The sequence below is a fragment of the Cyprinodon tularosa genome, unplaced genomic scaffold, assembly GCF_016077235.1.
Source record: "Cyprinodon tularosa strain WSP-4 unplaced genomic scaffold, ASM1607723v1 ctg1217, whole genome shotgun sequence".
Lineage (NCBI taxonomy): Eukaryota > Metazoa > Chordata > Actinopteri > Cyprinodontiformes > Cyprinodontidae > Cyprinodon > Cyprinodon tularosa.
The window spans coordinates 58,002-130,090 of NW_024038023.1; the positions used below are offsets into that span (position 1 = coordinate 58,002).

At 44.2% G+C, this 72,089-nt stretch overlaps 1 protein-coding gene and 1 long non-coding RNA gene across 2 annotated transcripts; one reads left to right on the forward strand and one right to left on the reverse strand.

Annotated features, from left to right (window-relative positions):
• Positions 1-29,278: 29,278 nt before the first annotated feature.
• Positions 29,279-33,733, reverse strand: LOC119777177. Its single transcript, XR_005279890.1, has 2 exons — positions 31,758-33,733; positions 29,279-29,398 (listed from the first exon to the last, which is right to left on the reverse strand). It is a non-coding gene; the product is annotated as an uncharacterized LOC119777177 (long non-coding RNA).
• Positions 33,593-39,281, forward strand: lhx1a (LIM homeobox 1a). Its single transcript, XM_038275973.1, has 5 exons — positions 33,593-33,762; positions 35,081-35,304; positions 35,659-35,942; positions 36,805-36,970; positions 37,683-39,281. The coding sequence occupies exons 1-5, from the start codon at positions 33,593-33,595 to the stop codon at positions 38,060-38,062; spliced, it is 1,224 nt and encodes a 407-aa protein (XP_038131901.1). The 3' UTR covers positions 38,063-39,281.
• The last annotated feature ends 32,808 nt before the right edge of the window (positions 39,282-72,089 follow it).

Sequence of the window (72,089 nt, forward strand, 5' to 3'; positions counted from 1 at the left end):
CCATGCCGTGCAGCTCCCCCCCCCCCCCCCCCCGAACCGATACCACAGAACCGGCATAGGAAAAAAAACACCGCCCAGGAACCGGCACCGACACCGAAAATCCCTGAACAACAGCCAGCCCCACCCCAAAGCGGATCCAGTCCCAGGCCCCAGGGATCCGAGGCCCCAAGGGCACCCGATCCCCAGACAGGAGCCCCAGCAAAGCCCCGGCCGGCCGGGGCCAGCGGAGAGGCCACCAGGAATGAGCCAGCAGCCCCCCGGGCATCCACCCCCTGACCCTGAGATCCACCAGTGCACCGGTGAGACACCGACGCCAGCCAGCGGAGGAAGAGCAGGACGGGGGGAATGGGCTCCGCACTTAGCAGAGACTTGAGATGTATTTGGGAGAGGGTGCGGTTGAGACCCCAACCTGGGAAAAGAAAAAAAAAACACACCAGACCTGGTTTACTCTAACATCAAAGATGCATTCATAGCAACCCCCCCCGCGCCCCCACCTCGGTTCATCAGATCACCTTCCTGTCATGCTAATTCCTGCATACAGGCCACTAGCTAATTAGGGCTAAACCAATACTGAAGGAGATCAAAGTGTGGTTTGAGGGCGCCATGGAAAACTCCAGGACTGCTTTGAAGGCTCTGACTCGAACATGTTCAAAGCTGCAGCTACATGTGCAACAACAAGATAAATATAGATGAGTCTGCCATGACTGTGTCAGCCTACATCAACAAATCATTGAGGACATCAGCATCAAAAAGAACATCACCACCCGGGCCAACCAACCTCCCCGGATAAATGGAGAGGTTCAGCAATCACTGAAAGCATGGAACTCAGCTGTCAAGTCTGGTGAGAGGCTCTGAGAAGAGCGAGGGCCAATTTAAACCGTTCCATCAAATCAGCGAAGCAGAACCACAGCCAGAAGATCCAGGATCTTTTCCCAGAAGACAGCAACACCAGGAGGATGAGGAAAGGCATTTGGATGATCAAGGAAGGCCCCAGGGCCTGATAACATACCTGGGCAGGTGTATAAGGAGTGTTCAGATCAGCTGGCTGGTGTCCTCACAGACATCTTTAACACCTGGCTGGACCAATCCATAGTGCCAGCATGCTTCCAGTCTGCCTCCATTATTCCAGTCCCAAAGAAGCCTCAGGTCGCCTCCTTCAATGATTAGCGGCCTGTCGCTCTGACTCCCATCATGATGAAGTGCTTCCAAAGGCTGGTTAAAGAACACATCGTCTCCAGTCTGCCGCCAACATTCCACCCGTTCCAGTTCGCCTACCGACGGAACCGCTCCACTGAGGACGCCATCTCTGCTGCTCTCCACCTGAGCCTGGCACACCTGGAGGAGAAGAACACCCACGATGGATGCTGTTCCTGGACTTCAGTTCAGCTTTCAGCACCATCATCCCACAGCATCTGATGGGCAAACTGGAACAGCTGGGCTTCAATAAACCCCTCTGCTATTGGCTGCTAGACTTCCTCACTAGCAGACCTCAGTCAGTCCGGGTCGGACAGAACGCCTCTGATGTCATCAGTCTAAGCCCCTCCCCTCAGGGCTGCGTCCTGAGCCCCCTGCCGTTCACCCTGATGACACACGACTGCGTCCCCAGGTTCACCACCGATCACATGGTGAAGTTTGCAGACGACACCACGGCGGTGGGCCTCATCAGAGACGACAACGACCTGGACTACAGAGAGGAGGTGGAGCAGCTGGTGGAGCAGAGATAACAGCCTGATCCTGAAGGTGGAGAAGACCAAGGAGATGATGGTGGACTTCAGGAAGAAGCGGCCTAACCACGCTCCACTGCTCATCAACAGCTCAGCTGTAGAGGTGGTCAGCAGCACCACATTCATCACAGACACCCTCACCTGGACTGGAAACACCACCTCACTGGTCCAAAGGGCCCAGAAGCGCTTGGACTTCCTGCGGAGGATGAGGAGAGCCCACCTGCCCCCCCCATCCTCCCCACCTCCTCCAGAAGCACCATAGAGAGCGTTCTGAGCAGCTGTCTCACTGTGTGGTGTGGAGGCTGCAGCGCCTCAGACTGGAAGAAGGTGAGAACAGCAGAGAGGATCATGGGGGCTCCTCTTCCCTCCATTAAAGACATTTCATCCCAGCGCTGCGTGTCCCGAGCCTGTGACATCATCAATGACCCCTCACCCCCCCACCATGGACTGTTCTCCCTGCTGCCCTCTGGGAAGAGGCTTCCCAGCATTCAATGCAGGACCAGCAGGTTCTGCAGCAGCTTCTTCCCCACCGCCATCACACTGATGACACCAAACCAACAATACTGCAGATTTGCACCATTTATATTAATGATCTGAACTTCCTGTAGATGCATTGATTTTTTGCACCATCTTCTTGCTCCACACTGTTCTTCTGCACTTTAAGAAATGGCAATGTCATGTACAAAACAAAATTTAACAATAAAAGTTGTCTAAGTTTAAGTGATATTCTCATGGCCTCAGATAATGGACTTATATTTGTACTTGTCCTGTTAGATCTCAGTGCTGCGTTTGATCAAGTTGATCATAATATTCTTTTAGAAAGACTCAAATTGAACTTGAATTCTATTTAGTAGGAATTAAAGGAACAGCAATAGACCGGTTAGGCTTATTTTCTAATTTACTTTATTTTGGTCATGGGCAAGACACTGTCTGGATGGAATAAAAAGTGGGTAACAGTAGAGAAGCCGCAGAGAGGTCTACAACTCTGCTTCCTGGTCTGCACCCTGGGGGGGTCAGGGTTTTGGAGGACTAATAAATGTGGCCAGATTCCTAGAAAGAAGAGCTGCACCATCCAAAGTGGGATGGATGCCGTCTCTCCGAATCAGACCAGGCTTTCCCCAAAAGGATTGCCAATTATTAATGTAGCCCACGTTGTTTTCAGGACACCACCTAGACAACCAGCGGTTGAATGACGACATGAGGCTAAACATGTCATCACTGGTCAGATCAGGGAGGGGACCAGAGAAAATTACGGAGTCCCACATTTTTTTGGCAAACTTACACACCGAAGCAACACTAATTTTAGTGACCTCCGATCGGCGTAACCGGGTGTCATTACCACCAGCGTGAATAACAATCTTACTGTATTTAACCTTATCCTTAGCCAGTAGTTTCAGGGAGGATTTGATGTCGCCCGTTCTGGCCCCCGGCAAACATGTGACTATGGTCCCTGGTGTCTCTAATGCCACGTTTCTGACTATGGAGCTGCCAATCACCAGAGTGGGCTTCTCAGTGGGTGTGTCACTGAGTGGGGAAAACCGGTTAGAAACGTGAACGGGTTGGTGGTGACCAGTGGGCAGAGATCCACGACTACGCTTTCTGCGTACAGTTACCCAATCGCCTGGCTGCTCAGGCACTTTTGGAGGACAGCTACGTGGGGGGCCTACTTTAACTCCTGGATGTTCAACAGCCTGAAGCCTGGATTCTAACTCTGACACCCTCGCCTCCAAAGCTACAAAAATACTACACTTATTACACATCCCATTATCACTAAAGGAGGCAGAGGAATAACTGAACATCTGACACAGAGAGCAGGAGAGAGGAGAGGAAGAAGGAAGAGTTGGAAAAGAGTCAAGGGAGGGAGAGAGAGAAGCCATAGCCATGCTAAGCTAGCGCTAGCCTAGGCTAGCTAAACCTTACTACCGGAGTAAAAAGCCGTGTGAAAGCGACACATGCCCAGTAGAAAAGTCCGGGAGTAGATTTGAAGTTTTGATGTTTTAAAGTGATTCTGGACAGAGTAACTACCTAAGAGATATCACAGAAAAGAACACCTCCCTCCCAGAGACAATTCCACCAGATCATCCAGTCTGAGTGTTTATTAAGTTTATCATCTAAGGAAAACCAGCTCATTGCTTCGGTAATTGAGGACGGGTCCTGAGATGGGCCTATGAGGTAGAAAAATTGGGCAGTTAGTGGGATGCTATTGGTGAGACCAGAGGACTAGAGGCAGATCTGACTCTGGTTCTAAGGCCTGAATTTTAGAAAGCAAAGCAAGAGTGTACATCGGCAATGCTATTCTAGGTAGCTGAAATATGAGCTGGTTGCGGTAAGAATTGATGTTGACCAAAGACAACAGGTAATCTATGGATGGATTTCATAATTTCGGCTGAGTAAAATCTGCCTTTATCAATGATATCTTTGACTGCTATGTTATCTGGATGGATAAGGAAGGTCTGATTACAACATTTAATACCGAGAAGAATGGCTGAAAGGACAAAGGAATAAAGTTTGAAGACCTATGATGAGGGAGAAATCAATTCTTTTTGGAGAGACCTGAACTCTTGGAGCCACTTTGCATCAAACCACTTTCCTCTGAAATAACCACCAAAACCTACAGAGGGAGTTGCATCTATATGGAGTTGAATGCCATCCCAATGAGTGAGAAAGTTGTACAAGCTATGTGCCATTCCATTTGGAAAGGAAATTAGGCCAGAGACTTCCATTTTACAGGAACGATCAAGGATAACTGAACCGTGAAGAGAAGGGATGCTCGCTGCTCTTGGGTGAGAAATTAAAGATTTACTCTGAGGAAAGCTTCAGATAGTGCAGTTTGAAAGGCTGAGAAGGGTTAGCAACCGTTGTTAGGCACAAATGTCTGAGAGAAGCTGGTTGATTAATTCATTGTTGGGGGGGTGATGGGAAGGAGGGATGGAAAGAAAGAAGGGATGACGGGTAAAGATGTTTGGAAGGATGAAGAGATGCACAAGACCTCTATGGACTTGTAACGGGGGAGCAATCGGAGATTGAGGACGTGTGAAATGAAGGAGGTTGGAGAGGAATGATGGACATGCAGGTGGTAGCTGGATGGGATGGAGCAGCGCAGAGGCTGCAGGAAAGAGAAAGGCATGTGGCAAAAATGTGACAGTAGAATTCTGAATCAAGTGAATCTCAGTATGTGCCCCGATGGAACTGAGGTAAACGGCCTGCTACTAGGTCAGCTGAGAGAATATTGATATTGATAGAAACTGGTGCCTCTAAAATAGAGAACCATGTCAAGGTTAATGGGGAGATAGTAACCTAGTTCAGATTTGGGGTTTGGCTAAGCTGAGAAGATGTTATCCCTGTAAAATGAAAACACTAAAGCAAATTTGGCAGGAGTGAAGATCTCAGTCAGTTTTGTAGTTCCGTGAGACTCAAGCTTGTATAAAGCTCCCTAGGCTGGCTTGAAAAATTGAGAGATCGGTGGCGGAGTCAGGCTAAATCCTCAAAGTTACTGTTACCATGTACTTTGCTGCCATTAAGAAGGTGAAGGACGTAGAACTGTTGTGGTAGGAGGAACTGCTAGTGAGACTGCTAGGATTATTAAATTATGAAATATAGAAGTGAATGGAGGAAAGGGAAGGGTTTGAGGTGTCATGATCTTTGCACTGATGACTGGCTTTAATTGTTCATTTCATTCACCTGTCTAACTCTGCCTGGTTTCTCATTACTGCTCATCTGATCCACCTGGTCCTTCCTCTATATAAGCGGCTTGTTCCCAGTCATCAGCACCAGATTATTCTCGAGCCCTTAGTGACAGTTTTTCTAGCGTTACTATTAGTGTTTAGATTGTCTGATCCTGACCTGTTTCTGTATTTGGATCTTTGAGTCTGCCTGCCCTCTCTGATCTGTTTGCCTGACCTGTCCTGGGATTCTGCTGGATTCTCTTGTGGACTGGACCTGGATCTGCCTCTTGACTTTGCCCTCTGGATTTTCCTGCCTTCCTTCCTCTGTATGGATCTGATCTCCTGTCAGTTCTGTGCCCTTCAAGGCTTTGGCATCTGGAATTCTCTGAGCAGCAACCGCTGCATCTTCTTAGCTGATTGGTTGGTATCTACCTCATTCTCTGGGCGCGGATGGTAAACCAGCGTTACCTGCCTCAGACGCCCTCACCGCTGCAACTCTGATCCTTTGTTGCTTTGACGCTTTTGAAGTGATCCCACTCTCTGTCTTCCCTGAACAATGGATCCCTGTGTTCTGAGTTATTACCTGGGGAACAATGGGCTAAAGGAAGGAAACAAGGCAGGAACAACTGAATCGTTTGTTGGGATCCTGAGGCTTGCCCACCAGAGGGCGCCGAGGATGCCTTCCTGGGGATTTTCTGTTACCGTTGGGATCTGGGGTTTTCTGTCTACCTTTCTCCACCAGAGGGCGTACTGGATCTCCTGAGGCTGGAGCTGACTTCACCAGCTGTTCTTCATCTGCTCATCAGGGGACCAGTATTTAAGTGGGCTGAGGACCACACTCCGGCACCAGAGTGTTAGTCAATCATGGTACACCAAACCCAGAGCCAACCAGTCAGTCCTGTCTTCTGACCACAAGACCTGAACCTGAACCTGATCCCTATGTTTTCTGTGCTTCTCAGGTTGAACCTGCCTGCAACCCAAACCCCCCGAAGAGTTTTGCTGTTGAAGATCGATCTGTCTGATCTCAGCAGAACCCTGGAGAACCAAGCCACAACCCTCAGTCTGCCGTCTGCCTCTGAACTCTCCTGGTTCCCTCCTTCAGCCTGCTGAGCTCAAACCTCAGCCCTTAGTCTGCCGTCTGCCTCTGAACCCTAGACCCGAAGATCACAAGCCCCAGCCAAGCCAAGTCTCCTCCAAGTCCTCAGTCTGCCGCCAGCCTCAGAACCTTCCTAGGATTAATCCCAGCTGCTGCTCTGCTTAGTTCCAGGTCAGCAACCCAGCCGTGACCAGCCCTGAACCTGATGACATCCTGACCTGATTGTTCTGTAATCAATAAACCTTTGAACTTTTTCCCTGCCTCCTGAGTGTATTCTGCATATGGGCTAGAATCCAATACCCATCATGACATCGTTAAGCTGGACTGGATTCACAGGTATTTTGAAAGGAGCTGAACTGGACTGAAAGGCAGAAGGGAGATTTTGAGAAGAAGGGATTAAGGTGTGGATGAGTGCTTTTCAGGAGACAAGAAGGTAATTAACTCAAAGAACAAGCAGGAGAGCAGATACAATAGGATTCAGGTGCCATGGATGATACACCCTGGCTCCCACTAGGTGGAGCTGTAGGGGGGACAGAGGGTTCGGAGGCTGTCGGCAGAGTGACGCCAATGGAAATGTTGGAGAAGGAAGTGGGAGGCGAGGAGGAAGCCCAATGCTTGTAGGAGATCTGGGGTGCTGGAGTTTGTTTAGGGAGGAGGTCTAAAGGAGCTGGATGGTGTCGTCTGAAGGAGATTCCTCTCTCTCTCTGGGAACGCTGAAGAGCAATTCAATTCAATTCAATTCAGTTTATTTATATAGCGCCAAATTCACAACACATGTCATCTCAAGGCACTTAACAGTTCAACCAGATCATCCAGTCAAATTGATACAAAGTTTTCTATCTAAGGAAAACCAGCTGATTGCATCGACTCATTGACTCTTCAGCAATCCCTCACACTAAGCATGCTTGTAGCGACAGTGGAGAGGAAAAACTCCCTTTGAACAGGAAGAAACCTCCAGCAGAACCAGGCTCAGTGTGAGCGGCCATCTGCTGAGGCCCACTGGGGTTCAAGGAGACAGAAGCAGAGATACAAAAAGCAGCTGTGAAAGGCGGCCCCGTCCAGGAAACCCACAGCCAGGCAGACGAGCTCCAAGGCAGCTCCCATGCCAGAGGATGAAGAGAGCACATCCACTCAGTCACAGGACGACAATACTCCAGGACTTGTATACCTTCCATGAGGGAATGCCAGGGCTTAATGGAGGGCTCAGTGATGTTTTCTGGCCAGGGAACTCTGGGAGCCTAATGCGGCCCAGGGGAATGACAAGGAGGTTCTAAGCCGCCTGTGACTGCGGAGGAGAGTGCTGAACGTCAGACTGGTGTTTAGGCGATGGTGGGCTGTGAGGCTGAGCTCGTGGGTTGAGTTCTGACAGAACAGTGTTTACGTGTTGAAAGGAGAGCTTCAACATCATCCAAGGGGTTGAGTAGAAGGGCCATGTCGGATTCCAAGGAGAGTCGCCATGTTGAACGAAGCCAACAGACGTGAGTCTTGGTTTTCTTAAAAGTAACGGACTGTTGACAAAACGTAACCGACTGAGAGGAAGGGGAGAGCGAGGAATAAACAGGCTGCTCCGAAATTAGATGAGGGGTTTTAAGGGTTGCCCTGCTTATCTTCATTTTTAATCAACTTTTGTGGGATGGCCATATAAAACATTCAGGGAAAAATCATAAAATGTTTGAACATATTATGTTATTTAATGGGCAGATAAAGGACCCTACCTAAGGTAGGTATTACTTAGAATCAGGGATTATTTATGGATGTGGAGTTCTAGAGGATCTGGACAGGCTTTGAAAACAATCAGTAAGTCAGAACTGATCTGTAAGCTGTGGAGCTATAAAGACATCTCCAAACATAGAAATACAGATGGAAATGGAAAAGCTCTCTTTACATTTACAGCATAAGTAATGAATTACTGGATTGGCCTCCAGGAGCACAGGGAAGAATGCCATGAGGCAGTAAGAACCGGGATGTGAAAGACTTCTTCACTTGGACATCAAATAATGGGAGCATTATAGTAGGAATATAGTGCTGCAGTCCCTGTGCAGTTACACCGTTTGGTTGCAGGTTATAGTTAGAGACTGGGTAGGTTTACTTAATAATAGAATTAACAGCATATATAGATCTTTATATAACAGATGACTGTAAGTATTAAGATTGGGAAGAATGGGACTGATTGTTGTTATTTCTAAACATAATGATGCACAAATGTCTGATTATTATGTATGTATTCAGAGGAGATATTTTATTTTGTTTTACTTTTATGGACAGTAGGCTGACAGGAAAGGGGGTATGAGAGGAGGAGCAACATGCAGGAAAGGAGCAAAGGCCGTAATCGAACCCGGGTCACCCACGTCGAGGACTTAGGCCTCATTGATGGGTCGTGTGTGCAAACCACTGCGCCACCTAAGCACAGCCTGAAATATTATTAATAGTGATGGTGTTACAGTAGAGAGAAAATATTTAGTCAGTAGAGTATTAATATGTTTAGATTTATTGTAATTTTTAATGCCTGTTTTAGCTTTCGCATCCTTTAGTCAGACACAAGGGATGTATGAAACATAGATGAACACAGCCTGAAGTAGCAGTTGGCTTTATGTGGATACCTTCCTATAAACATACTGAAAGAAATTCTACAGCAGACTCTGTGTGTGACATAAAATATAGATCTCCATCCCTGCCACAAAGGCCATCAAATAACATTTAAAATGAAAAATACAGTAGGTTGAAAAGTATCCATCCATCCATCCAGATTTCTCTCTTTCTCCATATAGGCTGTCATTTTATCGTTCACGCTCTCCATAGTTCCCCTGTGGCGCGAGCACAGGGCGGCTGTTACACGCCTATAGCAAGCATGCGCATTTCCTGTCGTTTGCGCGGTGAATCGTGCCGCCTGCGCTGTGCAGAGATGCAGGGAAAACCGTATGTGATGGGGAAACGCAGCTCGACGTAACAGCGGTATTTCCATGTGGAAAACGCTGTTTTGCTGCTGGAGTCCTCTTGACTCTCGGCTATCGCCATACCGTTCCACTTGTTTCATGCATATAAATTGTTTTAATAAAATTATGTAGGGAGTTTTACAGATTATATGGACGCTGCAATGTAAGTAGAAGAGGAAAGGAAACAGGAGAATAGATAAAAGAAAGAGGAGATAAAAAGGAGATAATGATAAAACATTTCCTGTCTGCTTCATCACCTGCAAAGAGATGGAAAAAGAAAAGAACAACCAACAGACATGGTGCGAGATATTCAATAAAGTAACACCTAGATACTATCGCTGAAGTAGTATTATTTAGTCTGACATGTACTCTGTGTTTCCTGAAGATCAGAATATGGGCTTTCTGTGTGGAAGTGAATCTCTGAGTACCTGGAACCAAGAACCTGTAGTTGTTTGTGAGAGTGCACTTTAGTGCATGTAAAGTTTAACCAAAGGAAAAATGCTAAATAGTGGTTGTGGAGAGCCGAAGAGGTGCCCCCCCAGAGCACCGATACCAGCGCCGGGGGACCCAAAGCCCCAGACGCCCAAAGGAACCCCAAGAGCAAAGGCACCAAGGAGGGGGCAGCCCAGGAAATCCGACCCCCACCAGGGGAGGAGGCGCGGCAGCCCCGAGGAAGTCCCCCAGCCACCGCAATGCCGGACCCCAGGGAGCCGTGGGGACGACTCCTCAGTCTGGGTCCTTGCTCATTCCACTGTTCCTCCTCTCTCCAGCAAAACTGTTTTCATTTGGAGCGAGATGATCATGAATCGGTGCTGATCACATTCTGATCAACCTTTCTGTATTGATTTGACCTGTTCATCATTCTGCTTAAGGTTAAGAAATATTTCCGTTTTCTCTGAGAGGCGACCAGATGATGTATCTTTGATTTAGCAGTGATAACCGACTGAAACACTAAAAGCAGGTGTGTTTGCAGGACACTTTGATGGACGAGGCGTAACCCTGCTGGAGGTGTGTGGGAGCTGGCCCGAGAGCTTTGGGGTGCCGAGGCACCATATCGGATCGGCTGACATCAGCGATGAAGGCCTGAGGGAGAGACTAGCCGACGCCATGTCCGAGTCCCCTTCCAGGGACATTGTGGGCTCTGCTACAGGTCGGTAGAGTCTGAGGGATTGTGCTCCTAAATCCCTTCCATGTGTTCCTGTGTTTGCTCCGTTTGCTGCTACGCTGCAGACACTCTCACCAAAGATCTGCCTCCCATTCTACTTTTAGAAATTCTAGGAACCACTAGTAAACCTGCAGATTGAGAGCGAAGTGCTCTGTTAGGAACATAAGGAACAATCAGATCTCTGATATCAGATGGAGCTTGGCCATTTAAGGCTTTATATGTGAGAAGGAGGATTTTAAATTCTATTCTAGATTTAACAGGAAGCCAATGAAGAGAAGCCAGGATAGGAGAGATATGATCTCTCTTTTTAATTTTCATTAGAACTCTGGCTGCAGCATTTTGGATCAGCTGAAGGCTTTTAACTACAGTTTGTGGACTTCCTGATAAAGATTTCACTACTTTTTGTATAAACTAATCTAACCCAATCTTTTTTAATATCTATTTATTTTTCTTTTAAACTAATTTAATCTAAGCAATAATCTAGAACCTAACCTATTAGATGCGCTGTGTAAATAAAAATCTTTTATTGACGAATCAGTGGTTGACTGTAGTGGGTATAGTGTGTGTCGGTGTGAATCTGCAATGCGTGTCTGTCTATTTTAGATCTATGTGCATGTATCTAACTATTCTAATTCAATTCTAATTTAGAGCTAAACATAAAATGTTTTCCCTCTTCTTTGAGTAAAACTGTAAAATAAAAATCCTGCTGTTTGCGATTCTGCTGTGATTTAAATACTTTAGTAGTATTGAAATCAAAATGTCCAGATTATTCAAAGTTACTCTGTAGCTTGACAGGAAGTATGACGTAATGAGGCAGCGGCCACATGACGGGGGGGTGATGTGATTGAAACTCTCCTCAGGGACATTTCTGATGGAAATGGTGGAAGCTGCGTCCAGCAGACTGGAGCTGAACATCACCACCAGCAGCTGAGGAGAAAATATCAGAGAACAACCAGAAAAGACAAAAATAAAAAAAACTTTAATTTGTTTCTCACTGTGATTCTCCTATAAAACAGGAGAGACAACCTGCTCAACCTGTACAGTCAGTGACTGGATGATCTGATTGATCTGGATCTATAAGGTCAACTGAGATGACATGAATTGGAGATATAGAAATAAAGTGAATTGAAAGTAAAGTAAATAAATCAGCGTGCTGCTAAAAGTGATAAAGACCTTCAGACCAATAAGGACACATCTTATTTCTCTGGTTGAAAATGTCTATGAGGCTCCTTCCTTTGACTTCTCTCTCCTTTTCATGTGAGGATTGTAGATCTATGAGGAATCCTCCTATCAGGAGGGACAGGTCGAGCTTCTTGGACAACATTAGAAACCGACATCCGGATTGTTGAAGTTGTTCATATTGATTAAATGATCTAATCTGCTATTTTTCTTCTGTTTCTCTACATTAATGAAATATGAATAAGAACCTGATAAAAGGCATTGTTTGCTGCCAGAGCTTAGCTTGTGTAGAGACCTGAAGCACTTTCTGGGGGATATTGCATCCCTTCTTTCCAGCTGGGTATTAGAACTTCCCTCCATGTCTGCCGTTTTAAAAACCCCAGACTTCAATTATCCAGCCGAGCTTTCATGGAGGAACCCAACAGCCACATCTGCAACTTGCCATGCTTACTTTAATCATGAATAGATGCAGATTATGCTCCTTTTATGTCATTCTTACCAGTGTTTCTGTTGCCCAAACCCCCACCAACAGCCTCGAAGGTAGAAAACCTCCAAACGCAGAGCAGAGCGTAATCTAGAGCCGGTGGCTGTGTGATGCTGTACTGACAGCCGCCTCTCTCTGTCTGTCCTATTTAACAGGGTTTAGCTGCAGGAGACGGCGAGCAGCTTCAGCGTACTTACCTCTGTCAGAATCAAAGGGATGAGAGGAAGGTGACGTCCCAGAAGGTTCTGGAGCTCAGGAAACATCGTCTGCTGCCGTTATTGTGTGATAAAGAAAAGGTGGGTTTGGGTTAGGTGGGTTAGATGCACATAAAGACTGATCTTAGAAGCTTAACGAATCAGAGAAGAGCATTAAGAAACAATGCTTCCCTATTTCTGAATTTATTTTTGATTTACAGGGCCTGAGTGCAAAGAATGATATAGATGCTGTCAGGAGGCTGAAGACCTTTTTTTTAATTCATTCTACAGATAATAGATCTATAAATTATATAGGTTTGGTTTTTCTGAACAGGTGAACAAAGTCTGTTGTTTCTGGAGCAGAAACTGTTTCCATAATCTGGCTGGAAAATATTGATCCAGCATCCAGAACCAGGCAGCAGGTCTGCAGCTTCATCATAAGTGGATTTAAAGTCGTCATTTGATTATAGAAGGAATCTGTGGCACTCAGAGCAAAGCAGCATTATTAAAAATGTTTCCCAGTTAAACAGCAATCTTTACAGAAACTATCTAAGGATTACATGCTGCATCAGGGCTTTAAACTGAACCTGGTTTAAAGGTTTTTTTAGGAAAAGTGGTTCCCAAGGTGGAAGTCATTCTCCATCAGCAAACAGTAGCAGAGGAGCTGAATTTGTTATTGAAATGTTGAAATTTAAAGCTGCATATCAGTGTTTTCCAAACTCAGTCCTGATCTGCATGTTTTAGGCGCGTCCCTCTTCAGCAGAATCCTGTTAATCACTCCTTTATTTAAGGAAGACGTTTGGAGGCAAACAGACGCATAAAACATGCAGGACAGCTCCGGAGTTTATAAACAGCTAAATCATTGATTTATATTTAACTTCCTTTATTCATTAGTTTTTCGTGAACTTTGCTAAATGATTGGTGAATAAAGGTTCTTTCATTATGAGAAAATACTGCATGTTTGTTCCTATTCTCCATCATCTATTGTGGGAACTAATTGAAACTCTTCAACAAAATGTGGAAAACAGTGATTTATTTTCCCATCAAATTAAAAAAGATTATAAATGACACGAAAACAGTCAGCAGGTCTAATTTGTAAAATGTTAGAACTGCATTTAAATTCTCTTTCTTCTGCAACTGTTTGTCTCCCAAAGCAAATTCAAAGCAAGAACCAATAAGCAATAATTGATTGTTTATAGAAAGAAGCAAAAAACTGGACATGAAGAACAAAGGTTATTTTTTTTAGATGGAACCTGGTGTGGCGCCATCGCTGGTTTAAAAGCCGCTTACGCAGATAAGCCCCTCCCCCCTTATGTCACCAATATTTAGCATCAAAATGGCGGAGAACAGTTCTAGTGGATCAAATACCTCCATGTTAGTTATGTTACAAACAAAAAATATTAGCCCTGAACATTCGCTGTTTGATGCTAATGGGGAAACAGTTACTGAAAAACAGAGTGAAACAAGTTCTCTTCCTGACAGGGTCTTAAAGTTATGACTGACTCACTTCTTCACTGGACATCTTCCTCTAAAGGTGAGGCTTTAAAAGGAGGCGCTGGGTAATGGGCGTCACTACGGCTGGAGCGGAGGTAGAGACTGTTAAAGTTTGGGTCTACAGACTGTGCTCAACACTGGCACCTAGTGGTGGAAATGACTTAATGTTGTGGTTTCTTATTAATTCATATAAGTTTTGACCGAGCAATGGTTGGAGCTGAAACTGACTTTATACTGGATAGTTAGCGCTGCATCCGTTGGGCTACTGCTAGCAGGATGGCGCTAGCCAGGCTTTTAACTTGCAATGCGTATTAAAATTTATCAAATTGTGTTCAGTATTCAGATTCGCTGCAGTTGATCGAAAACAAATGGTGCAAAACAAATTCAAACACGTGATTTACACACTTGTACTCCAGAATTTACAGAGCTGTCACTTTTTTGTAATCGTAACAGATAAAAAAACAAAAACAAAGCAACAATGAACTAATAGTTTTGCAACAATAGTTCTGGACCATTTGGAGCAAAACTGAGAATCTAAGAGGTTTTTGATGTGCAACTTGTAGAAGAGAATTTCTGTACTTGTACTTAAAATTTAAACAGCTGTAAGCAAAAATTTTTACTGTGATTTTTTTTTATTTTATCTACAAAAGAATGTAACTCTCCCTTCAACTTCAAATTTAAACTTAAAATGCAGAAACAGTTTTGAAAGAAAATAATCTTGAAATGAGAACCTTCCCTTTGCTCTGCCAGCGGCTGTAGTGCAGACCTAAGCTAAACTCCTGGCAGACTGAAAGGTTCTGAAAGGAAGAGCATTTCCTGTCTGCACTCAAACTACAGATAATTTGATCCAAGGTTTTCTCTGGCATTATAGTCCATCTGTTTTATTGTTCTCGCAAAGTAAAAATTCACAACCAATATCGGCCAAAATGGTGATCGGCCGCTTATGATCTACATTCAGTAGTTTTCACTGCAGTAAATACGGGCAACGTTGCTCCCTCAGCGTTTACTGCTGGTGGCTCCTATGGCAGGCTTGGTTAGGAAAGACCCATCCAATATGGCCGAAACGCAGCAAGCAACTCAGCACGTAATATATGGTAAATCTTATGCTGCATTCACACCGGGGGCAGCAAAAGCAGCAAAATCGCGTCTGCTGCTTCATTTTTGCTGCTTGTACCAGTGAATTCTGACGCGCGTCTGATGCAGCTTTGCTGCTCTCGCTGCGCGGTCCAAAAGTGGGTCTGACGCGCGTTGGGCGGAGCTTCACTATCCTTTCTCTGCCTTGCAGCTATATTTGCTGTGATCAGTGGGAATAAAGTAGTTTTAATATGTTTTTAAGTGAGAAAATACACCTGAAAACTTCATCAGTGCAGTCAGTTCATCCAGATTACAATCCTGCCTTCCAATATTATTTCTGTCGGAGCCGCTCAGACCCCCACATACCAGCGGTGCGCCGACAGAAGGAATCCATTCATCAGCAGCCTCTGGCCGGGTCGCCTCCTCGCGGTTCACCGCGGCAGCTGGTAGGTGTTTTTCATCTAAATAATCCGATCTGCAGGCATCAGGATAATAAAAGCGAACATATTCTGCCGGCAGATGTATATATTTTAAGTTAATTGTGCGTTAATAAACTGTTTAAGAGGAGTAATCAGAGCGGTCTGTGTCATCAGCGCTGTGTCTCTCTCCCAGCCAGCTCCCAGATCAGCTTGTCTGATTGGTTGACGCGGCGCGTCGAGCAGCAAAAATTCTATTTTTCCATCTCGAGCAGCAGCGCGTTTGCGGCGCGTCACGCGCGTCAGATGCCAAAACGCGCCCGACGCGCTGCGCTTGCTGCTCGAAACGCGCCGCGGGACCTTTTGCTGCGCCTTGACGCGCGTCAACCATTGACTTTGCATGTAAACTCGCTGCTTCTGTCGCGCCAGCTGCCCCCGGTGTGAACTCAGCATTATAGTGAACTCAGTACCGTTCTGGCAGATCACCACTGCTTTTTACTCCTGGTTGGTCACGTGAACCCGCTCCCTCCATAGTGCCTGTTCCATGCTATCTTCTTCCTCTATCGCCCCCAAAACAAATCCCAAGATTCTTCACTCTCACAAAGGATTCTGGGATATTTCTGCTGGTTTATTGACCACAGAAGCATGCTACTCCTCAAGGTGCATTGTGGGACATTTTGCGTCCACTACTTTTTCATCCACTGGACGTCCAGACACTGATGAAATGCGTGACCCCAGCAGTGTTCTATGGAGGTGTTAGGGCGGCGCTCAGACACAGACGGTGGTCATGACCTCATTGTTTTAAAAAAAGGCAGACATGGCCATCCTGACCCGTGGATTCTCCAGTTGATCTCCATTTCATCAGTCTCCTGCTGTCTGCTCTTCTCTTTGCGAATTTAACTTCCTGTACAATTTACCTACACTGCCCTCTAGTGGTGGCCATGAGAAACATGTTTTAATCAGCGAGGATTTAATCAGAGTTCTGATGAAAATTAAAAAGAGAGATCATATCTCGCCTATCCTGGCTTCTCTTCATTGGCTTCCTGTTAAATCCAGAATAGAATTTAAAATCCTCCTTGTCACATATAAAGCCTTAAATGGCCAAGCTCCATCTGATATCAGAGATCTGATTGTTCCTGATGTTCCTAACAGAGCACTTCGCTCTCAATCTGCAGGCAATACACACATTCAGTGCCAGATTACGCATCTAGTCTAAACAATCTGTTTAAAACCAAATGCTGTCACATGTGTGACCATGTGTTCCAGACCCGCATGCCTCATAGCTGCGCTGTAATCTGAGAGAGACGACACCATGGCCACTTCCATCAATCTGCTTCATTATATCTCTGTTCTCCCATTCTGAGTCGACTGCCTTTATGATAAGCCATGAAACCAGAGCCTTGAACTCTGGACTCGCTCTGCACCCCACATCCACTCCCACTACCACCAGTCGACACAGGTCCACCCCAGAGGTCCTATGCAACACTTGGCAGGTCCTGGTCCTGCCACTAGTTTTAGATTTTGAAATGTAATCAGATTCTCCCCCAGTGTGATGGAACCACCCAGGAATCAGAGGCAGGAGGAATTCCTTCTGCTCCGTTTAAGAGGCAGATCACCAGCCTGATCCTGAAGGTGGAGAAGACCAAGGAGATCATGGTGGACTTCAGGAAGAAGCGGCCTAACCACGCTCCACTGCTCATCAACAGCTCAGCTGTAGAGGTGGTCAGCAGCACCACATTCATCACAGTAAAGTCAAACGCTGTTGTTACAACATTTGGAAGAAACAGCCCAATTGAAATATTCATCTCACAGCTTAAAAGTGTGACGTAATAATAGAGGTGAGCTTCCAGTGAAGCATTGAACTCTGATCTGTTCTTTATTTCCACTGATTCAATTCAATTCAATTCAGTTTATTTATATAGCGCCAAATTCACAACACATGTCATCTCAAGGCACTTTACAGTTCAACCAGATCATACAGTCAAATTGATACAAAGTTTTCTATCTAAGGAAAACCAGTTGATTGCATTGACTCATTGACTCAAATACAATCCCCCACACTAAGCATGCTTGTAGCGACAGTGGAGAGGAAAAACTCCCTTTTAACAGGAAGAAACCTCCAGCAGAACCAGGCTCAGTGTGAGCGGCCATCTGCCGAGGCCGACTGGGGTTCAAGGAGACAGAAGCAGAGATACAAAAAGCAGCTGTAAAAGGCGGCCCCGTCCAGGAAACACACAGCCAGGCAGACGAGCTCCAAGGCAGCTCCCATGCCAGAGGACGAAGAGAGCACATCCACTCAGTCACAGTCAGAGAAACAGGACCACACTGGAAAACAGGCCGATCTCCAACATCTATAAACAAGGGTGTTGATAGAAGCAGCACAGCTGATGTTTCTTTCCAGGATGACGTCACAGCCAAACAGGAACAGACGAGGCAAAGCTACTCTGAGGAAAAGCAGAGAGAGCAGAAGGTTAGAGATTGAACTAACAGATTCTGCAGAGTGGGAGAACAGAGATAGAATGAAGCAGAATGATGAAATGGGGGTCCCTATGTCCTCCAAAAGTCTAAGCCTATAGCAGCATAACTATAGAGATAGCTCAGGATAACCTGAGCCACTCTAACTATAAGCTTTATCAAAAAGGAAAGTTTTAAGCCTAGCCTTAAAAGTAGACAGGGTGTCTGCCTCACGGACTAAAACTGGTAGTTGGTTCCACAGGAGAGGAGCCTGATAACTAAAAGATCTGCCTCCCATTCTACTTTTAGAAATTCTAGGAACCACTAGTAAACCTGCAGATTGAGAGCGAAGTGCTCTGTTAGGAACATAAGGAACAATCAGATCTCTGATATAAGATGGAGCTTGGCCATTTAAGGCTTTATATGTGAGAAGGAGGATTTTAAATTCTATTCTTGATTTAACAGGAAGCCAATGAAGAGAAGCCAGGATAGGCGAGATATGATCTCTCTTTTTAATTTTCATTAGAACTCTGGCTGCAGCATTTTGGATCAGCTGAAGGCTTTTAACTACAGTTTGTGGACTTCCTGATAGTAAAGAATTACAATAGTCCAGCCTTGAAGTAACAAATGCATGGACTAGTTTCTCAGCATCACCCCTGGACAGGATATTTCTAATTTTTGTAATGTTCCTCAGATGAAAGAAGGAAATTCTAGAAACCTCCTTGATATGGGACCTAAATGACAGGTCCTGATCAAAAACAACACCAAGATTTTTTACTTTATTATCTGAAATCAGTTTAATCCCATCCAAATGAAGTGACTGGCTAATCAGTTTCTTTTTCAGAGACTCTGGTCCAAAGACTATAACTTCTGTTTTGTCTGCATTCAGAAGCAGAAAGTTAAGAGTCATCCAGGTTTTTATGTCTTCAAGACATGCCTGTAATCTATGTAATGGGTTAGCTTCATCTGGATTTATAGACAGATATAGCTGGGTATCATCAGCATAACAGTGGAAATTAATCCCATGCTGTCTAATAATTCTACCAATTGGGAGCATGTATAAAGTAAAGAGAATTGGTCCTAGCACTGATCCCTGTGGTACTCCACAGGTAACCTTTGAGCGTGTTGAAGATCTATCATTAACATGAACAAACTGAATTCGATCAGATAGATAAGATTTAAACCAGTCTAGTGCTGTTCCTTTAATTCCAACAAAATATTCAAGTCTTTCTAAAAGACTTGAATATGATCGGTCGAGTTTCACCAGAAAACTGCTCCTGAACTGAATCTACAGACAATATTTTAGCAAAATGCATAAATTATATTATGGTTGAAAAATAGTTGTTTATTTTGGCTTCATGATTTTGTCTTTATTTTTAATCTGATTATCTGCATTAAAGAAGAATGTAATAAACTGCAGACGGGAGGAGCATGCAGAAAGATCTACTGGTTTCACTGGTTTCTTTGTTCAGCTGCTCCAGAACATCCAGCCTCCTCCCACAGCCAGAAACGTTTCCAGAGAGTTAACTGACCTGCCCGCCCTCTGCAGTGAGGCTGGGATTATTTATCCCATCAGGGCCAGAATGGGCTGTTTTTGACCGAGGACAAAATCAGAGCAAAGCTTCAGCAGCTTTTGTAGAAAAACTCTGAATGTGCTGGAAGTTCTGGTTTTAAAGTGCTCAACACCCTGAGGCGTTCCCAGGATGTCCTCATCTCTTTCTCCCCGGCTGTGTGGTCGCCTCTGAACGGGTCGACACCGAGGCTGGAGGAGGAGGAGATCCCAACTCGCTGCCTGCTCCAGATAACCACTCTGTGTGTTTTTACCAGTTTGTCTTTAGTCTATATCTGGAAAGGACAGCAGGGTGTTGGTGGATAACACCAGTGGAACCAGTGAGTAGCATGTTCCCTTTGCAGAGCTGTCAGAGGAGAGACGATGCCGCTGACCCTCATTGTTCTGGGAATAAGCCTGCTCCGTTTCCCTCTAGATAATCACAGAGCAAAGACAAACCGCAGCGCATGCTGAATACCAGCTAATCCCTCCTGAATTCACTCATGGAAAATAGACCAGTAAATGTTCCTAAAGATTCTGGATAAAAATGGACTAATTTAGGGATAAAAAAAAGGAAAACGGATCATTTTATTTCAGACATTTGATGTCAATTCTTAGAACTATATTCATAAAGTGCAAAATTATGCTATCTATAGAAACAGAGTATTTGACAAAGCATGAAGAAAGTGGTCATGTTAGGAAATGATGGAAATTAAAGGCTTAGCAGCTTCTACCACCGACTAACAACATGGAGGTTCGTTTTTCTCATGTTTATTCCAACTCTGCACTAAACAGTCCTTCCATCCATTTTCTTCTGCTCATCAGGCGCCGCATCGCGGAGGCAGCAGTCGAAGCAAAGATAAAAACTGAACGGCGATCATCTGAATGTTCAAGGGTTTCCTGGACCACAAACATCCTGGTTGGTTCTCCCAGAACTCAACAGGAAGTCCTGAGGCTCCTGAAAGCAGCACAGGTCCTTGGTGAAGATCCTGCAGCTTCTCCCTGCTGGAGCTCTGAGGAACAACGCTAGTGATGCATTCTGGGTGTTACCTTCTCAGCTCTTCCCACACCGTGGATCTGGAACCGTCCTTCAGAGGCTCTGCTCACTGAGGGCCACGGCTGGACGTCTGGGAACCAGAGAGGCCGGCCATGTGGGGCCATGTGGGGCCATGTGGGGCCATGTGGGACCATGTGGGGCCATGTGGGGCCATGTGGGACCATGTGGGGCCATGTGGGGCCATGTGGGCCTCTGAACCACCATCATCGTCTTTTCTTCCACCATCAGCATCCTCAGCGTCTGCTCTGCCGGTTCAGCCTTCCTTGACTCTGAGCTCCTGCTCCTGTTCAGGTCTGAGGATGAAGTGGGCGGAGTTCCAGTCCCTAAGATGTCAGATGAGGGATTCAGGAGGAGCTTTTCTGTTCCAGAGGTCCAGGAGGGGTCGGCTCTATCTCCTTCTCCTCCAAGTTTCACTCTGCTTTTAGTTTTTCTCCTTGATGTCATTTAATTTCTCATTTTCTCCAGAAATCATCATTTATACAAAGAAAATATATTTATTCACCAAATACCTTCAGAAGCATCGTGACTTTGCTTCATTTGAAGGCATGAAGAAAAGAAGAATCAAAGCAGATGCACACCACACGTTTCAGATTTCTGTTCATCAGATAATCTGGAAATGATCGTTTCCAGATTTTATTTGGTTTTCCAGATTGTGAAGCTAATAAAGTTAATAAATCTGGTTTTTGCACGGCAGATTTTAATGACAGTATTTACATCTTAGCTTTAAAAAAACAGCCAACAGTCGGTGATCATGTGATCAGAGGTGGAAATTAAAGCTGTTTATTTCATTTTTTTCTGCATTATTTCTTTCTGTGCATCTTTAATCCTTTTCTGCTTTTTATTCAACTTTTGAATGAATTTCATCTTCTCTTTCCGCCACCATGATCATCCCCAAAAAGCTTGCAACTTGTGAACCCCCCCAACACACACACACACACACACACACACACCCACACACACACACACACACACACCCACACACACCCACACACACACACACACGGTGGCAGGGATCTTAGGCATTCATGGGCTGATGATTCCGATAATCCAAGTTCAAATACAATTCCCGCATCACAGGATTTAAATGACATTATATAGAAATTAGATTTCAGATCTAGACCAACTGCACCTCCCTCAGTCTCATCTCTTTCTAATTATACTACTTTCCCTACAAATCTGCACCGACTCCTTCTACTGCTCCCCTCTTTGTTCATTCTGCTTGAATACAGATTGGCTTATTCTTCAGCTGCACAATGCATCTATTACAATACGCTGTAATCCAGGAGCGGCTCCGTCTCCCGGTGATGGTTCCCCTGTGAGTCTGCAGCGTGTTTGATTCATGGTGGGCTGCCGTGTCTCAGGGAGCATCAGGAAGCCGTTCCAGGAGCTAACCTGCTCTGCTCTGCTTTAAAAGCTGCTGCTCCTCTGATTCCCTGAACTGAAGCAGGAGGAGACGCTTCAGATCGTCTCTGATCAATAGAAACATCTTTGATTGAAGCTGCTGTTCATCCTCCTGTTTGCTACCAGCTTATTCTGAAGGAAGTCAAGGAGAGCCAGCTTTTATTTTCAAAATAAGAGGGAATTGAAGGTGTTGGATTAATTCAATTCTATTCAGTTTATTTCTATATCGAAACTCACATCATGTCATCTCAGGTCACTTTATAGAAACAGATCAACCAGATCATCCAGTCAGATTGATTCAAAGTTTTCTATCTAAGGAAAACCAGCTGATTGCATCGACTCATTGACTCTTCAGCAATCCCTCACACTAAGCATGCTTGTAGCGACAGTGGAGAGGAAAAACTCCCTTTGAACAGGAAGAAACCTCCAGCAGAACCAGGCTCAGTGTGAGCGGCCATCTGCTGAGGCCCACTGGGGTTCAAGGAGACAGAATCAGAGATAATGTTTTCTGCAAAATCTGTTTTAATTTAGCTCTATTGTTGGTTAGTTTGAACATACCGCTAAAGGAGATAGAAAATGTTTACAGATATGCGGCTAAAACAGGCGAAAGTCTGGAAACAAACTCCTTCAGATAGTAGCATGGCGAAGCAGCGTCTTTAAAAACTGTGATAAGCCTCCAAAATGGGAGGCAGTGAAACCTTAGATGACTCTAAACCAGGATTAAAGTGGCCTACTAATCTAAATCCTGATCCTAAACCAGACTAACCCTATTAAATGTTACTGTTATGCCATTGACTAGGGATGCACGATATAATGGGCCCCCTATCAGTATCGGCCTTAAAACTGAATATCGGACATCGGCCACCCCACCGATATTTAACCCGATATTTGATCAGCTTCTGAGTTTCTAAAGTCTAAAAAAATAAAATCTTCTTCTTCCTCAAAAACTTCTTTTTTACAGACTTAAAAACTTCTAAAGACGAGGGAAAAAATATTGATCCATTAAAATATCCCAATATCTTCATATGCTGATATATTGCCATTTAAAAACACCATATCAATCTCTTTTACTAATGAAATATTGCTATATGTCATCGTTATGCTACGAAATCCCCCGAAAATTCACCAAATGTTGCCATATTTTTATATGTTGATATATTGACGCGGTATCGATCTATTTTACTAACAAAATCTCACAAGAATTTGCAAAATATCACGAGAGTTTGTAACAGAACGATGAAATTTCACCAGATTTTGAAAGTAAAATAGATCGATACCGCGTTTTTAAAAATCTATTTGATATCAGCATATGAAAATATATTTGAGTTTATTATTTTTCAAAGTGTCAGAAATGGATAACAAAACTGCTATTTTCAATGACTACTTATTTTTGTCCAGCTTTAACATCGGTATCGATATCGGTTATCGGCTACATGAGTTTTAAAATATCGGCATATCGGATATCGGCCAAAATCCAAATATCGTGCATCCCTAATCCATTGACTATTATTAACGTGTTCTTGGAAAATTACTTGCTGTCTGTTTGCTGTTAGTTTTCCATCCCGATGTAAGATGATGTCTGCAGGTTCGAGCTCTGACGGCTCTGATGGCGCCACAGGAAGCTGGTTTGAGCTCTGACGGCTCTGATGGCGCCACAGGAAGCTGGTTTGAGCTCTGACGGCTCTGATGGCGCCACAGGAAGCTGCGTGTCGCTCAGACCAGTTACAGCCAAACCGTTTCTGTTGGACAGACTGGAAGGAAAAAAAGCTGAAGCCTGTTTCCAGTCTGGTCTGCAGTAGTGGAATCTGTCCGTCTCAGCAACAGAAGTGAACGGGATCAAAATGGCTTCTGGTGACGCCGCCGTGCCGCTGCCTGTGGCTAGCAGCTCTCATTCATCACTGGTTATCAGTGTTGGTCATACTGGGAGCGCGGGACTGGGGGACCAAGCAGAGATGGAGCAGATAACGGGATCTGATTAGATCTGCTGCCATGTTTGTCTTCAGTATCAGGATTACATTATTTATTAGAGCGGTGCATGTCCCCCCCCCCCTCCTTTAACCCTCTCCTCCCCAGATGAGGAACCATGATGATCTCAGAGACTTTTCTCCATTAAAGAACTCCATGACTGCAGAGCGGCATCAGTGGAACAGGATCAATGAACTGCAAAGCATGAGGCTGATTTTTACAACACGGGGGGGTGGGGGGGTTCAGCCACTCAAAACACCATAGAAGAAGAAACTGACACCTCTAAAGATGCTGACACCAGAGCATAGAGCTATGGTCAGCAGACGCTCAGTTTATTCCTTTTCATTTTGATTTCAGTCTTTATTTGATGTTTTCTAAAGTTCATTTATGGGTTTTATTTTATTTATGTCTAATCTAATAAAGACATTTCCTTTTCAGCATCTTGTCTGACACACAGTGTGCAACTAGAACCCAGAAAACAAATATAGAAATATTTAAACTCCCATATAACGGCTGCTGTGAAGGTTTATATTTAAACATCCTGAGATAAACTCACAGCAAGCAGCTCAGAACTTTCACTTTCCTTTATTTTCATTTGATAAAAATGTTTAAATTAAACTTAAAGTTGGAGAAACAAATGAAGTTTGTTTATTTTATGTAGATAATATAAAGCATAATCTGAAGCATTATTTATATCTTTTCCTTCAGATTCAACATGTTTCTGTTTCCTTGTTAGATCCGCAGAACTAGAGCAGCATCTCAGCTTCAGCTGCAGGTCTGCTCTACATCAACCAACAGTTACTAACGTATTTATTAAATAAAACCAGGAATGAGTTGCTGCTCTAGAACTAACATATTATTTAAAAACAATAATAATATATTCCCTTTGTCTGACTATCAAGATTTTATTTCTTCCAGAAAGATGCTAAACATTCTTTAATTTCTAACAAAAGGAAAACCTAAATTATATCCAGAGCAAATATTTCATTGCATTCTGTTTATTTCTGGATAAAGATCCGGATGAAAAGGTTCATAGATCTTTGAATATTTCTCTCTCGTTGTTCTCATTTCTATTTTAATATGTTGTAAATGTTTCCTTGTTTTGTCATTAAAGTTTCCTTTAATTATTTCAACATCTTAGAACTATATTCATTTAATTTAGGTCCGGGTTGCCATGGCATTAAAAGGCAATGATGGAGGTTCTCTCTGTATTTTTTTTTAAAAATGTGAATTTAAATCTACTTTGACGCCTGAGCAGCAGGAACCGAGGGGGAAATTCTCCAAAATAAAACTAAAATCACCAAAATATAAAGAAGAATGTTTTTGTTCTTTGTTTTTTTTTTTGATCAATGCAGATTTTATAGATCTGTGTGTAATGCTTAATTCATAGTAGATCAGGAAGTGTTTGCTTTGGGATGGAAACCTTGGATGATAAAATAATTCCTTTATTGGACATTTTGTTAGCTTGTCTATTTGCTATATTAATCAATAGGATCTGTTGAACTAGATCTGCTATATTAACCAATAGGATGTGTTGAACTAGATCTGCTATTTTCACAGCTTTTGTGAAACACTTTTTTATAGAGTAGGGTATTGATTCATAAAAATGTTGATTTGAATTTAATAAATCAAAGTTTTCAGTCCAACATCAATGATGATCTGCACGGCAGCATTCTATACCCAGCTATTGCAGCATCTAGGATAGATCTGCCAGTCTGGGAAAGAATCTGGTTGGTATTCAAACTTGTAAAGGTTAAAACTAGACTAAATCCTTTAGTCGACTAAAACCGAGTAAAACTATCACATATGGTAACGACTAAAATGCGACTAAGACTAGTAAAAGTTTTCATCCTGTAGATTAAATCCAAGATGGCCGCCAGAAACAAACAATAACAAATAGTTGATTTTTAGAAAAACAATCCAGATTTTCAAGAAATTAAATAAACTGAAATAAATTGATTCATTTTCCAGTTTAGAGAAAATCATTCCTGGATTTTATTGAACATTTTTCTCGCTGCAGTTTTAACATTTTATGGCTTCAGTCTAACATAGACTTTTACAACATAGACTGTGATAAGAATCTTCCTGCTTGATTCCTTGCTGATATCTGAGGCAGGCGCAGGAGGATGGGCTCTACTGCTGACGTCCATCGACCATGAAGAATTACAGCCCCCCCCCACCACCACCTGCCATATCAGTGGCCCACCAAACACCAACCTGCATGGCATTCTTCCTCCCTTCCTCTTCCTCTCTGACTGGGTGTGAAGCACCAGCAGCATGCTCCAGCGGAGACCAATTAGCCCTCCCTGGCCGCCTGGCTGTAAAACATTCCCTCTGAGGTTGTGACCTTATAGCCTTTTCAACTTATCTGCAGGCAGAGTGAGGAGAGGAGAAGCTTCTCCATGCGGCCGCATAACTATCCCATTAACATTTGCTCACAGCATGAGGCCGAAGGAGCACAGCCACGCTGGGCAAACGTAGCATAGATGTAAGAATAAAAGACGGCAGCCCTCCTTTAATCTAGCTTAGAATATATCAGGATGTAACTAGAAAATCTACGTTTTACAGATTATCCAGATTTCTGCTCAGAAGTCTGTTAGTGAGCAGAAATGATGGAAAAATGAAAGACGGTTAAACGTCTGAAGAAGAAGCTGCTCCTGCTGGGGGGGGCGGGGAGGTTTGGTCTGATGCGGTATCAGTAGAACTCCTTGGAACCAGAGATGGACAGAACCAGAACCAGAATAAACTGCTTTAGTTTCACCAACATTTTTTATATTGGCTGAAAACGCTTCTAGAAACTTTCTATAATCAGTTCAAACTAGAAGCTTTAAAGGAATAGTACACCCAAAACATGATTAGCCTTCATTTTCTACTCGCCCCCATGCTGAACAACACTCTGGAGTACTTTTTTGATATCTCAAATGCATCTGGAGATCTGGGAGGCTTCTTGCTGTCTGCTGACATTCAAATAATGGAGGTCTATGGCGCCCGAGGCAGAAAGGTCCATAAAAGTCCACAAAAAACGTGTCAATATTCCTCCATACTGCTCGTCCAATGTATTCCAAGTGTCCTGAGTGGGTAGCGTCCATAATTTACTTGAAACAAAGTCATTTAGAATGTTTTTAGAGCATAAACAGTAGTGTATAGGATTTCCTGAAAGCGCGTTCACGAGTTTACGGAAACCGCGGCAGACCAAACCAGATGAAAGTGCGCATTCAGCGTCTGCTCTGCCGATAATGCAAGCGTAGAAGAAGAAATGTGCTGTTTACCTGTGCAAAGAAAGAAATAACGAAAGAAAAATGTCTGAGGACTTCAGTGTTGAGGAAGAGCATGAGTTCTTTGTAGAGCTGAATGCGCACTTTCATCTGGGTTGGTCTGCCGCGGTTTCCGTAGAGTCATGAACGCGCTTTTAGGAAATCCTATACACTACTGTTTATGCTCTAAAAACATTCTAAATGACTTCGTTTCGAGTAAATTCTGGATGCTACCCACTCAGGACACTTGGAATACATTGGACGAGCAGTATGGAGGAATATTGACACGTTTTTTGTGGACTTTTATGGACCTTTCTGCCTCGGGCGCCATAGACCTCCATTATTTGAATGTCAGCAGACAGCAAGAAGCCTCCCCGATCTCCAGATGCATTTGAGATATCAAAAAAGTACTCCAGAGTGTTGTTCAGCATGTGGGTGAGTAGAAAATGAAGGCTAATCATGTTTTGGGTGTACTATTCCTTTAAAATGTTGGAGAGTTCAGACACTAACTTCTCATCCCAAACTCAGAGCAGAGCAGCTCCACCTCCCCTCAGCTCAGCAGGAGCTCAGAGAACCAGCATGAAGCTGTTGGTCTTCAGTCTGATGGACGCAGACTGGAGCGTGGTCTACAGACTGACCGTCGTCTACAGACTGGCCGTGGTCTCGGTGGTCAGGATGAGAGATCCCGCTCCGCTGGGAGCTGGACGACCTCCTGCGGCTCAAAGATGAATAAAATCTCAGCAGAAAGTCAAATATCTGTTTTTCTCCCATTTAGCCAGAAGGACTGGGAGGTCTGGGACGAAGGGGAACGGGGTCATGTGGAGAGACGGTGAATGTGAATCTTAATGCAGGTTCCAGTGTCATTATCTGGTAATCCACTGAGCCCCCCCCCCCTCAACAGGAAGGTCACTGCGTGGACGGCCACTTCCATCCGGGAGGCGGGGGGGGCATGACTGCCAATCCCATCCAGAGGATTTACCTCCTCCTCCCCAAATTCAGAAAGTAGATGCAGGCTCATAGAGCCCCCCCCCCTGATAATCTCCTCCCACGAATAAATTGTCCCGTTAAAATGAAAAGTTGCTCGTATGGCAGTAATCAATTAAAGATGCTAGTTAGAATCCCTGCTCATTTGTAGAGGAATCCCAGTTTGCAGCAGATTATCTGCTGAATAATCAAACACAGCAACGCTCTGATGAAATGTTTATATGCAGCGATTCAGGAATGCTGTAAATTTCTTCTTAAGATTCCTGTTTAGCATGTGGGAAACATGGCGCTCCGCTTCCAGCTGCTCACTAAATCCTGTTTGCTGCTTAGAGAGGAAATCTGAATCGATGTAAGCGAGTTAGCAGCGGATGAACCTTCTGAGAAGAGTTTTCATATCACAGATTATTTTTATTTTATCTCTTTTATTTACGCTGCTGACGGATCCACAGGAACCTGAATGTTCCAGCTCATTATTCTCACTCAATGTTTCTGCTAATGCTAATAGGCTAATGAGCCACAGCTGTTTATTTTTAGCTATTTCAGTCTAACCTTTGGATTAATCCAAATTATTTGTTAACAGATTAAGAACAGTGAAAAGGAACAAATGAACTTTAATCAAGAAATATTTGTGCAGATTCTGATTGGCTGATTAGTTAGCTGTGGTTTGGTTAGCGCTGCTGCTAACATGTTGGATTAAATCCAGACTGTTCAACTTCAGCGGGAGCAGATTATGGAATGAGATTAGGATGAGCTGGATGATCGGTTTGCCATCATGGCAGCATTATCATGTTAAATACTGATTAATTCAATCAATAGTAACTTTAGTGACTGTAGGAAAGATGATAAAATATATCAATAGAAAATATTCCTGTAACCTTGAAAACAGGGATTAAATACCTGGTCAGATTTTTCTATTCAATAGTTTGAATTAATTATCTGAACTGATTTAAGAATGAGATTTTACAGTGTAGCAGCGACTCATTATAAAGAATAAAACATTTTCCTGCAGAGTTTATGTCATAAATTGAGGTTGAACTATTTTCTCCTATAAAACAAAAACTGGATGAATAAATATTATTCAGAGAGAGAAAGAATCTAAATGAACTCTAAGCTAATTGTTTGTTTTATATTAAAATGATTTCATCAAATGTTGCGTTTCAGTATAAATCAGCTTAAAGATCAACAAGCAGCAGTTTTTCCATGAATCCTTTATTTTCCACCTTTAAAGGAAACGTTGCCTCCATCCAGAGGAAGCTGCTCCCAGTCAGAGCCTCACCTGCTGGGGCCCCAAACACTCCAGGTGTTTCAGTCTGTTGGAACAAAGAACGTTTCTCATTAAGTTCATAAAAAAGAGCTTTAAACAAATGGAACTTTTATCAACCTTCTGCTGATAAAAGCAAAGAAAAACCAAGCAGCCTGGTGTTGAAATGTTTTCCCAGTCTGGAATAATGGGCCAGTACCAGTAATGCATTCTGGGCTCTGACTCCATGAGAGGCTCCGGCATCCCTGCTGGGCCCCTGGGGGCCCTAAATCCCCGCAGCCCCGCTCTGACGTGCAGCATGCCGAGGCAAGCAGCGCTTTGCTTATGCATCAGCCATTTATTTGCAGCCGCTGACACCTCTCCAAAATAAAGGCGCGAGGCGGAGGTAAAATATTTCTCTCCTGGTGGAAATAAAGCTTTGTCTGTCCGCTGATCTATGGGACATTAAAGGGAAGCCGCGGATCCTGGAGACGGATGACGGAGCGGCGCCGCAGCAGTGTGCATTCAACAGTCACTTGCTTTGCTTTGCTACATTATTGATCACTTTATTCCCAAAATGATTCGGGATTTTCTGCCTAATCTGCTTCTCCAAAGTTACGCGCTGCTGTAGAGAACATCCAGCTGCTTCCTGGAGGCCCGCTGCTCCTCCTCTGACCCACAGCTCAGAGGAGGAGCAGCTCCACACCTCCTTCCATGGAGGACGGAGGAGGTTTGGACAACTGGGCTGATTGTCAGGCCTCCAGCCTCCATCATCTGGGCTGCAGACAGACAGACAGACAGACAGACAGACACACAGACACACAGACACACAGACACACAGACAGATATTGCTGCATATCTGCAGCTGTTCTAATAAAAATCATCGCTGCAGCCTTTTAGTTTTTATTTCTAATTATTTGATTGGTCTGCAGAGATCAATCGGCCTGTGGTCACGTGGTTTATTATGTATAATTGGTTATTATCAACTCGCTCAAAGTGGAGGAAATTAATCTGGATTCCCAAATGAATTTTTTTTTTTTTTTTTAGGGAACATTTAATGTCTTTAATGCTTTAAATGTTGTTTGATTTAAAACCTTGAAATAATCCCAGTTTCTGCTGCAAACAATCATCAAGATTTTCTCAAACGTTGATTTTAATATTTTCCAGCAGCCATAACTTCATTGAAATGCTAAATTTAACGCAGTTTAATCAGAAGCTGATCTGATCTGAGACTCCTCCTGCATTTATGTCTTTTTTACAAATGTTTTTCTTTTTTTTTCTTTTTTTATTGGGCGCCATGATATTTTTTGGGAAACAGACAATGGAAGCAAAAAGCAATCAGTGATGGTCTGCCGTCCTCCTCTAGACTTTAATGCATGTATCAGCAGCAAACAGTCTCTCTCTCCTCCTTCCTGCAGCTGCAGCTGCAGCAGCAGCAGCTATCAGGCGCTCTGCAGCCATGCGGCTCTTCCCCTGAGCTTTGGCCGGCGGCCGATCATATCTCAGAGGGACCGGTTATCGCTGCACATTATATTATAATCATTAGTGATCGCAGCCCTTTCACCCCGACTGCAGAATAATCGCGCAGGACCATTAATCTAAAGCAGAGGAGCCGCTGAAGGCCGATCCTCTCCACCATCCTCTTCCTCATCTCAGCAATTCTTTCCTCATCAACACTTTAGATTTTAGTCACGGAGATTAAAACAAAACTATCAAATAAAATAAGCAAATTAAATAAAAACTGCTTTTATTGGATGTCAGAATTTCAAATAAAACGGTTATGATGGCAGCAAGAAGAACAGCAGCAATAAAATTATCAATAGTAATAATGGTTGGTTTATAATCTTTTTATATATTAAAAGTGTATAAAACACTTTATTTTAACCCCCCCAAAAAAAATCAACCAAAAAGAAAAACAGAAAAATAATAATTGCTCCTTATTATTGCTTTTAAGAACAGAAGCTATTTATTAGTTATTGTTACTGTAACTTAAACACGTCCTAAATTTAAACATTTAATTCAGCTTAAAAAAATCATGAAACAATGAAATTTATTATTATTAATAATAATAATAATAATAATAATCATAATAATAATAATAATAATAATAATAATCATCATAATAATAATAATAATCATAATAATAATAATAAGCAGTGGGTCCATCAAGGTTAATAATTATTTATTAATGTTTTAATTATTTCAAACTTCTTATATTCTTTATAAAACCAAAGCCCCCCCCCTTCTGATTCTGATCGGCCCACCGGGGGGGGGTGGGGGGGTGAGAAGGGACAGCTGCAGGGAGATGATCTATAATCTATAAATCTCATCGGATTTCTTGGAGGCTGGAATAATGTTTGCTGCCGGTTCGATAATCTGGCCTCAGTTCACATCGGAATCCGGTTCTGGCTGCGGACCCACGCACTGACGTGGATCACTGCCGGAGCCACGGGTGGACGGAAGTGGAGCAGCTCGGACCGTTAGCTGAGGCTCATTACTGTCAGTCAGATGAATGAATCCTAATCTAGTCAGAATAATTTAGAGAAGCAGCTGCAGTGAGGAGCGATCAGGGCCTGATGACCCGCTGGGTTCTGGTTCCTCTGCCTCCTCATAATCACCTGATCTTCATCCAGAGGCGGAAGACATAGAAAAACAAGTTTAGATTTTCTCCTTACAAATTAATCCGACAGGGAAAAAATCCTTTTCAATTCTTATGACTTTCTCCCTTTAATAGATTTCCATAATCTGTGGAAACATCGTGAGATAAGCAGAGGAACAGAGTTTGGTTTGTTGCTACTGGGCCCACAGGCTGCGCCAGCGTTCCCAGTAACAACTGGCTGCTGGATTACTGGTTCGGTTCATGAATTCCTGGAGGAGCCTGTAGTGTCAATCTGCTTCAATATTTCTATAGACCTGGCAGATTATCCAGATTAACTCTCAGCGCATCTATAACAGCTTTTAGCTTTAGATCAAATGTTCTGTTTTCTTCTAAATGGGGGGGTCCAGTATATTTTATGTCTTTTCTCTAAACTTTATGGCAACAGTTTATCTTTTCTGTGAGCAAATAAAATGTCAGAAAATGTTTGTAAGACAATAAGGTGACTTATCTGCTCAGAGTGGGAGTTCTTCCCGCGTGGGAGTGGATTCAGCTCCTGGACCAGCTGTCAACATTCGAGCCTTTCAGTCTTTCACTTCCACAAGAGAACATGGCAGGGATGCGCGCGCCACCTCCGTGCACGAGGAACATCATCATCAATGCAATCATCATCATCACCATCACCATCATCATCATCACCATCATCATCAGCAGCAGCAGCAGCAGCGGCCTTCCTCTCCAAGCCGCCGGCAGTGCGCAGCCTCCTGCTGGGAGATGAGTCCAAACAGTTCAGGTCTGGAGCTGCATGAAGTTGGAGGCCTTCCGGATTTTCTGCAAAAAGTAAACAGAGCGCGCGCGTGGAGGAGTGTGGATGAAGCTGCTCCTCTTCCTCCTCCAAGGCTCCGCAGCCTCCCGCAGCCTCCCGCAGCCTCCCGCAGCCTCCTGCAGACACACCAACATTTGACACTTTGGAGGCAAATTCTTGACAATTGCTGTCCTGAGTGTTCGGCATAAATAGCGGGCAGCGCGCGGGCTGGCTTTTGATGGGGAGCTTTGATGGCTCCTCGCGTGGCGCCGCTCTGATTGGTCCGATCGCCACCTGACGTCAGGAGGATGGGAATAAGGCTGGTGTTGGAGCTTTAGGAGCAAGACAGTGAACCGGAGACCCCGTCACATCCCGGCACGCGCACTCTACCGGAGACTGAGGGGATCCCGGCGCCGCTGCAGGATCCGGCGCCGCGCCGGAGGGGAGAGAACTTCTCTGGCTGTTTGGTTTGTTTCTGCTGAGGATGGATCGAAGCCATGTTTGATCTGAAGAGCTTTTCTTCTGTGCCGCTGACCGGCGCGCGCTCTGCGTGCTGACCGATGCATCACCTCCGACCGCCGGGGAGAACAAGCCGCCTCCGATCATCCGCACCTGGTCTGCCTCTGCTCCGCCCCGGGCCCACGGAAGGACTGATGCCCTGCGGGGGTTCCGAGCTCTGAGGCCGTTTCTGCTCATGTGGATCCGGACTGACAGCTGATCGACCGGCCTGTCTGCGAACACTGACCCGGGAGCTGGAGGCGGAACCAGCTGAGGCAGAACCCACGCGCCCGGTCAATGCGCCGCTGATTGGGTTTGTGCGCGCGCGTTGCTCGTGGGGGGTTGTCGCGAGGCCAGCCGAAGCCATGGTCCACTGCGCCGGCTGCGAGCGGCCTATCCTGGACCGGTTCCTGCTCAACGTGCTGGACCGAGCCTGGCACGTCAAGTGTGTTCAGTGCTGCGAGTGCAAATGCAACCTGACCGAGAAATGCTTCTCCAGGGAGGGAAGGCTCTACTGCAAAAACGACTTCTTCAGGTAAGACCGGGGAGGAACTGGGAGCGCTATACTGGGACCTGCTCTGACTATACTGGGACCAGTTGGTTTGTTAAGGCAGCAGGTAAAAAAAAAGAACTGATAAATAAAATAAAATAGATTTCCCATCAGCAGTTTACAGGCCCTGAAAGTGGCAGAAAGAAGAGAAGCTGTAGAAAAATCGGAACCAAATATTATATTAAAAAAAAATATATATATATATAAAATATATATATATATATATATATATATATATATATATATATATATATATATATATATATATATATATATATATATATATATATATATATATATATATATATATATATATATATATATATAGTGTGTATATGTGTGTAAGGGTCAATGAAAACTAATTTGATAAAGAAAATGACAGTTTGCGCGGAATGTTTATTGTGTTTATTAACAGTGTTTTTATCAGAGCCTCTTTATTCATATTTATCAGTTTATTCATCAACAGCAGATAAATATTCTATTTCTCTATTTCATCTTAAAGTGACTAACAGTTAATTTCTAACCTTGGAAACATAAACATAAAGCGCAGCAGCGTCCAGCGCGTCGCTTCAGCGAGAAAAGGCGTGAAAACAGGGAAGCGAGGAAATCACACGTGGGTGAATTTTTCCACGCAGCCAGGATCAAACCCGCAGCGGTACCTGCTCTGTTTGCGCAGTCCGGCTGAGGAGGAGATGCTAAGTGGATTAGATCAAGTCTACAGACTAAACAATGACAGACTGCCAATACACACTGGAGGTCTTCCTCCTTTGAACTAAAGCGCTCTTTAAATCACCGCGAGGAGATTTGGAATAAAATCCAAAGACGATCAGGACCTGATGACGCAGAGGAAAAGAAAAAGATGCCGGATGATGAAGAATGAAGCCGTCAGATTAATAAACTGTCTGAAAAGAATCAGTTAAAATTATAAAATGATTGACCTTAAAATGGAACAAATGTCACATTTATTGTTATTATTTGATTAAATATATAATAATGATTATATTGGGCATAAAATAACTTTTAATTATTGATAAAAATGCTGATTTAGCTCCGAAATCCACATGATGTTTATTTAGCTGTAATTTTTAAATTAAGGAATAAATGTTCATTTAAAGAATTAAGGCCCTAAAATTATTATTTTATTTCGTCTGACAGAAATATTGATATTAGTAAATGTTTCGGTTTTATTCTGGGAAAAGTTTCTTTAATCTTTTCAGGCTGAGGAAATAATAATAATAATAATAATAATAATAATAATAATAATGTGAAGAAGTTTAAATCAGGTGTTTTTCTCCTTTTTCAGGAGGTTCGGCACCAAATGCGGCGGCTGCGCGCAGGGAATCTCCCCCAGCGACCTGGTGCGCAGAGCGCGCAGCAAAGTCTTCCACCTGAACTGCTTCACCTGCATGATGTGCAACAAGCAGCTTTCCACCGGAGAGGAGCTCTACATCATAGACGAAAACAAGTTCGTTTGCAAGGACGATTACCTCACCAACATGAGCGTGAAAGACACCAACCTCCTGTCAGGTACGGTGGCCGGGCGGGACTTTATCCACACACCTGACGAGATGAGATTGGATTATAAAAAAAAACAACTAAAGTTTAAAAAAAATTAAGATTTAATGTAGAAATTAACGCGTTAGAAATGACTAGTTCCAGGTTATTATAATAATAATTATTATTATTGTTTAATTCTTAGTTTTGTGAGAATTATTAATAAGAATTTTGTTCTTGTTTGATCTTTTTCTCATCAGTCATATTTTAATTACCTGAAGCTCAGATCATGTTTCAGATATTTTAGTTGAAATCTTCCTGTTTCTGATGTAGAACCAGATCAGCTAGAATGTAAATCCCGCTGCGTTGTTCTGCGTGTCCCCGCAGTCACCGCATGCAGCGACCCCAGCCTGTCCCCGGACTCCCAGGACCCGCTCCAGGATGACGTGGTCCTGAAGGACACAGAGATGGCCGCCCTGTCCGACAAGGAGACGGTCAACAACGAGAACGATGACCAGAACCTGGGCGGGAAGCGGCGGGGGCCCCGCACCACCATCAAGGCCAAGCAGCTGGAGACCCTGAAGGCTGCGTTCGCTGCCACCCCGAAACCCACGCGGCACATCCGGGAGCAGCTGGCCCAGGAGACCGGCCTCAACATGCGGGTGATTCAGGTGAGGAGGGGCCCCTCCACCTTCTGCTCTGAATGGGTCAGGGCCCCTAATTACAGCCGGACTCTGGCCCAAACAGGCCGCTTTATTCGGAAACGGCCTCAGTCAGAGGGGCCGGAATGCTGGCTGGCCCCGCGCGGAGGGCCGAACCAATTGGTACTAACTGGTACCAGTTGGTTGCTGGGAGTTCTGGCAGAGCGCAGCCATCATGCATCATGAAGTTTTTTGGAGGTTTTACTGATGAACTGAGTTCTAATAGTGACCAGAAAAGATGAATAATTATTATTATGATCATAAATATTTTTTTTCTGGGCGCTATTATAACTCAGTTATAATAATATCTAATAATATTATATATTGATATTAGTTATTATTATTCTTATTATTATTTCTTCTTCGGCAGCGATACTTTAATTATTTCCACTTTTCTCCTCCATAAAGTCAATTAATAAAATTCTGACCTTCATCAATAATAAGATAAATAAAAACAGATTTAAAATATTCTCGGATTTTGGTGCCTATAAAATATGAAATTATTAATGGAAGATGTTTAATTACAGAAAGCTGCTCTGTAGATTAGAAAATGAAAACCCGCTAATATCTCAGTAACAGCCCCCCCACCCCACAGTCAATGTGTGTGTGTGTATGTTGGGGGGGGGGGGGGTATTTCTCCTCCTTTAATGAATCAGAGAAAAATATCTAGTTTATTTTTCGATGAGGAGAAACATAATAATCTAATAATCTAATTTCTGCTCAGTGAAATGAATAAATTCACTAAATGAATAAATTCACTAAATGAATAAATTCACTAAATGAATAAATTCGCCATCTTTTCAAGCATTCAGGAACTTTGTGTTCTGTTCAGGTCTGGTTCCAGAACCGTCGGTCCAAAGAGAGGCGCATGAAGCAGCTGAGCGCGCTGGGCGCGCGGCGGCACGCCTTCTTCCGCAGCCCGAGGCGGATGAGGACGTTAGTGGACCGGCTGGAGCCCGGAGAGCTGCTCCCCAACGGACCCTTCTCCTACTATGGAGGTACGGATCTCCTCCTGGAGAGGAGAAGCTTCTACTGGAAGCTTTAGCAGATTCTACCGCTCAGTGCTTAATGCTGACATTTCATTTGGTGGAAAGAAAAAAAAGACAAATATTAAATCCGCTCTCTACAAAAAAATAAAAAAACACAAAGACAAAAAATAAATGGAATCCATGAAAAATAAAATCTAAAAGAAATGGAGAAATATTAATCAGACTGGAGCTGATTTTAGCAAAACATGAGCATTGGTGTTATTACACTGTGTGTGTGTGTGTGTGTGTGTGTGTGTGTGTGTGTGGGGGCTAATTTTCAGAGCTTCTCTTTGCTTTGATCGAAAACAGAAAGTTTGTGAAAGTGGTTCTCATCTGTAGAACCTTTTAAATAACAGGAGGCACAGTGCCGTCTGGGTTCTGGGGTTCTGGTCCAACAGGCAGCAGTCTGGGTTCTGGGGTTCTGGTCCAACAGGCAGCAGTCTGGGTTCTGGTGGTTCTGGTCCAACAGGCAGCAGTCTGGTTCTGCTGGTTCTGGTCCAACAGGCAGCAGTCTGGGTTCTGCTGGTTCTGGTCCAACAGGCAGCAGTCTGGGTTCTGTGGTTCTGTGGTTCTGGTCCAACAGGCAGCAGTCTGGTTCTGTGGTTCTGGTCCAACAGGCAGCAGTCTGGTTCTGGTTCCTCCCAGTCCGATGCTGACTTCTTCTTCTCCTCTTGGGTTGCAGATTATCAAAGCGAGTACTACGGCCCCGGAGGGAACTATGACTTCTTCCCTCAGGGCGCTCCGTCATCGCAGGCCCAGACGCCGGTGGACCTCCCCTTCGTGCCCTCCTCGGGCCCCACAGGGACCCCTCTGGGGGGCATGGACCACCCGCTGCCCGGCCATCACCCGTCCACCGACGTTCAACGCTTCTCTGATATCATGTCTCACCACCCGGGGGACTCTCCCAGCCCGGAGCCTGGAATCCCGGGGCCCTTGCACAGCATCTCCTCTGAGGTGTTTGGCCCCAGTCCACCCTTTACCTCACTATCGCTGAACGGCAGCGGATACAACAACCACCTGTCCCACCCGCCCTCAGAAATGAACGAGGGGACGGTGTGGTAGCTGTCGGGCATGGGGGACCCATCTACAGCCACGGAGGACGGCAGGACGAGGTGTTGATGTGGCCGGGGGGCCCCAGAGGGCCCCAGAGGGGGCCAGAGGGGACAGGGCGACTTCATAGACTGCTGTTTTTATATCTATATTTATTTATTTATGTTGGCATCTTTGCTTTTCTTCAAATTCTTTTCTCTTCAAACCTGATCAGGCATACAAACTGTGCTAAAGCGTTGTGTTCAGTATTGTACGTGTCGGTGGTTTAATAGCTTCTTTTAATCCCTCGCTCATCCTGGCTGCTAAAGAAAAAAGAGCCCCCCCCCCCCCCTCCCCGTCATGCTTTATCTCCAGCGTTGGACGCCATGTTGCCCCTGCTGCTTCCTGTCAGCGGCCCCTTACAGCCGGACCCCTTCCTGTCCACCAAGCTGAAGCAGACATGTGGGACCGTGGAAGAGAGAACGGCGGGTTTGGGCCGACCCGGCTGAGTGGCGCTCTCACCTCTGGGCCTTCTGAGGCTCCGCCATGCCGACGCTCAGCCGTTCCCGAAGGCCGAGGAAACGGCCCTTTTTATTTGATTTTACAGATTCCACCAAATGTGAGGACTTCTGCCTTCGACATGCAGTAAAACCAGTTCAACGACCCAGTGGACTCTAAGCCCTTTATTTCAGATGGAGATGAACTTGAACTGTTGAACAGAAATCTACCTTCGAAAAACTCTCTACTGGGTTCTAAAGAGGACTTTGAACAGTCGACTGTTTACGTAATCTAAGAAATTCAGGAGTCCTGAAGTCTCGACAGCGTGTTTTAGAACCTCTTGATCGATATAAAATGTTCCAAGCAACCAACCAAACTTTTGTATTGATTTCATTTATATTGTATGGAGATAAAAATCCATTTTCTGGGGTTGTGCTTCACTGTGCTAGTTTGTACGAGATGTTGTTTACAGAAAAAGAAAAACTACAATAAAAACTAAAGAAAAGTAGACATTTGCCAAATTTTAAATGACAGCTCAGACGCTGCTGCAGCGCTTAAAGGAGGAATTGACTGAATTATTTTAGTCTACTTTCATCAAAGTGTTACTATAAACATACTTAGGTTTATTTTTTGTGTCATCAAAGATGAAAATTCAAACTATGAAAAACTGGATGGTCGGTCTGGTGGCTCTCAGCTGGAGCATCGAGTCTTCATCACATGTCTTTAATGTTTGAATAAAGCTAAGCTGATGTGACCTGCAGTGCATATTAGACCATTCACTCTATAAACTCAGCAAACTGTTTTTCTAATAAACTAGAAAACCTGCAGAATGAATTCTGGGCCTTTTCTCAGCAGCGGCCCTCATCGTCACCCTGCTGCAGGCTGCAGAGGCGAACCTGCGGTCAGCATCGGCCGCTCAGCTCTCATCAGAGAGGAGCAGCAATAGCTCTTGGTGCAAAGTGAGGAAAAGACAGAAGTCAGATGGGAGATGATATCAGAACATCTGCTTTGCAGGGAGGTTTGTGATGCAGCATTTCCAAAAGACATCTGATGGTAGATTTCTCCAGCAGAGGAAAGCGTTTGAGGCTAACACAAGGGGGAGTAACTCCACAGCTAATGCTGATGCACAGCTGCTTCCACTTTCTTCTAGTTCCTTCAGGTCATCTGATGAGTGGGAGCCGTTATCTGAAGGATGGAGGGAAGTCTGCTGTGACCACAGCCTTCCTGCTGCCGCCGTCTAAGCAGTGAATCACAGAACTTTCTGGGATTCATGCAGACAAAGTTTTCCTTGAAAATAGAGGCAATAATAATCAAGAACCCTAAAAATAAGATGTAATCGTTTGAAGGAAATAATTTATTTATTCGTGTAGCGAAGCAAGCGGAGCGGCGGGATTGTGGCCTTAATTCCAGGTCGTCTTTATCTCCCTAACCCGGTGAGTACAGCTGAACCACAAGCAATCCCCGTTCCTCCTCTGCCTGCACACCGTAATCCACCATGAATTAATCATGGTCTCCAGAGTTACCCATGCTTAGGGAGGTGGAGTGGAAGGTGGGGATAGAGGGTGGATAGAGGGACTGTGTTTAGCCCCCAGGCTTACTCCCCAACCCCCACCTTTCTCCTCGACGTACCTCACACCAGCAGCTGACCGCCACAGCTCTGATCTATTGATTGCTCATCAGCTTATGTTTGGAATTGACCTTGTAGTCTCACACTGAAACCCCCCAAAAATAAAGGGGGGTTAAAGCCACTTTAAAGCTGTGACAGCACACAGCCACCGGCAACCAAAACAATTCCTCTGTAAGTGGATGGGGGGGGGGGGGGGGGGGGTGCTCACGTCTACAATGGGGCCAAAAATAATGTGGCATCAGGAAGAAGAGTGACTGAATGGAAAGTAAGATTTCTGCAGTCAGACTCAGAGGGTTTTTCCTCAGAGCTGCTCTTCATGTGAGAAGCTTTTGGCTGCGAGCTTTAAATGCAGAGTGGCTCAGCTGGAAGCAGCCCTCCATGGTGTGTGCACACAAGAGCGTGGCACAGAGCCTCATTTCCAGAAAACAAACAACACGTCAGAGGAAGCCAATTTCTGGGGCAAAAATAGGAAAAGTCTGTTAATCAATGGAGCCGCCTGCCTGATGGCTGCGCCACGTTTCCCTGCTTCAGCACTCAGAGACTCACAGCCCTGCTGCAGAGTGAAAACCATGACCTTCGCCGATCAGCTGACTGGCGATTCCTGCCTTACAGGAACAGGTTGGGATAAACATTTATGGCTGAAGGAAGCAGCCTACCAGCTGTGATTCATTATCAAGCATGTTTATAGGAATCCTTCATCTGGTTGTGTTTTTATTGGAAGATATAAAATGATTTCAAGTCTAAAAATAGAGAGTGCTCCTAAAAAAACAAAGAAGATTGGTGTCCTAAACATGGTTACAGCAAGCTATGGCAAGTCGTTTTGGTATGTATTAGTTTGAATGAATATGAAGTTCTGATATCTATAAATAAAAAAATGTTTTCGTTGTCGAAAGGAAAATTTCAAACAAATGACAAACTTCACATCTAAAATAGAAATACTGGATATCTAGATATAGATCTCAGATCCCCTTATTCCAGCTATTGTACCGATACATATAAAGTCAAGCTGATAAATGTCAAAATGACCACTTAAAATGCTTAAAATTATCTGGGTATATAAAACGTTATACTTAATAATGTCATGATTTTATTCTAAGATCTGATCCACATGCAGAAAACCAAACAGAGACCAATGGAAGGTTTAACAGGTTTATTCAGAACTGATAGAGATGGGTCCAGTGCTGCTCTGAACACTGATGAACCGGGACTGAAAAGTGAAGGGGAAGTTCCTCTGGTCAGTTCAGGCTCAGTGGGAAATTTGAGCTTCAATTTGCAAAAGGGAATAGAGGTAACAGGACCCATGTTTCCAGTAAAGGTGTCTTTCTCTGAATCCAGTAGGTGTGGGTTGTTCCGGTAATTGACTTGCTCGTTGGAGGGCGGACAGGGTTTACCCAGGTTAAGGTGTTTCCTTGAGGTCGTGGTCCATCGACCTAGGAGAAGGCCGTCTCTGATGCAACAGCGACTTTGGGAACCGCCCACTGCGGCACTGGAACATCATCGAAGGGGGCCGCCAACTGCGGCACAGGAACAACCTAGGAGTGGGCGAGAAGCGCCCGCTGAGAATTCTTGGAGGTTTGGAGCTGTGAACTCCCACTGTACGAGAAAACCCTGTGTCTCCTCGTACAGTGTGGGCTGTAGCTGCGTGCAATGATGAAAAAAATCGCAGTGTATGCCCGGCTTAAGTACTGAGTAAGTGATCTAGACTTACTTAGACAACTTTTATTGTCATTTTGTATAACCAGAGTGTATACAGAATTAAATTCAATTATGTCCTGCTTTCCAGACAGTAAATGAACATTTCCATTCCTTAAAGTGCAGCAGTGATCAAATGTAAACAGTTCTGGATAAAAAGATGGTGCAGAAAACGCATTGATCTGGAAGTTCAGAGCATTAATATAGAGGGGTTGGACAATGAAACTGAAACACCTGGTTTTAGACCACAATAATTTATTAGTATGGTTTATGGCCTCCTTTTGTGGCCAGAGGGATTTTAAGGCATTCTTCTTGCAGGATAGGGGCCAGGTCACGACATGATGCTGGTGGAGGAAAATGTTTCCTGGCTCGTTCCTCCAAAACACCCCAAAGTGGCTCAATAATATTTAGATCTGGTGACTGTGCAGGCCATGGCTGATGTTCAACTTCACTTTCATGTTCATCAAACCAATCTTTCACCAGTCTTGCTGTGTGTATTGGTGCATTGTCATCCTGATACACAGCACCTTCTTCAGGATACAATGTTTGAACCATTGAATGCACATGGTTCGGTAGTCCTTGGCAGTGACGTGCCCATCTAGCACAAGTATGGGGCCACGGGAATGCCATGATATGGCAGCCCAAACCATCACTGATCCACCCCCATGCTTCCCTCTGGGCATGCAACAGTCTGGGTGGTACGCTTCTTTGGGGCTTCTCCACACGGTTACTCTCCCGGATGTCGGGAAAACAGTAAAGGTGGACTCATCAGAGAACAATACATGTTTTACATTGTCCACAGCCCAAGATTTGCGCTCCTTGCACCACTGAAACTGACGTTTGGCATTGGCACGAGTGACCAAAGGTTTGGCTATAGCATCCCGGCCGTGTATATTGACCCTGTGGAGCTCCCGACGGACAGTTTTGTTGGAAACAGGAGAGTTGAGGTGCACATTTAATTCTGCTGTGATTTGGGCAGCCGTGGTTTTATGTTTTTTGGATACAATCCTGGTTAGCACCTGAACATCTCTTTCAGGCAGCTTCCTCTTGCGTCCACAGTTAATCCTGTTGGATGTGGTTCGTCCTTCTTGGTGGTATGCTGACATTACCCTGGATATCGTGGCTCTGGATACATCACAGAGTCTTGCTGTCTTGGTCACAGATGCGCCAGCAAGACGTGCACCAACAATTTGTCCTCTTTTGAACTCTAGTATGTCACCCATACTGTTGTGTGCATTGCAATATTTTGTGCAAAACCGTGCTCTTACCCTGCTAATTGGACCTTCACACTCTGCTCTTATTGGTTCAATGTGTAATTACATTTATCACATTTATTTTACGTCTCCGTCTTTACGACAAACGTTCTGGAAAATATCAGCGTTTCGTGTTCGTGGCTTGTGGGCTCTCTTCATCCTCCGCAGGAAGTCCAGTAAAGTAAAGTGATCTACTTACTAAAAATGATTACAACAAATGATTTAATATTTTTTGAGTTATAAAACCTGCAAAAATCAATAGTTGCAGTTTGTGAGAACAGGTTAAGTTACAGTAAACTGTTTTCTGTATTTTCACTCAACAAATGGAAAACAAAAACACATTTAACTAATAATCCTTCAGTTTCTCTTAAAGTTGTATATTTGTGTAGCACAAACTTGTTTTCATTGAGTGAAGTTATTGACAATGGATGGAGTAGCCAGAAATTCTACTCAAGAGTAGTGATATTTTATCATATTTTTACTGGAGTACAGGTAAAAAGTAAAATGGTGTAAACTATTCTGAAGACTATATATTTTCTAAAAAATACTCAAGTAAACTGAATGATTACTGATTGCTGTTTTAATTCCACTTACAACCCTGGAGGAAGTGATCCGAGTAGTGGCAGAGCTTCATAGCAGTTACTCTATCCCAGTGGGAACAGGAGGTGCTTTCAATAAATGCGTCTTTTTTCTGATCTGCTTAATTCTAAAGGAGATATCATTTTAATAGTGATCACTGTACAGACCATTGAAGATAGGTCCATGTGAAGCAAAAGAAGAGGAATTCAAGCAACCAAAGTGTTAGGGGTGCAGTTAGGGGTGCATAGTGCACTAGTTTCTGGTAGCTTACCTCTAACTTGGCCAAACAAAGTGCACCATTTAAAACTACAGGGTTTCTACAACAATTAACAGTATTTGTGACAAATGGAAACAGAGGACCCAGATTTCAGCCACACAAGAGCAGATGTTGTAAAAGAGTTCATTGAAACAAATGGCTGCAGGTCGAGGATGAATCACCAGCGACTGGGACCAGAACCACTGGAAGTGGAGACCACCGGTTAGTGACCAGAAACAAACTGGTACAGGCTTGGAAGGTGACTGGTGGTTCCTGAACCGGTTTGTTAGAGCCAGGCAGGATGATCAGGAGGAATAACCAGATTCCGGGGGCCGAAAAAAGGATCTGGGGTCAGAGTCAGGTGATCAGAAATCCAAGGAGAATTCGGAGCAACATCCGGGCTAAGAAATGGGTCATGGATCCAAACAGCAGAGGCCAGCTGAGAGGATCAGAATCCAGCCAGAAACAGGCAGACAGCCTTTCAGGGATGCTGGATTAAACTCACCTCTGGCCTGTAATGATCTGGCACTACTGACCGCTCTGAGAGCTGGTTAAACAGGTGGATCTGATGACGGCTCATGAGAACATGGCGGAGCTGCACAGGTTTGTCGAATGGTGAATCTGACCAACAGCAGAAAACATGACATCATATTATTTTACAGAAGCTTGTTAATTGAATTCCAATGTAAAAACCCATGAATACCTACAGTCTGCTTGGATTTTACAGCATCTAAGTCTTATTTTACAGCAAAATCCTGCAATAAAAACCCTGTTAAATGTAAGGATTTCCCAGCATTCAGTAGCATCATTACAGTGAAATTCTGTTTATTAATACATAATAACAGAACCTGATACTAAGAAATGGAAGGAGCCGTTTTTATTTCCCAGGCTAAATGTAGAAGGTAAGCAATATGCACTACTATGTTATATTTTACCTTTAAATTAAGATTTATCTCATGACACAGATCATATTTTTTAGCAAGTGCCCATTATTGTTGAACCTTCTTACAGCATTTCCTAATAGCAAAGCTAGGAAGAGACTAGAGTGAGAGTTTGCATGTCAGAGTTGTGTTTTAGACTTGTCTTGGTTCTGCACTTTTTGATTCTGTTATAGTTTTCAGTTACACTTTGACAGAACTGCCATTCTGTATTTTCTAGGTCTTTGGTTTTATTTCCATTTTGTGTCATTTAGTTGGTTTCTGGATGTATTTGAGTCCTTATGTATTTCTGGTTTACTCTCTGCTGCCCCCTTGTGCCAGTCTCCTTTCTCATACCTCCTTCTAGATCCCTCTGTCCACAACTGCTCCCAATCAGTTAATTACTCCAGTCTTTTTTCCATTTGGCATTTATACTCCTCCTCTGCTGTTACTGTTTGCTGGATTCGTTTCATTCCCTTCTTAACTTATGTGTTCCCATTTGTTTTGGCTCCTGTGTTGCATGGTTAGTTATTTCTGGATTTAAGCTTTTGTTACCAGCACTCCTGATTATATGTGCAAGAATCCACCTCAGCTTCCGTCTCTGCGTTTGGGTCTTCTACAATCCTCCACATAACCTGACAACAAAATGGTTCCAGAAATGGACCCTGCAGAGCCCATTCAGGAGGAAATAAACATCAGCTTTTTCAATGACCTAAACTCAGATGGACAAATACTGCTCCCTCACATGGTGCCAGGTTCTGTTCTGCTCTTGGAGGAGGTCATCGCATTCTCCTGCTGCTCCTGCACCTCCCTGCTCTGTCCTTGCTTTTTGCTATGTCTTGTCTTTTCTGAGCTCTCTCTTCATATCACCTGAACTCAAACAATGGATCTGGTCAGCTTGTCTCTCAATGCAATTCATCAAATTTTCTCAACCTGAAGATAAGGCAAAAGAGGACCCGTCCTGGTCTGACGGGACACACTTCGTGGGATACATCCTGGACTCCTGGAGGGCTTGTAGGATGGTGTGTTTTATGATGCTGTCAGTCGAGGACGTGAAATATGTAAATATGTTTGGATTTATGATACTAGGATTTCTTCTGTTTGGATTTGGAGGATACCGGATGTATCTACAATTGCAGAGGATGTCGATGGCAATTTCAGCATTGATCAGGCTGCCGGCAGCGGTTGACACGCTCACAAAGGCTGTGAACGAGTAGGACCGTAAGGTGAGCCGTATGCCAGATGTGATGGAACGCAAGCTGGCTGTTATGGGTGGATGTGCTCTCTTCGTCCTCTGACATGGGAGCTGGCTCAGAGCTCGTCTGCCTGGCTGTGTGTTTCCTGGACGGGGCCGCCTGTGGAGCTGCTTTTTGTGTCTCTGCTTCCGTCTCCTTGAACCCCAGTCGGCCTCAGCAGATGGCCGCTCACACTGAGCCTGGTTCTGCTGGAGGTTTCTTCCTGTTCAAAGGGAGTTTTTCTTCTCCACTGTCGCTACAAGCATGCTTAGTGTGAGGGATTGCTGAAGAGTCAATGAGTCGATGCAATCAGCTGGTTTTCCTTAGATAGAAAACTTTGAATCAATCTGACTGGATGATCTGGTGAACTGGAAAGTGCCTTGAGATGACATGTGTTGTGAATTTGGCGCTATATAAATAAACTGAATTGAATTGAATTGAATTATGGTTGAACCCAAAGGTGAGATGGGATAATATCTCGCATGTGCACACTTGCTACAAGGCGGAAAGTTTCAACAAATTCAGAATATTGGAGTTACCATGTGGAGCCCAGCGACAAAGACTTTCAAGGCTGACGAAAATTCTGTGCAGCATGCTCTCAGAAGAAAAGTGTATTTTGGACTCCCCCTTATCAAAACTCCCCTGGATGTCATGGCAGAAACTGCTGCTCCCTCCTCAATGTGGCTCCTATCTTTCCACAGATAAAAGGCAGCGTCCTAAAGGAAAGCCTCACAGTGGGGCCCCTGGCAGCCAATGGATGCACCTGATGGCAGCGTCCTTTGGCACGTATGGCCTCAGTCAATTGTTCCCCATCTGAAATTAATGAAAATAGTTGTTTTAATGCATATTGTTCAAAGTTTTCTATCAATGAAACCCAGTTAATGCATTGAGTCATTGACTCTGAAGGGTTTACTGCTTCTGTAGCAATCCTCTATTTCTGTGCTGGTGCCTTGGGTTTTTTCTGCATCATCCAGAATTGAAGAATATTTGCCCTTTGTTGCTCTTGGTTTCAAGGTTTCTGCATTCTCAGCATTAAAACAAGTTTACATGGTTAAAAAACAAAAATTCTATTCAAATGACTTACTGAAGACCGTTAATTAGCTTCTGATGAATATTAGAAAATTTTTAGCACTTTCTGGCATAAACCCAACCATTACTGGAACATACCTACCAAAAGATAACCTAAATCTAGTTCCCACCTCAGTCCTCAGTCTAACTTCTAGCCCAAAAATTATCAAGGGCCTGAAAATGGTCGTGACTCTACCAGTGAAATACAGAAAATATGATCTCATTCAGCTGCAAGGACAAGTACTGTTGGGATCTGGAGGTCTGCCACCTGTCTCCAGCAGAGAGTGCTGTGGGCTTCCTGAGCTGGAGTCCTCACCACACCTGAGGATCATCAGCTCATCAGAAGACCACCCTTCATAAGCAGCAGTCAGACCTTCCTTCGATTTCGCAGTGTTGACCAAGTTTGGTTAGCGAACCTGAGCCTCTAAGAATTTAGGAAATCTTGTAGACTCTAGAGAGAAACAAGCTTTTCTAATCTGCCTCTGTCTTCTTTGATCACAGGAAATCCCACCGACGTCTGAAGCTCTGGATGAGCTTAATCTGAGAACCTGCCTGCCTGCAAAGTAAGCCAAACCTGAAGATCTCAATCTGGATTCCTTCATCAGCTCTCAGAGGAAGAGCTTGGAAACATACTCAAGTGTGAAAACTCTCCAGCTCAAAGCTAGACGCTGCTGCTGCTTTACTCTCTGCCTCTTCAACTGTCTCTGGACCCAACCGGTTCCCCCTCTCATAGGATCTGTCAGAACCTCTTCAGGTACATTAAAAGATTCAACTCTCTCATCATACAATCAAACTGCAAAGCTAATCAAACTCTCATCTCTCCAGAAAGGAGTTGAAACCAGTCCCGGACCAGCACCTGAACCAGTCGTTACATTCTCTGTGTGTGTTTCTCAATAAACTTTGTTCAAACTTTTACTCAGTCTCCAGTAGTGTTCTGCGTATGGGTCAAGTCCTTAACCCATCATGACAGAACACTGCGGCCAAACACAAGACCCAGCAGAGCACCTCCGAAGGCGACTTGAGGAACAGGATGCCCAAATCCAAGGACAAGCTCAAACCCTTCGTGAGTTGAATGCTTATGTTGAACATCAGAATCAGACTTTACAAAGATACGCTAGCTATGTGAGAACCGCTAACACCGCACCAGTAGGGCTTCCTGTTTCCGAACAACGTCCGTCTCAAAGGTCAGAGACGATGACGTCATTTCCTGAACTCCGTCCGAGTCTACCTGAAAGATTTTCAGGTATACAGTCTAAATGTAAGGGATTCTTGTTCCAGTGTCGTTTACTGTTTGAGAATTCACCAGTTAGTTTTCCCAATGACAAAAAGATTTCTTTTATTCTCTCTCAACCCTCTGGCCAAGCTCTTGAATGGGCGGAGGCCAGGTTTTCATCTGAAAACAGTTTTTCATGCACCTTTTCTGAATTTTTGACTGAATTTACTCAAGTTTTTAACCAGGATTCAAATCAAACGATTGATTCTCGAGCTTTGCTTAGTCTTAAGCAAGGTAATCTAACAGTGGCAGAGTTCTCCTTTGACTTCCGGGTTAAAGCCGCCGCTTCCGGTTGGAACGAATGCGCACTTAAAAGTGCTTTTTTCCAGGCTCTAAATGATAACATCAAGGATGAACTAGCCACAATTGACGAGCCAACTAGTTTGCAAGATCTTATTCGGTTAACCATAAGATTGGATAACAGACTCCGAATTAGAAACAATTCTAGGCTAAGGAACCTAGGAATGTCTGCTTCCGCTCCTACAACTAATCACACTCATGTTTCTGCTAGATCCTCAGAGTCCAGTTCCAGACCAAGGATTAAGAATCAGTCACCCCTAGCTTCTGCTCAGATCACTCAATTTTCAGCTGCAGAAGGAGCGGAGTTTGAACCCATGCAGATTGGGCATACAAGACTGTCACCTGAAGAGAGACAACGGAGATTCAAGGGGAATCTTTGTCTGTACTGTGATGAGCCTGGACACTTTATTGCTTCCTGCCCGGCTAAATCAAATGCCAGGGTCCGTCAGAGGATGTGAGGAGTCTGACGGACCATCCTAAGACTGATAAATCTCCTCATTTACTGTTACCTGCAACTCTATTTGTTTCCAACCAGACTCTAACATTATGAGCCTTCATTGATTCTGGGTGCGAGAAGAACCTCATAGATTCGAATCTGATCCAGCAACTGAGGATTGAATCTGTTCCTTTGGAAAGACCCCTCAGAGTATCTGCTATTGATGGAAAGAGACTACACCAAGGCACTCATCAGATCCAGCCATTAGAACTTCTCATCTCTGGAAACCATCGTGAGACTCTAACTTTTTTTGTTTTCCCCTCAGCGTGTTCCTCCCTGGTGCCCGGATTTCAGTGGTTGGAACGTCACAACCCCCATATCAACTGGGTTGAACGCCACATTGAGTCTTGGTCCACTTCCTGTCACGAGTCATGCCTTCGTTCTGCGGTTTCTGCTATTCAGTCCCCTAGAGGTAGGGGGGAGATGGACTCTCCTGACCTTTCTTCTGTTCCATCCGAGTATCATGATCTGGCACCAGTCTTCAGTAAGGTCAGTGCGACGTCTCTTCCACCCCACAGACCATATGATTGTGCCATAGACCTATTACCAGGAGCTCTTCTTCCCAGCAGTAGATTATTTAACATCTCCAAGCCTGAATGTGAAACGATGGAGAAATACATAAATGAGTCTCTAGCTGCTGGTATTATCAGACCATCTTCATCTCCTCTTGGTGCTGGTTTCTTTTTCGTGGGAGAGAAAGACGGTTCCCTTCGACCCTGTATTGACTACAGGGGACTGAATCAGATAACCGTAAAAAATAAATACCCACTTCCACTACTGGCATCAGCCTTAGAACCAGTTCAAGGAGATACGGTCTTCACCAACCTTGATTTAAGAAACGCCAATCATCTCCTTAGGATAAGAGAAGGAGATGAATGGAAGACAGCCTTTAAGACCCGCATTGGCCAGTTTGAGTATTTGGTCATGCCTTTTGGTCTTACTAACGCTCCTGCATTTTTCCCAGCCCTAGTCAACGACTTCCTCAGAGATTTTCTAAATGTTTTTGTTTTCATTTACATCGATGACATTCTGATCTATTCCAGGAACCTCTCAGATCACAAGAAACACGTCCGCCTGGTTCTTCAGAGGCTGCTCGAAAACAAGCTCTTCGTTAAGGCTGAGAAATGTGAATTTCACCAACCATCTGTTACATTTCTTGGGTTTGTGCTTGAAGGCGGGCAGGTGAAGCCATCTGAAGAAAAAATAAAGGCTGTTCTGGATTGGCCTACTCCAGAGAAACATAAGCAACTTCAAAGGTTCCTGGGGTTTGCTAATTTCTATAGACGATTAATTAGAAATTATAGCCAAACTGCTCTACCTCTCACAGCCCTGACTTCGGTAAAGAAGACTTTCCAATGGACACCTGAGGCGGACACAGCCTTTAAGAAACTTAAGACTCTTTTTTCCAGTGCACCCATCCTGGTCCAGCCTGATCCTTCTAAGCAGTTCATTCTAGAGGTGGATGCATCTGACTCCGGTGTTGGAGCAGTTCTTTCTCAACAATCTGATTCTGATCAAACGACTCACCCATGTGCGTTTTTTCAAGTAGGCTCTCCCCGGCTGAGCAAAATTATGATGTCGGAGACAGAGAACTCCTGGCCATTAAACTCGCTTTGGAGGAATGGAGACACTGGCTTGAAGGTGCCGAGCATCCAGTATTAGTTTGGACTGATCACAAGAACCTGGAATATCTCCAATCAGCCAAAAGATCCCATCCTTGTCACTCCAGATGGTCTCTGTTTTTCTCCCGTTTCAACCTAATCATCTCTTACAGACCCGGTTCCAAGAACGTGAAACCTGATTCTCTCTCTCGTCTGTACTCTTCTGATCGACCTGAAACACCTGAGCCTGTTCTTCCCTCTTCGTGTACTGTTGGAGCCGTCTCCTGGGAAATCACCGATCTCATCAACTTAGCCCTGGCCTCTGAACCTGACCCAGGTAACGGTCTTCCAAATAAAACATATGTTCCTTCCTCAGTGAGATCCCGCCTCATCCAGTTGTTGCACACATCCAAATTCTCAGCTCATCCTCGTGTAAGCAGAACTATTGCTCTGATCACACGTCGTTTTTGGTGGCTGTCCCTTCACAAGGACGTGAAGGAGTACGTACTGGCCTGTCCCATCTGCGCCAGAAACAAACCCACCCATCAACCACCCTCTGGATTGCTATGTCCTCTTCCTGTTCCAACCCGCCCATGGTCCCACATAGCTGTGGATTTTGTTACCGGTCTTCCCATATCCCGAGGTATGTCCACTATTCTCACTATTGTTGACCGTTTTTCCAAAGCCTGCCATCTGATTCCCCTCAGGAAGCTTCCTACAGCATTCCAGATCGCCCAGCTACTAATTAAACATGTCTTCCGGCTCCATGGCATACCCCAGGAAATTCTCTCTGATCGTGGTCCCCAGTTCATCTCTCAGGTCTGGAAATCTTTCTGTACAGCTCTCAATTGCAAGGTCTCCCTCACATCAGGTTATCATCCTCAAACCAATGGGCAGACGGAGAGGACGAACCAGCAACTCGAGTCCACTCTCCGCCGTTTAACCTCAAATAATCCTACTGACTGGAGTCAGTTTCTGACTTGGATCGTATATGCTCATAATACTCAAAAATCTGCTGCAACCGGTCTGTCCCCTTTCCAGGTGTCTCTGGGTTACCAACCCCCACTCTTTCCTGCAGACGAGAGGGAGATATCAGTCAGGTCCGTTCACCACCACATCCGCCGCTGTCACTGAACCTGGAACGAAACCATCTCCGCCCTCAACCGTTCTTCTGCCAATAACAAAAGGTTTGCTGACTCTAGGCGTCACCCTGCTCCTGACTATACCCTTGGGCAAGAGGTATGGTTATCCACCAGAGATATTCCACTAAAGTCTATGTCCAGAAAACTCTCTCCAAGGTACACAGTCCGCCGGATTGTGGACTCCCGTCGGCGAGGTCGCGGTTGGCAGTACCTCGTCGACTGGAAGGGCTACGGTCCGGAGGACCGCACCTGGGTTCCTGGTTCTTACATCCTCGATCCATCCCTCATCGAGGACTATGAGAGGTCCCTCCCGTCCACGTCTTCTGGACCGCCAAGAGACGGTCATTGAGAGGGGGGTACTGTTGGGATCTGGAGATCTGCCACCTGTCTCCAGCAGAGAGTGCTGTGGGCTTCCTGAGCTGGAGTCCTCACCACACCTGGGGATCATCAGCTCATCAGAAGACCACCCTTCATAAGCAGCAGTCAGACCTTCCTTCGAGGCCACAGTGTTGACCAAGTTTGGTTAGCGAACCTGAGCCTCTAAGAATTTAGGAAATCTTGTAGACTCTAGAGAGAAACAAGCTTTTCTAATCTGCCTCTGTCTTCTTTGATCACAGGAAATCCCACCGACGTCTGAAGCTCTGGATGAGCTTAATCTGAGAACCTGCCTGCCTGCAAAGTAAGCCAAACCTGAAGATCTCAATCTGGATTCCTTCATCAGCTCTCAGAGGAAGAGCTTGGAAACATACTCAAGTGTGAAAACTCTCCAGCTCAAAGCTAGACGCTGCTGCTGCTTTACTCTCTGCCTCTTCAACTGTCTCTGGACCCAGCCGGTTCCCCCTCTCATAGGATCTGTCAGAACCTCTTCAGGTACATTAAAAGATTCAACTCTCTCATCATACAATCAAACTGCAAAGCTAATCAAACTCTCATCTCTCCAGAAAGGAGTTGAAACCAGTCCCAGACCAGCACCTGAACCAGTCATTACATTCTCTGTGTGTGTTTCTCCATAAACTTTGTTCAAACTTTTACTCAGTCTCCAGTAGTGTTCTGCGTATAGGTCAAGTCCTTAGCCCATCATGACAAGTACACGCGCATACTTCTATATCTGCCATGGCCTTCACTACCTATATCTGAATATAGGTAGTGAAGGCCATGTGTTTTTTCACTCTTTATTAATCCTTTCTATGCCCTAACCCTGAACCTAACCATTATAAGTTCATACCTCACCCTAACCTAAACCCCAATCACACCTTAGCACTAAAAAGAATTCTTAGCAAAATAGCAAAGCAAAATAAAACGTCCTCAATACGTTTTTCACTTTGATGCCAAGAAAGCACACATGCAATACAACCCCCCCCATCAAGAGTCAATTAGAAGTCAGTTTAAATTTGGATTAATTGAGCGATAACTGCTAGGGCTGCTCCATATTTCTTGATTATTTCAAAGACAAACCACTAAAAGAACAGATTTTTTTTTGGCGGATGCATTACGTTGACAGCTGAGCCTATAGACACAGTTCAGTACGTCAGTCAGTTCCCAACTGCTCATGTATCAGTCACATGACTTTTTGGAAATGATACGTGCAGCAACACAGGGTTTAGCTGTTAGAACCTTGAAGGACGGCCTCTCTGCAGCAGGGACCTTGGAGGCCGGCATCTCTGCAGCAGTAACCTTGGAGGACGGCCTCTCTGTAGCAGGAACCTTGGAGGACAGCGTCTCTGAATCAGGAACCTTGGAGACCATGAGGATTTGACACAGCTTAGGACCCATGAAGAGGCGAGGAGCGCCTGCTGAGGGTCCTTTGGAGGCTTACCAACCTTGGAGCTCTCACAGTAGTCTGTTTCATCATTTGATCCTTCCTGGGGTTCAGGGGTCTCTGGAGTTTTGCTGAGTCAAACTGAGTTCTTGTCAACCTGAATTTTAACTTTGTTTTTGTCTTTGCCTCTCGGCAGGAAGTCATCCTACTAACTGGATTTTTCGGACCTTCTCTCCCTGGAAGGATCAACAGAGCTTCAGGCTGAGCTGGGGTTACAAACAGGAGGTTTGGACCCACTTTCCCCAAGGGATCGTTTGAGCTTCACACTGAGAAAGGGATTCATCTCCACTATGACCCATTCAAGTAATGCTGGAAATCTGAGTGGCAGTCAGCTTCTCAGTTCACCTACAAACAACCGCATTCTGGGTAAACCCTGTTCCGCCCTCCACTGACTCAGACAAACACTGGAACAACAGACTGGAGTCAAAGATTCAACAACTTCTCTGGAAACGTGAGTCAGAAACCAGATCCTCTTCTCCAAGTTCACAAATTTCCCACTGAGCCTGCACTAATCGCTGTGCCCTCCCCTCACTTTTTAGTTCCGGTTGAGCAGTGTTCAGAGCAACACTTCTCTCAGCATTATCTCTTCAATAAAACCTGTTAAACCTTTTCTCGTGGTCTCCCTGTTTGGTCTTCAGCATTCCCAGTATCACCCACCACTACTGAGCGCGGAGAAGCACTAAGTGACTCTGCCTGAGAAAAGGCACCAAGTGAATCTGCTTGAGTATATATACTAAAGGGGTCTGATTGAAGAGAGGGAGCATTTACAGCTTCTGACTGAGCAGCTAGGACACTGGGTGGAGGTGGCTGAATGGCTAAGACAGTGAGGGAAGCTAACTTAGGAGAAGGGAATACTTGCACGCTAATGAACTCTGACTTAGGGACTGGCCCGCTAATGGGCTCGGGCTCGTGACTGGCCCACTAAAGGGCTTTGGCTCTGGATTTGGCCCGCTAAAGGGCTCTGGCTTGGGAACTGATCTGCTAAGGGGCTCTGACTCAAGAAAGGCTGGCTGGCAGGGAGCTGAAGGAGGTGGTAGGAAATAAACAAAAATCCTCATTCTTACCATAAATAAAACTCCCTTAAGTGCAATTCAGTTTTTCAATTCAGTTTATTTATATAGCGCCAAATTCACAACACATGTCATCTCAAGGCACTTTACAGTTCAACCAGATCATACAGTCAAATTGATACAAAGTTTTCTATCTAAGGAAAACCAGTTGATTGAATCGACTCATTGACTCTTCAGCAATCCCTCACACTAAGCATGCTTGTAGCGACAGTGGAGAGGAAAAACTCCCTTTGAACAGGAAGAAACCTCCAGCAGAACCAGGCTCAGTGTGAGCGGCCATCTGCTGAGGCCCACTGGGGTTCAAGGAGACAGAAGCAGACATAGAAAAAGAAGCATAGATACAAAAAGCAACTGTCAACCAGCTCCACAGGCGGCCCCGTCCAGGAAACACACAGCCAGGCAGACGAGCTCCGAGCCAGCTCCCATGTCAGAGGATGAAGAGAGCACATCCAGTTAGTCACAGTCAGAGAAACAGGACTACACTGGAAAACAGGCCAAGCTCCAACATCTAGAAACAAAGGTGTTGATGGCAGCAGCACAGCTGATATTTCTCTCCAGGATGGAGTCACAGCCAAACAGGAACAGACCAGATGAAGCTACTATGAGAAAAAGCAGAGAGAGCAGAATGTTAGAGATTGAACTAACAGATTCTGCAGAGTGGGAGAATAGAGATAGAATGAAGCAGAATGATGAAATGGGGGTCCCTATGTCCTCCAGCAGTCTAAGCCTATAGCAGCAGAACTATAAAGATAGATCAGGATAACCTGAGCCACTCTAACTAGAAGCTTTATCAAAAAGGAAAGTTTTAAGCCTAGCCTTAAAAGTAGACAGGGTGTCTGCCTCGCGGACTAAAACTGGTAGTTGGTTCCACAGAAGAGGAGCCTGAGAACTAAAAGATCTGCCTCCCATTCTACTTTTAGAAATTCTAGGAACCACTAGTAAACCTGCAGATTGAGAGCGAAGTGCTCTGTTAGGAACATAAGGAACAATCAGATCTCTGATATCAGATGGAGCTTGGCCATTTAAGGCTTTATATGTGAGAAGGAGGATTTTAAATTCTATTCTGGATTTAACAGGAAGCCAATGAAGAGAAGCCAGGATAGGAGAGATATGATCTCTCTTTTTCATTTTCATCAGAACTCTGGTTGCAGCATTTTGGATCAGCTGAAGGCTTTTAACTACAGTTTTTGGACTTCCTGATAGGAAAGAATTACAATAGTCCAGCCTTGAAGTAACAAATGCATGGACTAGTTTCTCAGCATCACCCCTGGACAGGAGATGGCTTATTTTTGCAATATTCCTCAGATGAAAGAAGGAAATTCTAGAAACCTCTTTGATCTGGGATTTAAATGACAGGTCCTGATCAAAAACAACACCAAGATTTTTTACTTTATTATCTGAAATCAGTTTAATCCCATCCAAATGAAGTGACTGACTAATCAGCTTCTTTTTCAGAGACTCTGGTCCAAAGACTATAACTTCTGTTTTGTCTGCATTCAGAAGCAGAAAGTTAAGAGTCATCCAGGTTTTTCTGTCTTCAGACATGCCTGTAATCTATGTAATGGGTTAGCTTAATCTGGATTATAGACAGATATAGCTGGGTATCATCAGCATAACAGTGGAAATTAATCCCATGCTGTCTAATAACTCTACCGATTGGGAGCATGTATAAAGTAAAGAGAATTGGTCCTAGCACTGATCCCTGTGGTACTCCACAGGTAAGTGGGACTCCTTTAGATGTGGAGCTCTGACTGTGGGGGGTGAGATATTGGGAACTGGCTGGATTGGAGGTGGGCTAAAGCTGGCAGCAGGCTGACCAATAGGAAAGGGAGTGGCTGTGTCAGACTGTCTTATTGGAGAGGGGGTGGTAGCTTCAGACAGACCCACTTGGGAGGAAGCTACAGCGTCAGGCGAACCCTCAGGAAAGGCTATAGCATTTTTCCTCCGGCGGCAGTGCCTGCACTTGGTAAGCTCAGAAGACTCTGCAGAGTGAGGGAGAAGTGGAATCCAGAGAAGTGACAGGAACTGAGGAAGGAGTGGCTGAACAGACAGCAGGTGTGTGTGATGTGATTAGCTGTGGTCGAGGAGGAGGAGACTTACTGAAAAGCTGAGCAAAGTCAGAATTACGGTTCCACTCAGACTCTTCAAATAGTTCAGAGAATTTTAGGGAAGAAAGGAGTGTGGAGTTAGGGAGAAAACGGTTTCTTAATTGGCGTCCCTCTTCCAAGGCAGGCTGAGAGCGGTCAACTTGAGGGTGGTGGTTGGTTGAGCAACCAAATGCAGAGGTAGGTTTTCTTGTAGGTTTAATAGAGAAAGCGGTAACAGAAACAAAATCCAGGAATACAACCCCAAAAATCCAGGAGATGTCAGGAGAAAACACACATTGTCAAGATCAGTTTTACGAATCTGACCCACATGCAGAGAAACCACTCAGAGAGCACAGTAAAAGTTTAACAGGTTTATTGAAGAAGTGTACAGGAGTAGGATCTGGTACTCAGTGAGCTGGTGAACCGGAACTGGAAGTGAGAAAGGAAGTTCAGAGGTCAGTTCAGGGACCATGTGAATCTTGGATGCTCTTACAAAATGCAGGAATGGGACTCACGTTTGAGGGGGCCTTGTTAGTCCTTGAATCCAGTCTGTGTGGGGCATCCAGCGAACGGAACATGTGGAGGTTTTCCCCAGCTCCGTATAAACTCTGTATTTCCTTCCAGGGGGGAGAAGTTCAAGGAATCCAGTAACACAGGAAAGCTTCCTGCCGAAGAGCAAAGACAAAAAACTTGTTAGACTCAGAGAAACAAAGCTAGGTTAGACTCAACTAATCTCAGCTTGGCTAGAGTACCCAAAACTGGCAAACACTCTGGCCTTGAGGTAGTGACAGTCCACTGCTCAAATACCCCTCAGTAATGATCCAATGAGCCGCAGGTGTGCAGGAGAGCCAACAAGGACAGGACACCACCTGGTGGTGGAGGAAGAAAAAAGAACACAAACAACCACAAAAACAGACCACACAAACTGGATTCCTAACAGACTTAATTTTAAATTAAAATTTAAAATATTTCGAAATATATTAATATATACACTCACCGGCCACTTTATTAGGTACACCCGTCCAACTGCTCGTTAACACTTAATTTCTTAGCAGCCAATCACATGGTGGCAACTCAGTGCATTTAGGCATGTAGACATGGTCAAGACAATCTCCTGCAGTTCAAAGCGAGCATCAGTATGGGGAAGAAAGGTGATTTGAGTGACTTTGAACGTGGCATGATTGTTGGTGCCAGAAGGGCTGGTCTGAGTATTTCAGAAACTGCTGTTCTACTGGGATTTTCACGCACAACCATCTCTAAGGTTTACAGAGAATGGTCCGAAAAAGAAAAAACATCCAGTGAGCGGCAGTTCTGTGGGAGGAAATGCCTTGTTGATGCCAGAGGTCAGAGGAGAATGGCCAGACTGGTTGGAGCTGATAGAAGGGCAACAGTGACTCATATAACCACCCGTTACAACCAAGGTGGGCAGAAGAGCATCTCTGAACGCACAGTACGTGGAACTTTGAGGCAGATGGGCTACAGCAGCAGAAGACCACACCGGGTGCCACTCCTTTCAGCTAAGAACAGGAAACTGAGGCTACAATTTGCACAAACTCATGGAAATTGGACAATAGAAGATTGGAAAAACGTTGCCTGGTCTGATGAGTCTCAATTTCTGCTGCGACATTCGGATGGTAGGGTCAGAATTTGGCGTCTACAACATGAAAGCATGGATCCATCCTGCCTTGTATCAACGGTTCAGGCTGGTGGTGGTGGTGTCATGGTGTGGGGAATATTTTCTTGGCACTCTTTGGGCCCCTTGGTACCAATTGAGCATCGTTGCAACGCCACAGCCTACCTGAGTATTGTTGCTGACCATGTCCATCCCTTTATGACCACAATGTACCCAACTTCTGATGGCTACTTTCAGCAGGATAATGCGCCATGTCATAAAGCTGGAATCATCTCAGACTGGTTTCTTGAACATGACAATGAGTTCACTGAACTCAAATGGCCTCCACAGTCACCAGATCTCAATCCAATAGAGCATCTTTGGGATGTGGTGGAACGGGAGATTTGCATCATGGATGTGCAGCCGACAAATCTGCGGCAACTGTGTGATGCCATCATGTCAATATGGACCAAACTCCCTGAGGAATGCTTCCAGCACCTTGTTGAATCTATGCCACCAAGAATTGAGGCAGTTCTGAAGGCAAAAGGGGGTCCAACCCATTACTAGCATGGGGTACCTAATAAAGTGGCCGGTGAGTGTATATTTTCAATGACTAGTAAAGTATCATTTTATTTTTAGTTGGGTTGGTGATGTATTTCTGCCCTAGGGCACAAAAATCTTTGCCCATAGACTCTCATTAAAAGTTGTTCATTCGCAGAAGGTCTTCTGCAACACAAACGTATAGGACATCCCAGGCCGTAGCTAAGCAACCACCTGAGGTGACAGGAAGTGCATTTGCTCACCACCTCCTGCCACAGCACATTTTGCGGGTGATTGATAGGTTGAGACGCATTGGAGAGAGAGAGAGAGAGAGAGAGAGAGAGAGAGAGAGAGAGAGAGAGAGAGAGAGAGAGAGAGAGAGAGAGAGAGAGAGAGAGAAATGGCGCAAGAAACATCCCTGGCCAGGACCTGGTTCATCTCCAAGGCTAGGCTAACTGCATGCAGTGAGGCTAAGGCTTTACTCTGCTTTCCCTGCCTCCTTTTTCAAACATCAGGATATGAGCCAGCAGGGATAAAGACAGGTAGGACTTATCTAAAGCACTTTTTAGAAAAGGCAAAGAAGAATAAACAATCTGGGATTCACATGGAATATAATAGAATATAGTCTACTTTTTCTAGATGTTTGTTCATTTGCATAGTTGCTCTTAAATAAACATATTCTCAGAAAATAAACATTATTTATATATTAAAAATTATAAAGCTGATTAACAGGTTTGCCATTATTAAACAGCTTCATTATTTTTTTAGGTTTGTGACACATTGTTGGACTGTTGTGATTCTATAGTTAAATTCTATTCCCAGCCCGCTGGGAATTTATGTTTCTGATACTTTAAGATGTTTATTGCCCTCCCCTGTAGGGGTGGTAAAATATCTTATTTAATCAGATATTATTTCGGCTGTTATAGACTGTTTATGACATAATTGTGTGTTAGAACAATAGATGAAAGAGTGATTCGAGCACTAATCATGGTCAAACAGTTATTTCTGCACATTAATGGAATAAATTCACCACAACTCATTCAGCTCCAAGTCAAACGTATTTCAGTTTAACGCTCTCAACTAAGACTAGTAAAACTCAACTAAACTAAACTAACTTCTATGTACAAAGAGGAAGGGGAAAACGGTTGAAAAACATATTATGGATTCTGTCTATCTGGAAGAATTTGGGATCTGATCAAATTAGCTTTTCACTAATTTTAAAGAAATTGGAATGTTTTCAGACCAATTCACAATGCAAATCCATGAGGTGAATAAAACATTATTTGGCCAAATAATGTTTTATTGAATGATTTGCTTAATCAAGAACCAATAACTTTTAGCTAAATGATTCTTTACCCTCTTTGAAATAGCTAGCAGCGAATAGACATCAGGCTTCCACTAAATGACTCTTGGTCAGACTTGGTAATGGAAATGTAATGAGCATCTGAGGAACACATGAACACTAATGTTATATCAGTGTTTAAATCCTTAGTGAATAAAGCTTGTCTAAACTTTAGCAACAGCTCAACACATATTCCTGTAGCATAGCGTAGCATGCAGTCCATTCTTTAGCATCAATTAGCGTTGTCTTTACTCAGCAGTAAACACATGATATGATTAGCATCATCAAAAGACACATTGCTTGATCTGTCCCTAATCATGCCAGACCTGCAAACCTTTTTCCATGTCCATTTGGAAAGCTTGAGTTTCATCCAGTTTTGCAGCTCTGCAGTCAGGGGTTCCTTTGTCTCAGTCTCACAGCAGGGCATGGTCTTCATCCAGTTTGGCTCTGTAAGTTCTGAAACTCAAGAGAGATGTGTTGCGAAAGTTCTGTTTGCAGCAGTTTGGTTCTGAAAGGATCTGACTTATCCGTGATGGTTCTGGGGATCTGGTTCCCCTGGGGCCCGCATCTCCACTGTGGGCCCCAGCTTTGAGCGCAGGAGCAGAAGCAGGCTGGATCAGAAGAGAGCAAAAGAAGAGGCAGAATCATGTGTGCTCTGTGGTTTTCTCTGTCCTCACAGGGAGGGGGGTAGGTTTTCACACCTCTGCTGGTTTCCATGTGACTTGCTTTGGCTGAAAAAGGGGGGGCTGCTGAAGTCCCCCAGCTGTTATTCACCAAAGCTGCGTTTTCTTCTCTGGTCATCCTTTCAGGATGAAATATGGACACTGGTTCCCACTGTCCAAAAAGTATGATCATGGCATATGGCATAACATGGACCATGCAGAACACAGATTTACCTTCACAAAGCCTCAGAAGGGCAAGATTTATGGACAAAAAGTAAAGATGTACAGGAAATTAGATTTTAGTTTTCATAATGTTTTTAGTTGTTGCCATTCATAGAAATATACCGGTGTGATAACTTAGTATAGGTTTGATTAGTTTTTGGTACACGTCAATTTTGAATTTATACCCCCCCCCCCAGAAAAAACCTCCACCAGCCGCCACTGGAGCCAGGTAGCAACAAGGAAGCAGCACTGAAGAACCGGGAGAGATATATGGGAGACAGAACAAAGACTGGGGTAATCAGCTGATATGGAGCAGGTGTGGATGGAAGTGACTAGAAGGGAGCTAGGGGAAAAGGAGACAGGCACAAGAGGGCAACAGAGAGTAACTAAGAACTGCTGAGATATATATATATATATATATATATATATATATATATATATATATATATATATATATATATATATATATATATATATATATATATATATATAACAGAAAATTAAAAATAAACCAAAGATCCACAAAACTAAATTATTGATAATTGAAGACTATAAACTCAAAGTCCCAAAAGGGGAGAACCATATCAGTTAGCCATAATTCAGCCTGCAATAAGGCTGCATCAGCTTGCTACCAGCAGGTTCTACCCTGAACCACATCCTCAAGCCTGTCATTAGTCTTCCTGCCTGCATTACTTGGTATTATTTATACCTTTTAATAAACTTTTTAATAGCAGTCAGTCTCCAGCTCAATGTCAGGTTTTCAGTTTTTACATTAAAAAAGCTAAACATTAGTTGCAAAACAGTTGAATTAGCTATTTTTGTCGGTGCAAACTTTTGCTTGCAAAAAAAAAAAGTTGTTTAAAAAGTGTGTTTACCTGTATTTTAAACATTGTCACCAATAAATAGCTTAGAACAATATATAGGCCACAATTGCTTTAATGAGATGCACACTGTCAGAGGTGCTACTTTTTGGACAACTTTGGACCAGAGAGAAAGGATGATTGACAGCCGATGGGTGGGACCAGCAGGCATGCTGAGTTAAAGGCTACACCCATGAGCTAATGCTCACTATTTGAAAAGATTTTAAAACAGATTTGAAACAAATAATCTCTGATCAATTATCACTTAAAAATCCTGAATTATATGTCTTTGCCTTAACTGAAACATTCATAATAAATGCCTTCTGTTGATGGATGTATCAACAACAGAATGTAGAGCATTCAGTTCTGCTTTCAGCAAAATATCTGGAAATATACCTTGTTGGTATGAAACAAATTTTGTATCGCTTATAATTGGTGAGAAACTCACTGCAGTAAAATTTACATAAGGAAATGACCCATAGAGCAAACAATACATTCTCCCAGGGAGGAGAGTATACTCGTTTAGCAAAGTGGAAAGTACTAATTTCCCCCTGGAGGATGTCCTGATGTTATCTGAGGTCTGTAGGTTGGCCTGATTAGTACAGAGCACAGAGTGTGTCTGCACCATCTGACCCACTGAGTTATAGTCATTTGTCATTCACAGATTGGAGACCAACTGCTGTGTTTTTAGCTCAGGGCTGGGTTTTTTTCAATGAGTTGTTTGTGTATGACTGCACTGGCAATTTCTCATCATGTTATTATAAGGAATACACAACTGAGTGCAAATTTACTCAATCTGGTTCTTGTATTCATGTGTTTCGTTATTTTTATATTTGATAGAAAATATGGACATCTGCAATTTTATGTTATTCAATATTTATATTACAGGGACATGTACTAAAGGCTTTTAAGGTTGTTTTAATAAAACCTTTACTTAAGGTATCTTGACCCAGATGACTTGGTCAATTATAGACCTATATCCAATCTTCCTTTCTTATCTAAAATTCTTGAAAAAGTAGTTGCCAAACAAGTTTGCGATCACTTCCACCATAATGAACTTTTTGAAGAGTCTCAGTCTGGCTTTAGAGCTCATCATAGCACTGAAACAGCTCTGGTGAAAGTCACTAATGATATTCTCATGGCCTCAGATAATGGACTTGTATCTGTGCTCGTCCTGTTGGATCTCAGTGCTGCATTTGATCCAGTTGATCATAATATAGAAAGACTTGAGTATTTATGTGTGAAAAGAAATGAAAGGAACAGCACTAGACTGGTTTAAATGTTATCTATCTGATCAAGGGATGTCAAAGTCAAATACACAGAGGGCCAAAAAAAATGTTGCTACAACCCGAGGGCCGGACTGGTCAAACGTTTATTAAAACACATTGAAATGAACATAGCCTACTGAACCAAGAGCTAACACATTGTTGATTTAAAACCAAAATATTGATATCATAACTATTAAAACACTTTTATTATATTAATAAACTTATTAAGATAAACACATAAATGAAAGTGCATGCATTATAAATTATGTTTGGATTGTGTGGTTTTTGATTTCTCCCCTTTAACAATCCAAGCAGACTGAGCTGAAGTCGGTTGTCTAAGGAGGCGGGGGGCACTAACTGCGCTGCGCGAATGCTGCATGCAGGTGTCAGCAGAGGCTGTTTGAAGCCAAAATAAAGGGAGCTGTAACGATCTTGGTTCTGTTGTTTTTCTCTAAGTTTTCAGTTTGAAGTTCATCCAGGTTTTTCCTTGTTTTCTAGCTTCATTGGTGTCTGGATTCATTTAGGTTTCTTAGGTTTTTCTTTGTCTGTCCTCTGTTGCCCCCTTGTGTTTACTTTTCCCTTGGCTTCTTCATGAGCTCTAGTCACACCTGCTCCTTATCAGCTAGTTAGTCCTGCCTTTGTTCAATCCCTTTGTTAAATCCCTTGTTTTTGCTCTATGTTTACTGGTTACAATGCAGCATTTTCATGCAATTGAAAGAAATTAAGATTTGTTTCTGCATGAACCTCCTGCTGAACATGCTGCTGAGTGAGGAGCAGGTGTGATCCGCACGTCAGGCACAGAATACCACGAGGTGAACAGGAGAGCCCACCTGCCCCCCCATCATTCCCCCCTTCTCCAGAAGCACCATAGAGAGCGTTCTGAGCAGCTGTCTCACTGTGTGGTGTGGAGGCTGCAGCGCCTCAGACTGGAAGAAGGTGAGAACAGCAGAGAGGATCATGGGGGCTCCTCTTCCCTCCATTAAAGACATTTCATCCCAGCGCTGCGTGTCCCGAGCCCGTGACATCATCAATGACCCCTCACCCCCCCACCATGGACTGTTCTCCCTGCTGCCCTCTGGGAAGAGGCTTCCCAGCATTCCGAACAGAAGAACAAATGCCCAACAAAAAGTAACAGATTCCCTCACTGTCTGTTTGGTGACCCACGTTCTTCTCCAAGACTGTATCTCCTGGATCATATAAGATATTTTTAAAATATCCAAAAAGTACCAGAAAGCAGAGATAAAGTCTTGCGACCCTATATTTCCAATTACGGTAGCTCATAGGACTAAACTCTGCGCTGTGACCGTCCATTCGCAGACCTGATTCAAAGATGCATCAGATCTTTTCAGAAGTGACAGCCAATCACAAGAGGGAGGGCCAATCAGCAGTTTGTGGGCAGTCTAAACTCAGGGAAGAGGGCTTCAACGTGAGATGTAGTTTTTCGCTTAGTCCTAGTTCTTGACGTGTGTCAGTGTAGTTTAGAGTATAATTATTTTTGGTTAGTAATAAGTGCAGGGGAACAAAACAGACTTGAAAAAACGTTTTTATTTTTACTTCTTGTTTGCCCAAGTTTCGCCACCTGATTTAGTCCCAGTTTTAGTCCATGTTTTACTCACAAGTTAAATCGTTATTGTTCGGAATATATGATTCATTAAGCCAACACAAATATCTTAATTCTTAAAGCTTTCAGGTTTGCATCACAAACCCATAGAAGATCCACAAAAAAGAAAAAGAATCATTGCAATTTATTTTTCAAAAGATCAGCGACCTAAGACCAACCACATACAGAGAGGATGTGCAGAACCACTCAGCTCTAAAGGATTGATAGAGGAGGAACCAAAGGGATGTTCTCAATTTATTATGAATTATTTTATTAATTGATCCTTATTTTGGTCCATTGAATTTGTTTAAAAACTTAATTTCCATCACATTTCACATCCGAAATGAAACACTCTGTTGGGATCTGGAGATTCTCCACCTTCTCCAGCAGAGTGCGCTGTGGATCCTCCTGGGCTGGAGCCCTCCAGCACAGCTGACGCTCATCAGCTCATCAGGAGACCTGCCTTTATAAGCAGCTGCCAGACCTTCCTTCTACGCCGCAGTGTTAGCCAAGTTTGGTTAGCGAACCTGAGCCTCTGAATTAACTAATAGTTATCGTCCTAGAGAAACCTTATTCTAATCTGCCTCTGTCTTCTCGCTCCTAGAAAACCAGTCTCTCGAGAGAAGCTCTGGATGATCTTAACCTGTAACCTGCCTGCCTGCCCTAGAGAGCCAAACCGGAAGTTCCCACTCTGGAATCCACCAGCTGCTCTTAGGAAAGAGCTAATCACTCCAACCAAGGTCTTTCACTGGAAGTCAGAAGCTAGACGCTGCTGCTGCTCAAGCACTCTGCTGAACCAACAGTCTCTGGACCCAACCGGTCCCCTCTCTCAGAACTAGCCTGGAACTCTTCAAGGTATCCACTGAAACATCTGAAAACTCATTTAACTCATCTGCAAACCAAGCTAACCAACTATCCGTCTCTGCAGAGGCCTGAGAATCCTGCCCGGACCTGAACCTGAATCTAGTTCATGTCATTGTGTGAAAACATTTAATAAACTCTGTTAAATCTTTTACCAAGTCTCCAGTGGTGTTCTGCATGTGGGTTTTATCTCTAAACCGATCATGACACACTCAGAGAAGTGCTGTCTTGTTTCATGGTGAGTTTTATATGGAATTCGATTGCACTGGTTCCTGTATTAGTGCCAATAATGCGGTAATAGATTATTAGTGCGGAGGCTCAGAACAAAGGACCCAGAATTCAAAGCAAAACAGGTACTAAGATGTCTCCAAAGCATTTATATATAAACGATGGATCCACAGTGAGCAGCCAGGCCGTCGAAGGCAGGAACCTCTGCAGGTAGAGAACACAGGTTAGTGACCATGTTAATCTGACAGAGGATGATAATGAACACGTGAGTCACTAACCTGGTCTTAAAGTTCAGTCCGTGCCCAGAGGAAGAGGTGGATTCCAGTGGAATGGCTGCCAACAAAACATGGCGAGAGTTCCAGACGTTGTAGCATTAAAGACTGCAGAACTGGAAGGAGATCAGATCCAAGCAGACAAAGGAAGGCATTATATTCCAGAGGGTGAAGCCGATGCCTTAGAGGTTCACAGGAGTCCGAGCTAGAAGATCGGAGATCTGAAGAGGTACCAAAGGAAAATCCAGGTCTTTGTCAGGAAGCAGATCCAGTTTCATTCTACAGGCAGAATCCAGCAGGAGTTCAAAGACAGGTCAGACAAAGTCACCAGAAGAGGAACAGGCAGACTCAGAGTTCCAGAGGCAGAACGGGTCAGGATCAGGCAATCAGAACACAATCAGGTGTGCCAGTGAACTCTCACCAAAGGCTCAAATAATCTGAAACTGATGACTGGAAGCAGGTAGGTTAAATAGAGACTGAAGTAGGTGACACAGATGAACGGTAATGAGAAACTGTGCAGAGAAAGGCAGGTGAATGGAATGAATAATCAAGTCAGTCATCAGTGCCAAGATCATGACAAGTACTCCCCCATTTTTTTATTTCCTTTAACTGCATAGAATCATTAATGTTAATGTTCGCTCTGACCCCGAAAAGTTGAGGCAGTCCTTGACTGGCCTGTTCCCTCCACTCCTAAGGAGTTACACACTTTTTACTGTTTGCAAACTTTTACCCACGTTTCATCCAAGGTTACAGCCAGATCGCTGCCCCCTCCATGCTCTCACGTCCATAAAGAATCCTGAAGCTTAGTGAGTTTAGTGTCATTTGGAGCCGTTCTGAAGATATTCCGTTATATCCAGTAACGTCTTCCTATGGACAACGACTTGAAGGCACAAACTAAACTGTTCATCATTTATTCTTTATGGTACGCCAGCATTCAGAACATGGAGGCCAATCACTGTCCCCCAGACATCCGCTGTTATATTTTTTATATTTATATGTTTTAAAAACTAAGCGGCGTGTATGACGCGTATGTATGACGTGTATGACGTCATCCACGCATCCGGACTGGAGTCATAACAGGCAGCCCGGGCCACAGGTGGCTACGCTCTACCCCTTCTATTCATTCTAGCTAATCTGAATCGTTCAATTCCATTTGGAGAGCGAGATCATCTGTGGTAGCAGCAATAGACATTTTCTAGGCATGTGAGGAAAACTAGCAGCAGTTCATTGGACAGGATGAATGAACGGTAGCCAACGTGCGCGGATGATGTCATACACACGCTGCTTTGCTTTTAAAACATATGAATATAAAAAATATAACATGTTATGAATGCTTTATTCTAACCGGCTCCAAATGACACTAAACTCATATGGGTGAGTAGAACATGATGGAATAATGTAAAATCAAGGACCCAATGGAAAAACAAAACAGCATTCCCCTTTAAGGAAAGATTCTCCCAAGCACCCATCCTCATCCATCCAGACCCCTCCAAGCAGTTCATCGTGGAGGTTGACGCTTCAGACACTGGTGTTGGAGCAGTTCTCTCTCAGTGTTTGGACCAGGACCAAAAACTACATCCCTGCACCTTCTTGTCCCAACGTTTCACCATGGCTAAGTGGAACTATGATGTGGGGGACAGAGAGCTCCTGGCCATCAAGCTTGGCCTGGAGGAGTGATGTCACTGGCTTGAGGGGTCCGAGCAGCCCGTATTGATTTGGACTGATCACAAGAACCTCGCCTACCTCCAAGCCGCTAGGTGTCTCAACCCCAGGCAAGCCCGCTGGTCTCTTTTTTTGCACGGGTCCACTTAACAATTTCTTACCGTCCAAGAAACCAGAACCAAAAGCCAGATGCGCTCTCCCGCCTACACGCACCCCAGGACTCGGAAGGAGAACCAGCTTTGATCCTTCTCCCGACCTGTACCTTTGGGGCTCTCTATTGGAAGATTGAGGAACTTATCGCTCAAGCCCCCCTCTCAGAACCCAACCCTGGAAATGGCCCACCAAACTGCACCTTCGTGCCGTCCTCTGTGCGGTCACGTTTGAGTCAGTGGTCCCACTCAGAGAAGTTCTCCGCTCACCCAGGCATCTTCCGCACACAAAGATTCCTGTCCCGGGGTTTTGGGTGGCTCTCAATGTCCAAGGATGTTAAGGAGTTTGTCCTCTCGTGTCCTGTGTGTGCGCAGAATAAGTCCTCTAATCGCCCTCCTGCTGGCTTACTCAAGCCTTTACCTGTTCCTGAGTGCCCCTGGTCCTACATAGCCTTAGACTCTGTGACAGACCTTCCCCCCTCTCAAAGGATGACCACCATTTTAACCATTATCAACTGGTTTTCGAAGGCCTTGAAACCTCTTAGAAAGCTCCTGTCCGCTTTCCAGACAGCCCAGCTCTTGGTTCTGCATGTTTTCACCTGCATGGCATCCCACAGGATGTTCTGTTTGACGGTGGTCCTCAGTTTATTTTTCGGGTTGGGAGGGAGTTCGCCTCAGCTCTCGGTGCCTGATATACACTCACTTCCGGCTACCACCCTCAGACCAACGGTCAGACAGAATGGATGAACCAGGAGCTGGAATCCGCCCTACGTCGCCTCGCTTCCTCTAATCTGTCGGACTGGAACAAGTTCCTTCCGTGGATTGAATATGCCTGTAATTCCCATGTTTCCTTGCCACCAGAGTTTCCCACTTCGAGGCTTCCCTGGGCTGCCAACCACCGTTGTTCCCCGATAATGTGAAACAGATCACCGTCCCCTCTGTTGACCACCATATACTCCGTTGCAGGCAATTCTGCACTCAAACCACCCAAGCTGCGGAAAGGACCTGCCTATTCGCTGACCGTAGGCTATCCCTGCCCCCAGTTCCCACCCCGGTCAGCAAGTCTGGCTTTATACCAGAGACCTCCCCTCTAGATCGTCAGCCCTTTGAAATAACCTCCATTGTCAGCCCCACCACCGTCCGTCTCCCCTCTCACTCCCGAGTTAAGCCCACACTCCACATCTTCCAAATCAAACCGGTCATCTCCAGCTCCTTTCTGGTTTCTCCCTCTGCTCAAGCTGCCCTCCGGAGACCTCTTCCCTCCTGGATCCTCCTGCTGTCACAATGATCTGAACCGCTGGCGCTGCTCGGACTCGCTCTCAGCCTCTCGTCAGCTTAAACCTGACAATATATTTGACTAATGTTTTGATCTAACCGCATAAAAACAAACTAGTTAATCCCAGGTTATCCATATATTAGATATATATCTCAACTCTTACTGGAACCCAAATTCTGGACTTAATAATCCGTCAACTAATTTAATTTCACCAGGCAAAACGTGATCTACAAAAATCGTCAGCTGGGTAAGTATTTACGTCAGTGTGTCTATGTCATTTAATATATCATAAAAAAACAAAAATAAAACTCATTTTAGGTATGGCTTATCACATACGTTCAGTCAGTCTTGACTTCACCGCATAGATGGGATTTTTATCACTTTTAAACTGAATCATGGTCATTTTCTAGCGTCATAGAGTTATTGCAGAGTCTTTTTCAGCAGTTCACCATGTTTTACTGTCATTTAACAATTTTATGTGCTGTGTCAGATGATGAGAACTACATTTTAACAAGCTCCTCATTTAACGATTTTTAACTGACACTTGTTTTTACCTAAATACTGATTTTTAACTGACACTTGTTTTACATCAATTTTTATATGTTTGAATTGTGTCGATAAAGTGTTTTAGTCAAAAAGGCATTTAATGACCCCGTAGGAAGCTATGCATCTGCTGCGCCTGTTGTCTGGTTGGTGATTATGTAGTTACTGCATTCATTAATCTCTGCTTCTAGTTTCAGATCATCATCAACTACATGTCCGAATGTCAGAACAGTCACAGGCATTCCCCTCAGCTTGTTTATATCTAAATCTGCACCATGCTGGATGGCGGGTGCCCTATGCACCCTCCATCCATCGCAACAAGCGCTTATGGCATTCCTTTCTCATCGCTGCAGGTGTTATGACAGCCTCTATCACCGCGGCAGGTGGTTATGGTGCCTTTTTTTCATCGCTGCAGGTGCCCTGGCTTCTTTTCCTACCGCTCAGGTGTGCAGTGTGCCCTCCATCCTTAGTGCTTCCCTTTTGCCGTCACTGCAGGTGCTCATGGAGTCCTCCATCAATCTAAGCAGGATCTTCCTGGTTTAGATCTTTGGCTGGAATCCCATCAGGTGGAATCATCCGGTGAAGAGAGATGATCCATCTCCTCCTCATTTACACGCTGGTCATCTGGATGGAAAAATATTCTCAGGTTGCAGCAGAACAGGTCGACCCAGCCACCAGATCCTCCCTGTGACAGGAACCTCATTCAACCCAGAAAAACCCTACAGATCCATCCATCCATTATCTGACACGCTTGTCCTGAGTGGGGTCACTAAGGGTGCTGGGGCCTATCTCCACCAGTCAGTGGGCGAGAGGTGGGGTCCACACAGGTCTCCAGTCCATCGCAGGGCAACACAGAGACAAACAACCATTCACACTCACTCACACCTAAGGAGAATCTAGAGAAGCCAATTAACCAAACAGTCATGTTTTAGGACTGTGGGAGGAAGCTGGAGTACCAGGAGAGAACCCACCATGCTCAGAGAGAACATGCTAACTCCATGCAGAAAGACCCCGGGCCGGGAATCAAACCCAGAACCAGTGCTACCCACTGTGTCACTGAACAGCCCACCCTAGAGATCCATGAAATATAAAAAAAAACAAATATTTTACCCATGATAGAAAGTCAAGAGGACAGAAAATAGTGATGCTCGTCTCTTTCTTCGTGGTTCTCTTTCTGTCAGACACATGAACTTACCGCTAAATTCCTGTGTAGTGTGACTAGGACAGAAGTGGGTTCTCTCTCAGTTGGAGCTAACCAACCCCCCCTGCAGAAAATCATAGTGGTTGTGATAATATGGAGAGATATTTGTGCCTTCGGTTTGATCGTGCAGGAACCAACCCGAGCAATGAGACAACACACGTGTGCTCAACTCTTCTCGACACACCGTCGTCGCGCTCAGTTTCATCTGTGAGCGTGCTCGGATCCGTCTCTGCTCAGCCTCCACCTGCTCTCTCCGCACTCAACCCACATTTTCCTGTAACTGAATAAATGTTTGTGAAAACAACACGTCATATTTTTCATCCAGACCTGCAGTTAAAAGCCAAAGGAAATAAGTCTGTTAATAAGAAAAAAAAAATTTAAATTTGCAATAAATTAACGGAAACATCCTCCAGCTCACATGTTCCTGTTAAAGCATCATAAATGTGTTCAGTTAACTTTTATATTTAAAGTAAATATTTACTGATATGATAAATAAAAAGAGTTTGAAGAAAAACATTTATAAATCTTTAGTTGTTTTATTAACGTCACTTGAGGAAATCATGAATTAACTCACATGATGCACCATGTTCCCATGAAGGACTTCACATTTTATTAGACTTCCACATTTTATATTAATGCAAAGGTAAAGAATTAAATTGGTCAACAAGCTTAAAGCTTAGTTTGAAAATATAGGTGGAAATTCCAGTTAACAAAAAACATTTATTCCAATTAAAGCAGGCCTGTGTGAGTGCAATCAAGCAGCTCTGCTATTCCATTCCATTAGAAAGAAGGATGCAGGTGCATGCAACCATGCAGTTAACAGGAATTAAAAGCAAAGGCAAGATGACA

What these genes read in the sequence shown, in the direction of transcription:
- lhx1a (XM_038275973.1), top strand. Translation starts at nt 33,593, where the DNA reads ATGGTCCACTGCGCCGGCTGCGAGCGGCCTATCCTGGACCGGTTCCTG. An exon ending in AGACACCAACCTCCTGTCAG is followed by an intron (nt 35,305 to 35,658) that starts GTACGGTGGCCG and finishes GTGTCCCCGCAG; the next exon opens with TCACCGCATGCAGCGACCCC. An exon ending in TCAACATGCGGGTGATTCAG is followed by an intron (nt 35,943 to 36,804) that starts GTGAGGAGGGGC and finishes TGTTCTGTTCAG; the next exon opens with GTCTGGTTCCAGAACCGTCG.